At 40.4% G+C, this 72089-nt stretch overlaps 3 protein-coding genes across 3 annotated transcripts in view; 2 read left to right on the top strand and 1 right to left on the bottom strand.

Annotated features, from left to right (window-relative positions):
• LOC146607997 (zinc finger BED domain-containing protein 4-like) overlaps positions 1-1610 on the top strand; it is a 1770-nt gene extending 160 nt beyond the window's left edge. Inside the window, exons 1-3 of the mRNA XM_085348637.1 lie at positions 1-126; positions 509-882; positions 1233-1610. The exon at positions 1-126 is cut by the window's left edge and continues 160 nt beyond it. Of these exons, the coding sequence (XP_085204763.1) occupies positions 1-126; positions 509-882; positions 1233-1610 (878 nt within the window). The remainder of the gene's footprint in view (positions 127-508; positions 883-1232) is intronic.
• A 43578-nt stretch (positions 1611-45188) lies between these two features.
• On the bottom strand, positions 45189-56121 carry LOC146607996 (inhibin beta B chain). Its single transcript, XM_085347587.1, has 3 exons — positions 56110-56121; positions 51378-51780; positions 45189-45964 (listed from the first exon to the last, which is right to left on the bottom strand). The coding sequence occupies exons 2-3, from the start codon at positions 51775-51777 to the stop codon at positions 45189-45191; spliced, it is 1176 nt and encodes a 391-aa protein (XP_085203713.1). The 5' UTR covers positions 51778-51780; positions 56110-56121.
• A 1848-nt stretch (positions 56122-57969) lies between these two features.
• On the top strand, positions 57970-65955 carry LOC146607995 (ras-related protein ralB-B-like). The gene is made up of 5 exons (XM_085348226.1): positions 57970-58062; positions 62990-63155; positions 63244-63452; positions 65024-65198; positions 65285-65955. The coding sequence occupies exons 2-5, from the start codon at positions 63042-63044 to the stop codon at positions 65390-65392; spliced, it is 606 nt and encodes a 201-aa protein (XP_085204352.1). The 5' UTR covers positions 57970-58062; positions 62990-63041; the 3' UTR covers positions 65393-65955.
• The last annotated feature ends 6134 nt before the right edge of the window (positions 65956-72089 follow it).

The following is a 72089-nucleotide window of genomic DNA, read 5'->3' as shown; positions in this document are numbered from 1 at the left end:
GGGATCTCCCTGAAGACAACCTTGTCTGCATAACGACGGACAACACGTCAAATATGGTGAAAGCAGCACAGCTGAACGAATGGACCAGGCTCCAGTGTTTCGGACACAGATTACATCTTGCTATTGGTAAGTTACTGCCGTGAGAGAGAGAGAGAGAGAGAGAGAGCGTGCGTATGCATGTGCGAGCCTGTGTATCACTCTCTCCCACAAACACACCACACTATTATTTATCTTGTTCTTTACTGCTGTTAATTCTAGATATGTTATGTCAACCCCACCCTGATGTACCCACCTCTTCTTATGTATTTTCTTTTTTGTTTTTGTCTTATGGTCTTATGTTCTTGTATGACATGATGTATGTAACAATAGCTTTGGCAACACTGTTCCCATAGTCATGCTAATAAAGCAACTTTGAATTTGAGAGCGAGAGAAATGGTGAAACCTTGCATCATAACTGCAATTGTATGTCTAACACTAATTTTACTTTTTACTTTTTTTTTCCCTCCAGAAAATGCAATCAAAGATGGTAGAGTATCAAGAGCAATTGGGCTGTGCAAGAAGTTGGTGGGGCATTTCTCGCACAGTTGGAAGAAAAAGGCAGCACTCACTGAGGCACAGAAGGAGCTTAAGCTTCCTGAGCACTCTCTCATTACTGAGTGCCCTACAAGATGCGGGTCCAAAGAGAAAATGATTGCCAGAGTGCTGGAACAGATGAAAGCCATATCGCAGGTATTGACAGGTGACCGACATGCATGCTCCCTCATCCCAACCTGGCAGGATGCTGAAGTGTTGGAGTCCATTCATAAGGCACTGCATCCTCTCTCCGAATTTACTGATGCTCTTTCTGGAGAAGAGTATGTGAGCATCTCCTACCTCAAGCCAGTTCTCCATCTTCTGGCAACATCAGTCTTGGCTGAAAATGTTGAGGACACTGATCTGACTAGATCAATTAAAACCAAGGTCCTGGCATACCTCAACGACAAGTATAGTGACCTCAACACCCAGGAGCTTTTGGATGTTGCGTCGTTCATGGACCCTAGGTTCACAACGCAATACATCAGCGCAGACAACCTTCCTGCCATTAAGGCCCGACTGAAGACAGAAATGGTGGAATCGGCTAGATGTACACATAATCAGGTAAATCCTTGAAAATTATATTTCCACAAACACATAATATTTATATATAAGCTAACTGCAAAACTAATGTCTCTCTTCCCATCTGGCAGGAGAAGAGGTCTCGCACTGAAACTGCTCAAAATTCTCCAAGTGCACAGGCCTCTGGGGGAAAGGCTCTTGGTAGTCTTTTTAAAACCAGTGCGGCCTCTTCAGCTTTGCCTCTGCCACTTGAAGATGTCGTGGAGGCAGAGTTGAATAGTTACCTGTTGACCCCTGTCATTGACGGAGAGGATGATCCCTTAGCCTGGTGGAGGGTGCACAACATTCACTTTCCACAACTGTGCAAGATGGCCTGCAAATATCTGTGTGTGCCAGCCACAAGTGCCCCCTCAGAGCGTCTGTTCAGCACTGGAGGGAATATAGTGACCTGCACTCGCTCATCCTTAAAGCCAGCGAAAGTAGATATGCTGGTCTTCCTAGCAAAAAACCTGTGAGCTAGGATGATTATGGCTAGCTGAGCCATACTCATTGTGCACTTTAGTTTGTGCTGTGTTGCTGTTACTTACTGCAGATAATCAAGATGTTCAGCCAGTTTTAATTTAAAGGCGTGTTTGTGTGTGTGTTTATACAATTGCTATTATGTTTGCACTTTATGTGTAATGTTACTGACTGCAGAGATCAGTAAGATGTGTGTATTTTTTATTTATTAGTTTTATTTATTTAATATTATTTTTTAATTTAATGACTGTCTAGTAGTTCACAGATGTCGAAAAACTGAGTGTGGTAAAGCCACTGATTTTTTTATGTATATTTCTGCAATCTGCACATTGTACTGACTTTCATTTTAATGTTTACACCAGGGTTCCTTGTCAGCACTTTATGCTCAGATGTTTGTAAGCTAAAAATAAACTATTGTGTATGTTCAAATATACTGTTGTGATTGAAGAAGTTAAATAAAAATGTCAGTCATCAATTCATGCATCACCTCATGTCATCATAACAGAGGTCTGTCTTCCAGGAAAGAACAGTTTAAAATTAATGTAATATAGTATTGGCCATACTATATGATGTATTGCTTGTCTTTGTTTAATAATACAGAAGACAAAGACCTTAAAAAATAATCGCATATCGCATCGCAATATTGGGGCAAAAAATCGCAATTAGATTATTTTCCATAATCGTTCAGCCCTACACCACCAAAAACATCTCTCTTAAACCTTTTCTCAGGCGTAACGTCTTCAGAGCTGAATTGACTCATTACATCTCCCCTCAGTCGAGAAGACTGGTAGTGGCGGGGATGGGGGCGGAGCTTGCAGTTAGTGGCACTTCATTCATCTGGCTTGAGGCTTGCCTTTGTTTTGCTGGCAGGTGCTTCTAATCCCGCTGTCAGAATAGATGTTTGAACAAGCCCATGCTCAGAAGCCCCTGTTTCACGTAATGCAGCCACCCCCACCTCCCAAACATGTGATATGATCCATACCACATGGTATAGTCATGGCTGATTATCCTGTGAAAGAGGCTGAATGAGTATACGCCACGTCAGTCATCACTTCATGAGCTGTTTTCACGTTCACTGAATTTAAAGAAAGGAGACATGCAGGAAAGCTGTGGAGTCCAAATTCAGTTTAAGATGCTTAGAAATCAGCTGTCTGATGTTTTATTGCTTTCACAATTATATTCTTTAGATTTAAATCACTTTTGTTAAAACTGGCTCAATTTTGGAGCTTAAAGTTAAATAAATTATCCAGATTGTTTCTCTTGTCAAGTCAGGACAGTGTTTTTTCAGATTTTTAGAGGATTTACCATGAACGTGCCAACAGGATTCTAACTTTTGCCAAATCCTGAATTGTCCTCTGCTGTCACCGCAACATTGATGTTTTTGGCTTTGAATGAAATATTTTTAAATTTTTGGATAGGTTGGCATGAATGTCATTTGATACCTTCCTGTTTGGTGATCAGGCACTTTATTTATAGACCATCTTTCTGTGAAGTTCAAAGAGTGTCAGAGATGACTGACCAGGGAGTGGCTCAGAGGTCCTCGTGGAATCACCCTTAAAACATAGATCAGCTGAATTTTCTTATTTAGACACGTACCCACTCGTCCCGAGGACCTGCCTCATAGAGCAAGCTGCTAGCATGACTGTAGCTTCTATAGCAATGACATGTTGACGTTAAACCAAAAATGCAATTTTTTTCATTGCATTCTTACACCAGTGGCTGTCTCCAGTATTACGACTTCAGAGATTTTAGCCTACTAGCTTCCCTACTGCACACATATCTAACAATAAGTCTAGATTATCTAATGCTGAATGCAAAACTCCAGCTGCTAGATTAATGAACACTAATAATTATGTATAGATATAGATGGAGTTATATAAATAGATACACAGATTTATAGAGAAGGATAATATAGCTAGATATAGATGTATATAAATGTATATTTCACTTTCTTTATCATATATATTTCTTGGAGCGTGCTCTGAGAGGAAACATCTTTGAGATAAAGACTTTTTTGTCTGCGGGGCAGATGAAGTACCAAAGAAATAACTGGTAAAATGGGTTTCACATTTAGTGGCTTTGAATGAAAAAATGATCTCAGTCCTTTCAGTCTGTCTTGACCTTCCCTCAGGCGTCATATCTAGAAGCTTCTCCATCCAATAAGCATCACAGTCTCGGACTTTTCTATTGATGACCGGAAACTGTATTGTTCAGGTTTGAGATTAAGTGAAAAGGCCCACTTTCTTTAAATCTCTCTGATTTAATGTAATCTTGTTGTTCACAGTTATAATAACGCCATTGATTTTGCCCTCAGGGGTCAAACCCTGACCTCAAAGTGGGCCTCCTTTGTTTGGTCCATGAGATTGAGGACCACGGTAGAAGCTCACCTTTTAATCTCAGGGGTGAACTTTGGGCTTGTGGAGGTCAGGAGGACACGTGGAGGATACAAGCTCGCTGAAAATCCTTGGGAAGTTTTCTCTCAGCATTAACCTGGTTTCTGCCTGCCAATGATGGTCTATTTTTGGGGGGGAGAAGGGGCCGCTGCTTTATTTTGGATTCCTGGTGGCCCGGCTGCTCAGCCCGAGGTCTCCAATAACCCAATTTGAGTTGACTTTGCCCGTTCAGGGAGAGCCGTGGCCCGGGGCTACGCGCTGTTATAATTCAAGTAATACAATGAAGTGAAACATGACAGAAATCACCCACACATGCACGCATATATGCACACGAACACACACGATCACACTAATTCAGTTCATCTCTGAAAGGCTCTGCCAGGAGGATCAGGATCGATAGAAGAGAGGAACTTCCCCTCTCTCCACAGATATCACGCTTTATTGAATATTTGAATGTTTTAGGAGGACAGAGCTCTGTTCTTCGAGCATTGTATCAAATATCCTTTTATTTTTTCTTATGTTCACTAATTTCATTGTCTGAATAAAAGCCCCTTTCCTTGACGATTCAAAAGGTAAGGAGGTTATACAGGAACAAGAAAAGTCATCCTTTAAAAATAGCAGTGGCATTTTATTATAATCAGAGAGCTATTTAAATATGGAAAAACCTCAAATTCATTGGTATTATTGCATGATTGCCAACAATCAAAGGCTTGTCTGACCCTAAAAAGAGTAGAAATCTTTAGCAGCTATCAAAAATATTTGATTTTAGAGGATATGGGCAATTTTCTATGTATAGGTTGCAAAACAGTTATGATTATTGGTTATTTTAGTTACCAATTAATCTGTTTCAATAGCTGTTAAGTTATTGTTTCTTGTTCTTTCCAATATCTTTAAGAAAATGAAAAATGTTTATTACAATTCCAATTAGAGAGATTGATTAAAACCCTAATTCTTTTAATCAGTGTAGTTGGTTTTTACTGTTTTTCTCCTTTAACTGAAGCAAAATCGTCTTTAACTGAGTTTAATACAGTTTATAAACCTGACGAGTCATTTACACTAAAAGGAATCAGAGGATATTGATGGAAGAAGAAAAGCTTTCGTGTATTTGGTTGTAATATTATTGTCTAACAGCCCACTGTTTGCGGAGTCTGATCCTGGTTATTCAGGCATATATTTGGAGATAAGAGAAAGCAAAGTGACCTATATTTGATGAATGTAAAGACAGCGCTGAGGTTTGCAATACAGCAAAGCATAAACAAAACAAAATGGTAAATAGCTGCAGTGATTTATTGAAACGTGCAAACATATATGAACACAGAGTATGTCAGGCAGTTTGTACAATATAATGAGCTTGATAGTCAAAATTTCTTAAGACCACCTTTATTCTTCAACACAGCCTAAAGAGTCTTTCTGTAATGACTGTTAAAATGTGTGTTTTTCTATCGAGGTATGCTTTAGTACATAGAACAGTCTGTTTGGGATCGTTGTTGTGCTGAACAATGAATCAGATCCTTCCCACATGGTTTTTCATGGAGGATCAAAGTCTGTTGGTACTTTTCTGTGTTCATAAGTCATCAATTTTCACAAGATCTTCCACACGACTAGTACTGAGTAGTACTGATGTTTCAGTGCCTGAAATAACAGTTCCTTCAGATCAGTTCATTGATAATTAAGCAAATCATTCGCTAACATAGCATCATTACGTATAAATAACAAAGTAATCATAATTATCTGTTGTTAGGTGTTTCTGAAGCTTAATCTCAGCATGTTTAAATAAAATATTTGACACATATGGTTTATGTCACTGTCATTAAATTAAATGTTTTCAGGGGAACGCTTTGCGGCTTACCACAAATGCATGATAATAAACTACAGTCATCATTATTTTAGTAGAAAACAAAGCACAAGCTGGGTTCTGTTTCCTTTAAAACATATTAGCCGTTGCAAATTATTTTCAGGCCAGGCTGAAACAATAACTCAGGCTGGGAATCTGACCCCATGCAGGACCACCCTGTTCATGGAAACTACCAGATTGCTTGACCAACAGCAACAGTGTGGCTGAAAGATGAAACTGCAGTTCATCCGGTGGCCACTGGAGGTTGGCTCCAAAACTTGTGATGAAAATGGAACCAAGCGAAGGGCCTGGAGTCAACATACAGAAATCATTTCCAACTTTTACTTATTGTAGATAGATCTTGTTGACCAAAAGTATTCTTTCAGTCATCGTGGTTATTTTTATAACTATAAGACTGATTTATCCCAATTTTCTGGGTTTCAAACTCTTTTGATGCTTAGCTACTAATGGAGAGAGAAGAAAAAAACTGGATGTTCTCACATTTCTAAACTCCTTGTTCGGATGAAAGCTGTGAGATGACTGAAAGCTGACGTCGGTCTCTAGCTCAAAGTTTCCTGACAATCAGGTACACTGACGAAGCTGCTACTTCCGGAGCGATATGTGCGGTTTAACCCACTCTCGCTGTTTGGTGTTTAACAATCGATTTCCATGCATGTCCCAGTCAATATTCATTAATATCTTGATTAATTGCCCAGCGGCCCCAGGAACCAGGTTCAGAGTGTGTTTGTGGACGAGCCGGCCGGGGCTGCAGTGTGCTGGGAACTTAATGGTGCATTGAAGGGCTGAGATGTGCTTGCTCAGAGCAAGAAGCCATTGTTTGACTTGGCACGGCTCACGGCACCCCGGGGTCCATGCCATGAAAGACTTTCTGTTCGATGCCCAAGTGCGTATTGTTGGAAAAGTTGTCCCCCCAAAAAAATTTGCATAGAAGAATCCAAAATGCATAATGTTCTGCAAATGACAGCTGCTTAGCTGAAACAAAGGAAGCAAAATGGCTTTTGGTTGCACTGCACTTGTTATGCTAATGAACCCCCCCACCACCACCACCACCGCCTGCCTTTATGGGCCACACCATACAAATCATGGATCCTTTTTTCTTTTTTTTTTTAAATTTTGCATTGTTCTGCTTCACTTTCTTTATCAGGATGTGAAAGTAGGCCCGTGCTGCAGCCTATTTGATTCATCACTGCTCATAAAAAAGCTATTTTAGTCGTTTAAACTCCTATTTGTGACGTCTTGTTGTGAATTAATGCTGGTGTGCAGCAGCTAGACAGAAGGCAAAAGGTTTATTTTGAAAGAAACACACGTAATGACCCCAAAATTGTTATTGAAGTATGTTAAAAATCAAGCAAAGACTTATAAAAACAGACACCTTCTCATTATCTTTGATGTGCTCTCAGATGTAAACCTGACTTCCTGAGAAAAGGTCGTAGCTCCTCTCTCTCTGGTATTTAGTATGCTAATGTATTCTCGCTTCTAATTCACCACCGAGGCTGAGAAACAACAAAAAGTGAGCAGTGAAAAGGAGGATCGGGTTTCAGCACAGCCTAATGACCAGTAGATTAATCACGGGACACGTGGAGCAGAGATGGTGATGGCGTCAACGCCGCTGTCAGGGCGAAAAGCTTCACCTGGCCAAAAAGTCAATGTGGCGGGGGGTAAGAGGAAGCTTTGGTTTCCAAACATTTTTCTTAACTTTATGAAAAAAAGTTGATGGGCAAGATTAAAAGTCATCAAACGCCAGAATCTCCATTTCTTTCTTTTTTTGTTTAGAGCCATCAGGATGTTGATGTTGAGGATCACTTATTTATCACAGAGCACTTTTTCTGCAAAAATGTGACGGCTTGTATATCACAGTCAGATGGCATTAGTTGTGCATTTGGTGCATCAGCAGTTGCAAGCAGTAAACAGGTTAAGCCTATCAGGATTCAACCTACATACAGTGTCATCAATATCAAGCTACATGTTTTTGGTGTATTGGAGAATTGCACGTTTACATATGTTGCAAACACCTCTGTAAAGGCTCTGCATAGGCAAATACCTATGCAAATTGACCAATGGGCTTCCATTTTTAAATGTGCAGCTTCACAGTAGAAAAAAACCCATTTACAGCCTGATAAAAACAAAGCGTCGCTCCTGCAGCTAAATTATCCCCCAACTGTAACAGCTATTTAGATCTTAAATGATCCAGAAATCACACTGGACAGAAATTCTGGCATCAAACAACCAACTGTGTTTTTAATTTGTTTTCTTTCTGTGACAGTTTATTACAGCTACAGTTTCTCTTGTTAAATTATGTAACTGCTGTTGAGTTTTATGATTCTACGGGTTTTGCACAAACGTGAACATTTTTTAAGAGACAGGAAACATCTATTTTCTCAGAATTTGTTTTGTTCTGGGGTTTTCTTGTTAGGACATTATGTGTGCCTGTTTTATGTCTCGCACACAACACAAGCATGGATGAAATGGTATCCAAATCGGTTATTTTTCACTTGTGTTATGGCCCTAGCAGGACCTCCTTTGTAACTGACCTTGTGTGGGTGTGTCCTGCCAGCTCTCCTGTCTTAGGCGCCACCTTTTTTGTACAGCTGACTCCCATCAGCATTTAAGAATACTTAAGGCCAGAAAAAGAAGAGCTCTAGTGCCAGAGAGCCTTGTTGGGTTGCAGCTTGTGAGCTGAGTGTGTATGGTGGTTGATTGCTCCTGCTCTGTGGAGAGGAGTATGTTTCAGTGATGAACCCTTTGTGACTTATTTTTCAGTTTATTGACCAACACCTGAGTTTTGTTGTTTTCTTTCCTTAAAAGGTGATAGTGTATTGTCAGTCTCTTTTAGTTTAGTTATTAATAGAAACATTAATAAAACCCATTAATTCAACCATTTTGCCTCCCTGTCTCCTTTTTTCAACCTGGGCACCTTTTATTACTTTTCCCTCATCCCCTGGACCTATTTGGGGTTAACATAACAACTTGATTTAAAATGGAAAGTCAATTCTGCCGCAAGTTTTGTGAAAATCACAGATTTTTCTTACTTACTGAAACAGACAAAATAGACCATTCGACTGCTTTGTATGTTTTGAGCCATCTAAATGGCTTTTTTCAGTTATTAAGATTACATTACTTATGATCCTCCTCTATCATAGTTGGCTTAGTTGATCATATAGTTGGTTCAGTAGGGTGTTATTTTTATATAGTGGTAGCTATATAAGGTGTCAGGTATATAATTAGCATAAATGGTGTACAAAAATTAGCCAGCTAACGCAGCACTCAAGTGCAGATCCTGTAATGATAACTTGTTGTTGTTTGAAAAAACTAAAGTGTTGTAATCTTTATAGGGGCTCTGTTTGCGCTCCTTGAAGTCTAATTTTTTTTTTTCAGTAGATACCATAGAAACAATTGCTGTAATGCTGATACCATTATGTCACCCACTTGGTTGTGAAGTCCTCTTTAAAGTCTTGCGATTAGCATTTTAGCTGCCACCGTGATTTCCGTTGAGCCAGAAGCGATCATGTTTTTACAACAGCGTAAGGAGGTTTTGCAGACATGATCACTAACCATGTGATGTTAACTTGTTGGCCATTTTGACTATATAGATTCAAATGAATAAGGCCCCACTCACACCGACATAAAGACCATTTTTGCCCTTGAAACCTTCCTGAACTAGGGAAAAACGTGTATTCCCCAAGTGGTGCAACAACCTCCTTGTGATTGCATATTGTTATGGTCGTAGTTTGAGTCAAACTCACTGCCTTGTCTAGCATGTTTTGGTGCAGCAACTTCTTTGCAACTGATTTCACTCAGCCAGAGCTAGCAACCTCCAGGAACTACTGCCAGCCATTTGAAAAATATCAATCATCTGTAGTAACTAGTAGTTGTATTACATCCAATATGGGAGACATCTCTGATACAAATACACAAAGCATGAGGAAACCTCATAATAGTGCTAAGTTAACAGGTAACATTAGCCAGTGTGTTTAGCAAGCTGCATCTATGGACCATATTGGTGCATCACATAAACATAGATACCTGCCCAGTAAGTTGTGTTATTTCACCGATAATTGCATTAAAGGTGCTCCAAATACAACAGACTGGAAACGATCACTTTATGCTGATGATGTGATTCTGTTTATTAGAAAATTAGACAAATCAGATGAAACACGAACAAAAGCCTAGCAAACAGCTAGTCGCTGTAACTGCCTGTCAGTCAAAGAGGCCATGCCACTGCAAACTTTAAGCCTTAATACTGTTTAATTAGGTGAGTTTTATAAATAAATCGCCACCTGCACAGTTGTTATAAAGCAGTAGATTAAGCTACAGAGGCCAAAATGTTTTTGTTTTGTTTTTGGGGGGTTTCTAATCAGACTGTGAACAATGTTTATTTCTGCTGTAAAGTCAGACTTTTTAATATCGAAGTCTGTTGGAAGTCTGGTATCGAAGTCTCAATATCACCTTTTTAAATGTTAAGTGTAACAGAATACAGTTACTCATATTTTGTTTTTTAAATACGTAACGCCAGTACATGTATTGCATTACTCCCCAACACTGGTGACAGGGGACAAAAAAACACTTTAAGTTGTAAGTTTTTTGGGTTTTTGGTTTTTTGGTTTGTTTGTTTTTTCAAAAACAGTCAGTTTGATTCTTGGGGTTTTCTGTGTATTTTTGTAGCTTTCCTACCTTACTCTATGAGGTGGTGTTATAAAAATGTAATTATATTTAATCTGCATTAGTAAAAACATACTAAGAGTGGACTTGTTTTTCTCTTATTATTATTATTAATACTGTGTAGGTTGTGAAAACAGTCCTCTGATGGCTTTTGCAAATTCAAAGATGAAAATAACCCTCTTGACATAACAGCAATATCGTCAAATTTATAACTGAACGCCTGGATGCTTGGACATTAAAAGACATAGCCATGGGATCTGCTGTGCCATCATGGAGTGTTTCGGGAGACTGAACCACAGCAGCTCTAAAAAAAAAATAGGTTTAGTGTAATACTAAATGTTTGGACTTCCCATTCAGATTAAAACGAAAGACCTGCCAAAAATAAAAATATTTCAACATGTTCCTAATTAGAAGCAGCTTTTAGCTTCTGCAGAAGTGACTTTATGTCAGACTCTGGCATGTTTAGAGCAGAAAGCGTTCCAAAGTGGCTGGTAAAGGCTCCAGACTTGCATTTAGCTGCATTGAAGTGCTGGCTGGTGGTGATTTCCCACCTCGCCATAAATTGTGCCTGGGCTTGGAAGACGTTTGAGAGTTGGTAGCGGTTTAATTCCCTGACTTCAGATCTTGAAGAAGGTTTGCGTGAAAGCACGGATGGCTCAGTTTCTGCCACGTCCACAGTATGTCTTTATGCCACTTGGTTCTGTTGCTCAGCGCTGAAAGAGATGGGCAGCGCTCGCCTCTCGCTCTTTGAGAATTAAGCTGCCATAGCACGCCCATTGGCTCATTGTCCGCCGAGCAGGGGGCCAGGCGCTTGGTATTCCCGGCACAGAGCGGCTCTAAACTTTGGCCTTCGTTGTGTGCATTAGGAACCCGGCCCACTGCCATTCCAATTCTCCCCCTCGCCTTTCCAACTCAATCTCGCACCGTGCCCTCCCCACCCGCTCCCTCCATTTGCCTTTTTACTGGCGATCCCCCCGGAGGACATCTTGTTCTTGTTATTCTGAGATATGGGAATGTTCCAGCATCCTGAAACATCTCAACTACTGTACATGTGACCCCAGAGCTGCTGCTGCTTATCCTGATGCAAGGCTGCAAGCTCAGAGTCACCACGGGGGGAAAAGACATTTGTATTGTAGTCATCAAAGACGGCAGAGAGGCGTCTCACCTGTTTTCTCATGAAACGCTCCCTTTCATATTAGCGGTGCAGCTGGTTTCTGTCCCTGCTCTCAGGCTTGATTAGAAGGCTGCAGAGGAGAGGCCCGCTCCTGCAATGTGATTGGGAGAGTCACCTCTGATGGTGATTTATTTCCACAGCTTGACATCTTGTCCAAAGTGTTTGCACTTGAGGTTTAGGAAGCTCTCAGCCTCTTGTTGGGTTCTCTTTTGTCTTGATCAGAGTCAGCTCTGTGGTGTTTCTAACTGTTTCCAATCTTTTATATCCTACAGGTTTTGTAAAGACAAATGTCTCTCTTAACTTCTTATCAAACATATAATATCAAGAGATGAGGTATGGATTTGTCAATGATTGGGGGCGGGTGGGCTTTTTTAATATAGCAGCTACTTTACCTTACAATATAAAGTCTCTTGGGGTGACTGTTGTAGTGGATTGGTGGTAAATATAGTCAATAAAAAATAAATTTAACTGAATAGATGCATCCCAACACCACATGCATCTCTACGTGTGTAATAAGGCATCCATATGTAACCCTGATTGAATTTATAGCACTCAGAAATACGGGTTTCCTTGAATGCATCGTAGTTTTCCCATATGGTAGCTTTCTCCTCTGGTAATTTCATTTCCGGGCTTGCCCTGAATGCATCACCTGCAGCTCCAGTGGGTGTGAAGGTGTGGTGCAGAGGAAAGAACACAGCAAGGAAAAAACTCCATGCTGGCGTGAAACACGTTTTCTTTTGTTTTTTCCAGTTAACAGAAAAAGAGAGCTCCATGAACATTTGTAGGAGAGCTGCTGTTAGCGATGAACCACAAACAAGTACATAACTCAAAGGAGTCAGAGTCCTCGAACTTTTTGAACTATCCATCTTTAAGTCTGACGTCATTAGCCATGTCTGGGCCCAAACTCGCTGCAGGTCCCTAAGTCACACGATCACTGCAGCATCACTGAGAGTTAAAAACTGTCTAAATCCTTTGATCTGTAATAAAATGATTAGCGTTGCTGTGTGCAACAGTGACATTTGTAGGGTTACTGAAGTTGGACTAGCTGGTATATAATGATGTGCTACGTGATCGCTAGCGACACAGCTATGTTAGCATAATATAAACAGTGAAGCTGGAGGATGAACGCTAATTTTATTCCACTCAATAAAAGTTATCATGAGGGTCCCCAAAGGTTCGGGACAAATGCAATTGCATGGCAGGATGCTCTAAACGGACCGAACTTCAGTCGGGAGAACAACTGAGATAATCCACAATATAAGGTTAGTCATTAATATACTGCTGCATGGGCTGGGCTGTAGTTACATCGTAAGGTTTTAAAAACTGAGCTTTAAAATGATTTGTGGTACTAAAACCCGAGAGAGGCCGACAGTGATCACTGACTGTTTTTAGGGGCTTTTTGAGATTACATAGAACAAGATACAAAGCATTAAAACATGCAGACTGTTTTTTGAGAGACAATTCTGTCTGTGCTGTGTGAGGAACTGCCTCATCGTGGTCCAGGATGCCATTGCTGTTGTGGATGTTTTCTGCGTGTCAGGACATCGACATGTGGATGTTTGCCATACTGGTAGGGTGGAAGACGAAAAACAAAAGGGATTCCACCTGAGAGCCACCTTATTATTTTCTTTGCTACTTTTCTCCACCTGAGACTAATTTCGTTCTTTGTTCTTGGACCAAGATAAACTGACATCATAAGGAAACTGGAGGTTGACAACCAGTAAATAGTGAAGTGGTACCACATTTCCTTGTTTTTCCTTTTCTTTGGGGGTGTTGAAAAATTGTATTGTATCCATTTTTGTTGTTTCAATTATTTTTGTGGTATATTTGCAGATTTAAGATGTGTCTTTGTTCCAACAAAGCTAATTTAAATGGTTAAGTTACTTCATCAACATGTCTTGAGGTTCTCCAGAGGCCTGGCAAAGCACTAATCATTTGATTCAGGTGTGTTGACCCAGGGTGATATCTAAAACCTGCAGGACACCGCCCCTCGAGGCCTGGAGTTCGTGACCCCTGCTTTAAGGTATTCCAAATTCAACAAAAACGCAAATGGAACTGAACAAGATATTTGCATAAAGCTAATTTTCTGTTTCACAAATCTGTGGTCCTGTGTGTTGTTCTTACAGAGCCTGCTACTGCCAATCTCCTTCCCAAATCTAGTAGAGCGTGAATCTGAGCAAACCTGTGATAATTCTGTACTGGAAGGCCCTAGGTGTAAGATTTTTGATGCAAGCCCTAGATTTCATATATTGTACACATACTATTGTCTTCTGAACTTTAGAAAACGTGTTTTGGCTGAAATACAACACATTTTTGTGTCACATGGTTGGTGTTGGTAAATACATCATTCCCTGGTATGAGTGAATGGAGGGGCAAAACTGCACATTTACCTGCAATTGGAATAATATTAGAGTCACACTAGGGACATCATTGGTTGAAGACTCAGCCGCAAACAAAATCATCGAAAAAATGTCCAGTGAACAAATCTTGTTGCGTTTGTAATTGTGGCTTTAAAGACGGGGACCACTCACAATCAGATACCATCGTCAGCACAACTGTGGTGCATCAAAAAATTAAATCAATAAATATAAAGTCAGTCTAATATTAGTTTGATATTGAATGAGGTCCAGTTGGCACTTACATTTAACAGATGATAAACTGGCAAAAACTACAAATCAGCTGCTATCTACAAACTGCAAAATTCAAAATCACAACTAGTTCAATTAAGAGACCAGCCAGAAATTCACAGACCAGAAATAGAAATTCTGAAATTTCTCCACAAGTAGTGACGTAGCAGGTTTTGCTTTTATATAGGAATATAACCAGAAAACAACCATTTTGCAACCACCTGATGCAAAGAGACACTCAAGTTGTGCTCATTAGCACAGGCTCAGATTGATTGCAACATGTTGGCAATTGATCTGCATTAATAAATAAGTCTGTGAAGGTTCTCAGTCATCAAGGTCATCGTAGTCAAAGGAGCTTGCAAAGAAAAGCGTCTGGACTTCTTTAAGTTGCTTGAAGACGTTTCAACTTCACACCCGATCAGATTTGCACACTGTTAGACCTCTGCCTCACCACAACATACTTCAAATACAACGGAGGCTTTTACAGACAAAAACATGGCTGTGCCATGGGCTCCCCCGTGTCACCTATTGTAGCCAACCTTTACATGGAGGAAGTGGAAAGGAAGGCTCTTGGCTCTTTCAAAGGAAGAGTACCCAGCCACTGGTACAGATATGTGGACGACACCTGGGTCAAAATCAAGACACAAGAAGTGGAATCCTTCACTGCACAACTGTCCATCTGCATCTTAAGGATAAAGGACACTCTTTCGAGGATGCCAATGTTCACATTTTGGACAGAGAGGACAGATGGTTTGAAAGAGGAGTGAAAGAAGCCATCTATGTCCACTGTGAGCGACCATCTTTGAACAGAGGCGGGGGTTTACGACACCAACTCTCTGCCATCTATAATCCAGTTTTGAGATGCCTTCCCAGATGCCTTAACGCCCACTCACATCCTGGGCCATCTGACCTCAGGAATTCACATGATAAGGTGGGGCCAGGTTTCACAATGAGCTCACCTGAAACTCTGGCTGATTGGGACCCACACCCAGTTTCACACCTTGGCTCAGGCGATTAGAGGATCATCAGGGGGTCCTTTTGTCCCTCTGTGGGGGGATACTCCCACTAGATATCTGGGACTCTCCACCATTTGACCTTAGAATTAATAAATAAGATTATTTGCGATTATTTCGAAACCTGCGCAAATTTATCTGATATTGCAGACAGTCTGAGTTATATCACAATTGGCTGGATTTTATATCCAGAATTTATTGGGTTCTTACATCGGTTCTGCTCCACTGTGACACCAAGTTTTAGAACATTTGGTAGTTTCTGTATAATTTAACTGACTGCTTTGGTTGGCGTTTTTCTCATGATGGCAGAAAATTCCAGGTAAATCAGTTGTACTATGTTTAAATATTACTCAGTTGTACTTTTACAGTTTCCGTGTAAGTTGTAAGAAAAAGTCACGCTCAAGCCAGGCCTCCTGACATGACTTCATTTGATGTTTAGTGATTGATAGTTAGCTAGCTGCTAAAACAACACCGTAGGCATAAGAAAGTTGGTGGTGTTCAGATGTTGGGATTCCTCTGAAGACGTGACAAAGCTCCTCTGTGCTAATCGGTAATCTGGGCTCGTCTCTGGCTGATGGGCTGACATGCTCAGGTCTCCACACGCCGATCACTTTTCTGTGAAAAAAATAAATCATACCTGAATGAAAACAGGAGGGAGTCTCCACATGTGGTGGCACAAACTGGGGTTATTTAAAGAACTAAAGACAGTAAAAGAGTCTTCCATTTTTTCCACTTTTCCAGCCTGAACCTCGTCTGAGCCTGAGTTCGTCTTTGTATGTCACATTTAATGTGGTAAAAAGGCAACAGGTGGCAGGAGAGGAAAAAAGTTCATATTGATTGCTTTCACGGAGTGTTTTTAAAGCTTTGGAGGCAATCATTGAGGACGTCTGCACAAGCAATCACACCTCTTCTGTGCAGAGTTTCATCCAGATAACACAGCTCTACCTACGGAAATGTTGATCGATTCAGTTTCATCTGTCTGCTGCTTTATTACCCTGCAGTCCTCTCCAGCTGTCATAACAGGAGGAAAACTGCTCTGGTAATATTAAAACAAACCTGCTGCAGCTTAAAAATGGACCTTTTGACAGGAGCCCGCAACTGCAAAGGCTCACAACAGTCCAACGAAAACTTCAGGCCTGCCAGCACCTCCATGAAAAGGCCAATCAATCTCCTGTACCCGAAAACCGGACCATCGCTTTGAGAGTTTTACTCGCACCAAGACGGATAAATGAGTTGCTGAATAAAAAGCAAAAGAATTCGCCCGAGTTCAGATCTCAAACAGCTGAGAGAAGCTGACGGATCACGTGTGAGGATGAACCCTCTCGTTCATTCAGTCGTTCATTCAGTCTTTCATTCATTCGTTCACCCGGGGGACTCGGTGCTCTGACGGACGGCCTTTGAGTGATGGACGGAGCCTGAGGCGGAGACACTGCCTCAGTGTTCAGGCCCCACGGGGGGTCAGCGGGGGCCTCCAGAGCCCCGCAACAAATCTCCCAATTGTGTTCCCCAACGCTCACCAGAAACATGCCACATGATCCTTATCAGGCTGCCTTTAAAGTAAATATACACCCCGACCATATATTACCATAAATTATGGCTGCGTGTTCGGCTGTGATGGTGATTGGAGCCAAACAGGGTGTGTGTGTGTGTGTGTGTGTGTGTGTGTGTGTGTGTGTGTGTGTGTGTGTGTGTGTGTGTGTGTGTGTGTGTGTGTGTGTGTGTGAAGCTGCGAGTTAAAGCTCCGTCCTCGCTGCCAATATTTGTTCAAGCTGCCTCCAGTGAGATCTGGAGATTTGTATGAACACAAGCTGCGAGTGATGTCACTCATTGAGCGACGTTTCACATTCAGAAAGGAGTAAGCTCTCTTAATAGCTGCCTTCTTGAATGGTTGCCACCTCTCTTGGAGAATACGGCGACTCTGTGTATGTGTCTTTATTTTCACACATGTTCACACGTGCTATTATCAGGTCAGCCAGTAATCAAAAATACCCCCGAAACAAAGAGAGGTTAAATTAGTTTGCTTGCAAGTTGGCTCGGATGCTTTTTTGGCAATGATTCTTTATGCAAATACGTCGACGGAGCCCTGCATCGTGCGGTTTTTGCTTTGTCACTCTGATTATGTAAGTTAGATCCTGCTCTGAACTTTGTTTTGTGGGTTTCATGAAGCCATAAACGTGTCATGTCATCATCAGGATGTGAAACTGACAGCTGTACTGAGGGAAGCTATTTTGGCACTGCTCACTATGAAAATCGCCAGCACTCTATGATGAAATAATTATCTCTTTAGCTAATTTTCTTAAAGTTAATTTCCTTTACCCAGCAGGTAAGCCACAAACAGCCAAAAACTGTGCAGTATCACCACAAAATTCTGTCTGCAACCTGCAATCCTGCGGAAAAAATAAAAACAGGTTGTAAAATTTTGTGTAATATAGGCAGCTTTGAAGATTAGCACTGAATTTATTTCCTGTTAAGGACACTAAAGAAAAGTGTTACAATTACCAGCTGTTTCACTTTACCCTGTAAGGCTTTTTCATACGCACATAAATCTTAAGTAGAACAGTAACAATTTGGCTGTTTAAAATCTGTAACACTGAAAACAAGAACACGGTAATAAGTTAAAGTTCGATCACTATCCTTTTTGTTTGTTCTTCTAAAATCATGTATGTTAAACCTGACATTTATAACAGAGTTAAACATTTAGTTTCTCATTTATACATATTAATGTGGTTTATGTCATTTACAGTCTGCATCATGCAGCACAAAACTTTTCCCACAACCCTAGAACACAACTTATCATAGAAAAAAGTTACACAGAAGTTGTAAACACAACAATTTCTTCTTCTTCACAAACAGCATATTGGCATAAAGAAAATGTTACACATATCCTCTAAATAACATTTCCTCAGTAATTACAAACCATATATTTATAAAGAAATTGTAAGAAATACATGACTCATCCAAAAAATCTGGGGGAAAACTAGATGGTGTCGATTTGTGGAAAAATGGCTGCAGATTGTGTAAATCTTGTCACAGTCCAGTGTGCAAATGCAGTAGAAATATCAATATTAACATTTTATCTCCTTTGGAGATAAAAACTGAACAAGCATTAAACACCTACCGTTTAAAAACTGATATCACAGGAAAAGCTAACGTGCTACATCGTAATTTGGACGATATGTGCATGTCATGCTTGAAGTAAACAACAATTTCAGGATTTAGAACCAAAACCAGCTTCCCATCATCTCCTCATGTAAACTTATATTATTTTCTTGTGTGACACAGCTAAATCCAGTTTTACCATTTTATTAACCAGGTAGCCACAGTGGACATTTTTTATAGAATAAGAATAGAATAGAATAATCCTTTAATTGTCATACAAGGGGAAATTTGGGTGTAATGTGAAAATGTCAGAAAAAAGACAATTGGTTCATTATGTTGTGCAACAGATTGCACTAACTCCCAGATGTAGGAACCAGGAAAACCTAAAGTTTATTTTGCAGATTGTGTTTGTTATATGCAAAACATATAATTCAAATCTTAGCTTAATTGCACACCAGTCACAGGCCACACCCCTAATAATGAAAATGCAGTTCAAAAAGGTAAATTATAAATAAATTCAACCCCAGTTCAGTTTTTTTTTCAGTGAAATCAAGACCAGAATCTGATAAAAGTCTAATTAAGGACATTTAAGTCTCAGTTAATTCTCTTAAATCGTCGTTGGGAGTGTTTTCTGTCCAATCAGAGCTGCAGCCTCACTGATCTTTCCAGTATGTGCTAATAACCAGCTCCTGGTAAGTATTCGGTCTTGTTGATTCAAACCTCCAAACCTCTGCAGCTGTTATTTCATTGTAAGGACATAATCTCTGAGTTTTGGGTAAACTCGACCACGAGCGGCGCAGCCAGTCCGCTTCATGTATTTTGCACATCTAAACATCACGACTCTTGTGATTCCTGGAAAAACATCTGTGCTCATTAATCTTTCAGCTCTTGTTCTTACTGCCCAGAGCTCCGAGGTGAGCTCACACATCCACCGCGCGGCCTCACGGCTATTCAGAAAAATAATCTTCCAAGTGTGCGGCCGTGAGGAAAATAATTCTGCACCAAAATCCCCGTTAAGACGATAATGGCGTTTTGTACTCCCGCACAAATTCATCTAAGCCTCTTAATTACATGAGTTGTACATTCTTTTGGCGAGCGCCTTCTTAACTGATGAAGTCACTCATACCAGGAGATTAGCCGGCTGGGAGGCCTCGACCTCCAGCAGGATGGGCTGCTGCTGACCCATGATGTGAGGTAGGTGAAGTGGGCCCAAATCCACATCAGGTGTTGGGCAGAAAAACAAAGAGGAGCTCGGCAAAATGAGCAAAGCAATGATTAAAAATGCAGAAAGTACATGGTGTGCACGGAGCAGCGGCAGAGTTATGTTTCCCCGGTTTGACAGGCTGACAGGAGGAGGACTGACGAGAAACAAGCGGGACTCAGAGCGGCGAGGGAAGCCAGCAGGTGGGCCAAAGACTCACCTTGAACTCCAGAGTCTTTGGCTTCAGGGGGTCAGTGAGGGCGTGAGCTCAAGTATCTCAGTGTTTTTGCACATTCAGTTACCTCTGGTAGCTCTACCTCTTTTCCTTCTGTCTGCGGCTAAAACTCAGACTGGAATTGAAACAAAGGCACTCTAATCACTTAAATATGAGTGAGCTGGTCTCACTTGGTGAGTGTGGGTGATCTGGACAAATTTACTTCAGGCTGCAAATGCTATCCATGAACATTACTGCCACTGTTTGGCCTAAAATGACTGTGACACTGATTTAATCTGATTTTTAAAAGTTTTCTTACCTTTGAAGTTCATCATTTTGGAGGTTTTGTTTCAGTAGCAGCTCCTGACTCAAACATGAACCAGTTCGAAGAAAAATGAACTCACCATGTGGTGTTATTTTACATTATTTGCCTGCTTCTGTCCACTTTGTTATGGACAGAGTAAACTTAAACAGCAGCATTGTTTCCTATATTTTAAACTCCTTTTGTGTCTCTCAAAAATTAGACGAGGAGTAACCTACTCTACCTCAGTGGACCAGCTGCCATTGGTGTATACTTATCTTAGTGTGTATTTGTGGGTGGACTAATTGTCTGTTTCAGCCAGGACACTCTTGCAAAAGAGACTGCTATTCTCAGGAGTCATGTTCTCCATGTTGAATTAACATTTCCTGAGTCAAAGGTCAAAGCCAAAACAGCGATCTGTGTCTCTAGAAAGCATGTAGCCCGCTACAGCAGCTACGTGATGCAGTACTTTACAGGAACTCCTATCTTCACTTTGGTATAAACTTTGTTCATTAACGCAGTCGAAACATGATGAAAAACAGTGACATCTGTGCTAACAAATACAACATTGAGTCAGAAACAGCAAGAAATGAAAGAATGTGGGGTAGGTTGCAAAGCGTTTTGCAGAAGGAGCAGCAGCTGGAAATTAAAGCCCAGCTAGTGCTTCTGCAGGAAATCTACATCAACTTCCGACGTAACCAGAAACCCATCTTAACCCGACAAAGTAATCTGGCAGGAAATGTAACTACACGTCAGGTCAACGCAGCAGCAATGACTCTGGTTGGCATGGAAGGTGTAGAACGTAACGGTGCAGGGTTAAGAGGGGTTACCGGTAACCCAACATAGATATCATCTATACATGTGGACACTAACGGATGAAAACTCAGTGGTTCCTGAAGTCTGCCTGAAGTTCACCACCTAGGGTTCATAGTTGGTGTATTATAAATTCTGACACAACAAAAGGCAGGTGTGCAAACATCCACACAGATCTTTGCACTCATCATGTGATCATAAAGGTTATGTCATGTATAATCAAAAGTTAACACTACACTTGTTGTTTACTTACTTTTCCTCAAAACAGAACTAAAATAATGGTATTAAACGTGAAACAAATCCCAGTCCTGAGATTTAAACCAGCTTCTTAACTGACAGCATCTGTTGGCTCTGAACATACCTACTACTCAACCACATCTGCTTGTGATGGTGCTGACATTCATGAGGTTCATTCTAAGTATTTTTTCCTAATTATTGTTACTCATCCCTGCAACATTTACCATCCACTCCTTATCCTCCATCTGCCCTGGCCATTAATCTGCACAACTCCCACATTAATAATATCTGTTATTGCGATTAAGAGTAACATGCAATCGGTTAATCATAGCCTCATGTACCCAGATAGGTTGTCCTCATACAGTCTGTTTTGTGAATGATAAAGCTAGGCTTAGCTTTGGATCTTAATTTCAAGCCTTTAAAGTGTCTTTTTTAGTGGATCCATCCTGGTTGATACAATCACCAAACAAGCAAACGACCCTTTGGGATTGCGTCACAACGGCCGTCTGGTCGGAAAAAAAACTCTTGCAAATCAAGCAGCCTGCTGTGGCTGAAAGTAGCTTTAAACTTTCAGTTCAAGTCCAACCTGCACTCAGTTTGGTGTTTGACATCATTTTATTGACCCTGGGGTTTAATTCTTGTATTTAATCACTTTATTGATGTCTAATAACAATTGTCTTGGCATATTTAGTATTGTCTGCTTCCCACGCTTACTTAGAACCCCGTCCTGCCCACAGCTTGTATGAGGTTATATATATTTACCCATAGTTACATACAAAAGCACAAAGACAGGCTTGCATGCATCTACAAACCAACTAAAATGTCAAACAATGTCTAAAATTTCACCTTTAAACCAAATTTATTCCACCAAAAATGAACTGTTTGGATGTCTTTTGGAGCTCTGATCAAAAAAACTTCTCTGTGGATGAATTTGTGGTTCAAATTAAGTTTAATGTCTGCCTGAAACCACACTCTTTCCTCTCAATTTTCAGGCAAATTTAGACGTAAAGGGACATTGGAAAGTCATGGCCTTTAAGAGGGATGTCTGTTTTCAGACCCACCAGATTTAGGCCAGAAAAAACAGTCTGTGGACATCTGGTGCTTGGCAAGAATAATCAGTGTCATATTCTACACTTTATTAATGAGCTTTTGATTGGACGGGCTCTTTGGCATACGATGGAGACAATTATTAACATTTCTGAAGGATTTGCAGCTAGAAGATGAGCCTCGAATCAAAAAGGACACTTTTCAGATACGGTAACTTGCTTTGAAGAGCCATCTATCCCACACGGTGATATGACCCTTTAAAGCTTACCCAAAAAGTGCAGTTTTCTTCAGTGAAGTATCAGAAAACACATCAAACATCCAGGATGCTTCTGCTCCTCACATTTATTCATACTCATGATACTGATCCTCACAGTTGGCTTTGAATTGTGACACTTGGAGTGGATTTAGAGCTGATATTTCTTCAATTCTATTCACGAAGGTGTGGTGGAAAAATAAGTTTAAAAGGACCAAATTTGAAAATATTGGACAGCATTCAGAGCACATAGGCTAAGATTTTGCACTGATTTATTAAGTTACCTTTGAGGATGGTTAGAAAAAAGGAATAGATGGTTAACTGAAGAAATAAAGCTCAAAAGCTGCCAAAAGCACCAGCACATATCCGCCTCTTCGGTCTGGCTGCTGATCAGCGCTGATCACGATCTCGTGATGTTCTCCCATCAGGTGCTGGACAGAAAAATTCCTTCAGTCACTCGGGGGGTTGGCGAACAGCGGCCGGCGAGGGCGACAACAACAGCTCAGTGTGCCGCGACCCCCACCTCCGCCTTGCCTCCCCTCCCTGCACCGCCAATTCATCAGGCCGGGCACGACACAAGAATTGCAGCCCCCTTAATGTGGAGGCAATCAGGGACTCAATCAGAGCCGCGGAGCACAGTGGGAACCGCACTCCTAGCACATGTGCACAGGAGTACCCCGAGGGCCCCAAAGCTGCAGAACTAATGAGAGAGAATATATGTGCCCCACAAGTATGCACCCTAGAGAGCGCGAGCGGCAGCACAGGGACCCAGCACCCTTAGAGAGAAGGAGGAGGAACAAGGAACAAGAAAAAGTAAATCAAGGCAAAAGCCGCTGTCGTAACGCCTTTGACCCTTTAACTCAGAGACCCTTTAACTGGACACTACGTTTACAAAAATATCAGTCGAGGGCACCGAGGGAGAGCTCGGGAGAGACGCGAGGCCTGATTTAGATAATGGATGTAACTTTTCTTTCTTTCTTTTTTCTAGTTAAATTACTGTCAATTATTCAAACGAAACATTTGGAGTGAGAACAATGCCTAATTGGGAGTTACCAAGAAAAGCAAACTGTCCCCCATCGTGCCTTTTGCAACTTGCTCTGTCCTACTTTCTCCGGTGCTGGGTGCAACAATGAAAATGCCAAAAAAGAAAAAGAGAGAGGGGCAGTGTGTGTGTGTGTGTGTGTGTGTGTGTGTGTGTGTGTGTGTGTGTGTGTGTGTGTGTGTGTGTGTGTTTTAACCCTGAAAACAAACAGGTATGAATCCTGGAAGCTTGCATTTGCAGGAAGCTGCTCGGCTTAAATAAAGCCCCGGCGTGTTTTCTTAACTGAACCATCCGCCTGATTCTTGATGCTCTAATGCTTTTGGTATGCCTCTCCCTGACCTAGAAACAGGGATAAGCATCAGGCTTAATCAGGCAACAAAAATGGCAGCTTGCTCACTGTACACTTATGAATGAGGCTCTCATTACTGGAGGTGGGGGCTGGAAACCCTTCGTGACCATTAGATTAGAGCCATCTCATGAATAGTCATAAGGCCGGCACGTCATTCTGGTGAACCTGCTCTCTGTGGTATGAATATTCTAATGAGGCCCGGCCCGTTTTCTCTCCACAGCCTGCTTCTTCTTCTTTTTCTGTAGCCCATGAATATACATGATGGGAGGGAGGATGCTTGCACCGTGCGGGTTAGTCGGACGCAGTGATCCAGCAGCAGCTCCGGCTTAACCAACCATCTGGAGCATTTAGGGAGCATAATGTTACCGCACCCCAGCAAGCCACCGGCATAAAATAAAGTACAACATGAATTACATCAATGAGAAGCAGCGTGCTTAAACTCCCGTGAAAGGACGCCGTCGCTCAATTTCTCCTCAATGGAAGCTGAATCAGCTGATCAAAGCGGCCCTTTCCCAGGCATTAGCTCCATCACATCGGCTTCCTCAGAGTATGGGGCCCAAAGAGTGTCTGAATGTTCCCAATCAAAAAATGTGGCGTTTAGTGATGCAGCACTTTCAGTTTTGATTAATCAGAAGTTTTGGAAACTTCAGTGCATATTTTGAGGTGGCTGTTTGACTCTAACAAGGTGAGGCAGCTGTGCTGCTGCCACCAAAGGAATAGCACAATGATATAATCAGAGTTTTAGTGACACTCCCACCATCATTCATGGTCTCATTTCCTCTTGATTAGTTTACTGTAACGATCTTTTTAACAACTATCAATCAGAAAACAGTAAATCGACTTCAGGTGTTGCAAAAGGCAACGGCCAGACCAAGAAAATTGAGCATATTTCTCCTGCCTTAATAGCGCTGCACTTGCCTTTAAGATTTTACTTATTATCTTTAAAGCCTTTCACTGCTGTTCCCGTAGCGACTGGAGCGAGAATCCTGAGGGCAGAAACCTGTTAGCTGTTCCTGCCTCACACATAAAGGCAAAAAGGCATCAGTTTGTGGAATGACCTTCCCAGCTCAACTCATTTATTTCTTCTTTTAAATCAACACTAAAGATTGGTTGACCTTCATTGTTAGCACTCAAGGTCAAAGTTGACCTTGAAATAAAATGTAAGAAATCATATGAAGTAATAGATCATTGGAAAGGGCATGGAGAGAGCTGTACAACACACTTGTAATTTTCGTAATGTGACTTATATAACTTTACAATGATGCCAAAAATTTCAATATTTTACAACTTATAAAAGCCAAAGATTTCAGCAAATTCTGCTCCAGTCAAATGCGTAATTATAATAAAATACACCACTTTATTATGTAATGCATCAAGGTCATAGGTCAAAGGTCAGGGTCACATGAATAAGGAAAAACCTTCAGATTCACTGGATCATCTCCAAATTTTAAAGCAATGTATTAGGCATTGGGGACATAAGCACTTTCTTTGTTTGAGCTCTTTCAAACATTATTTTTTCAATATACATTGTATGACTTTACAATGACACAAATGAAACACTTTTGTAACGTTGCTTTTGATAACTGTTATACAAATAAACTTTATCTTCATTATTGTTATTACAAATTTGACAGAATTTAACTACACCCCCTACCACTCCAGACAAACAGAAAATCACTGTTTTTGGGTTGTTGTTGTTTTAAACAAATAGCTGTTCAATTAATTCATGCTCATGTTTGTGCCCGTTTTAGCTGACTGTAAAATCAAGGGCACTCCATCCGTCCATCCACTTTCAGACACTTATCCAGGTCCTTATCATAGAGTCAGCAGTTTAAGCAGAGATGTCCAGACCTCCCTCTCTCCACGACTTCCTCCAACTTTTATTGGTGGGGGCACATCAAGCTAGCCAAGAGCCAAAGCTTCTGTTGTCTTCTGGGCCTTCTCCCAGTAGGGCATGCTCAAAACACCTCATCTAGGAGGCATCCTGGTCATATTCTGAGCCATACTGATTTAAAAATTTCAATTTCATTTAATATTCAACTGGCTGTTTGCAATGTGATCACTCTACTCTGAATTCCTCTTAAATGACCAACCTCTTCATCCTTTGAGAATGATCCCAGTCACCTTTATTAGGAAACACATTTTCACTGATTGTTTCCTCTGAAGGGTGTCTGTGCTCAGCCTTTGCATTTACTGCACTTTCATTGGTTCATGTCCTGCAATAAGTCGTTTATCTGCTTTATTCTCCTACAAAGAAACTACTGACTGAGACCATAAACTCATCAGGAGTTGATCAGTAGAGTGCCAGTGCAGTGCCACTGCAGGGGGGGGGGCGCGGTATGAATTAAAAAAAATTAAAAAAGAACGCTTGGACACTGCTAGCATAATGAACAGGTTAATAAGGTTTAACAATTACACCATAAAGATGGTTTGTTTTTCTGTTATTTAAAAGAGGTTTATTTAATTGCAACCTTTAATTTATTGCAGTTAACTTTTATTTGTTTAATTGTCTACAAAAGGTTTGAGGTGTGGAATAAACTGCAAAGGAACTTGAAAACAAAATATGGGTGTGTGTGGTTGGAGGATATGTTTGTGCCGGGGGGGGGGGGGTAAGCTGTACTGTAAATGGGGGTTTAATTGATTAACCATGAGTTCCCACTAAAATCTCAACTGCTTCACTGGAAAAATGCCTTCAGGAAGTAAAGACACTTTCTTCACGCCTCATTAACATTTCAATGCAGCTGTCAGAGCAAAATAAACCTTGAAATGCCATTATCGCGGTTACATAACCTTTTCTGTCAAGGACTGTATGTGCTAAGCTTATAGTCCAGCTTGGAAAGAGTGTCAGTGATGGAAATGGAAGGAGTCCTGGGAAAACAAATCAGGTGGAAAAGAAACATGTCAAAGATCGCCTGTTTGCTCCTCAAACCAAATCTTCTTCTGAGACACAAAAATAAAAAACACTAAGAAAGCAGAACCTGTGTATATCTTAAGGACAGATACTGCTCTTATGCTGTAGGTAGTTTTTTAGGGATGAAACTTCTTTGTCCTCGACTAGTCCACCTTCCTCAAATTTTTTAACTACACACTGCACACCATGCTGAGATATGCCAAGTTTTCAGCTAATAGCTCATTGAGAATCATCTTGTTGGTACAAAAATACTATTTTATTAGTCTTTGTGAGTTTTGCTGACTTGAAAAAAATAACTGCACAAGGTGATAACATCTTTTGTCCAGTAAGTCAACCATTTTCCTGAAGCCTTCATTATTTACCGTGTTTATCTCTCTTTGACCAACTGGAACGCGACTGACGACGTCTGAGTTCATATTGGATGATTCACGTTAGCAACCATTGCATTGTTCTCACTGACTTTGGTTGTCCTGCAGTTATGATGACCACAGCTCATGGTGGCATAGCTCATCAGGTATTCGTGAGGGTGGGACCAGTAAATCAAAAGATTTACTTTTCGCATTCAGCTCTGTCTTCATCCCAACCTGGACCAGTTCAGCGTCCACATGTTGGAAAACACTGCACCAGTCCATCTGTCAACCTCCAGCTCCACTCTCATCTCGTTCATAAACAAAACTCCTTGATTCCTGAACTCCTCAACGTAGGGCAGCAACTCCACAATTTTCCATCTAAAATCCAAGGTGTCTGACTTAGAGGAGCTGATATTGTTTTGCACTTAGCTGCATAGTTATACACACACACGTATATATATATATATATATATATATATATATATATATATATATATATATATATATATATATATATATAAATAACCTTTCTGATGCATATATAAGACCTAAAATTACCCAAATTATCGATTGTCCTTCACAGGAGGACAAGCCCAGGGGATGAGCCGCTTCTGTGATAGGTGAGGTGTTTTGTGAGCAGACCCCAGGACACACTGAAGAGATCATGTCACTCAGCTTGGGAATGCCTGGAAGTGTTTGAGGATGATCTGAAAGTGGTTGGCTAGATGGAACTAAATATATTTTTAAAACTGAAAAAAATTGCTCTTTCCCATATGTTACATGTAGGTCAAAATTTGTGGACAGGGTAGACCTACAAAGCTGAAAATGTTCAGAAAAAAAACACCATAAGTATTTAAATTTTTTATAATCCTTTGTTTGAAATCAATCATTTGAATTTATATATTTTCAGTCTTATGTGGAGAAGGTAAATAACACATGCCCACAGCAGGAATGATAAAACTGAATATGTTTAAGACTTTGTGGCTTTGGTGCCAGTTTAGGTTTAAAACGACTTTGTTTACCCATCTGTTTGTGATAATTGCCGTTACACCTTGTTAGGGGTCAGCAGGAGTCCTGTGTGCCCTCTTGACTAATCAGGGAGGAGCTGCTGTGGTTGTTGTGATTGTGGTTTCTTTTACCACATGCAGCCTATGAGTCACGAAAGCATCCATGAGTGTTCAGGGTCTCAGAGACCTGAGACGCTGTGGCTGAAGTGGAATGCCTGAGGCGTGAGTCAGAAACCAGCCACCGGCCACGAGTCACAGTCCACAGAGCACACTCAGACGTGTGAAGTCGCACCTGAATCCTTCCCAAAGAGGATGCAACACTCGGGTGAACCTTTAAATGACCCGATTAGCATGCCGGCTGAGGATTTTAGGCCAAACAAAAGCCAGTTGTGCTTTTAATTTGGTTTCTTTTCATGTTGATTTATACTTCTTGTTTTATGTTTTCATTTCCTTTCTTAAATTCAGTTGTTATTTGTGGGCTTCATAGTCCTCGCTACATCTAAATTAAACCCTGAAAACATTCCTTTTCTCCAAATTTGATTAAGTTTCTTTCTGTTGTGTTTTTCCATCGTGTTTTGCTCGTTTGTTAGGGCATTAGGGGGGCCTGTGTTTTGTCTGAGGCATCATTTTATTAAATGTGCTGTCATTTTTCACTCAGTGCAGTTTATGGAAAGCCAATTATGCCACAAGTCACAGATAAATGCTGTAAAAGGTATAGGAAATTGAGTAAAAATCACAATAGTTGTATTGAAAATTAAATTAAGATATAAGCTAAACTGTTTTGAATGTCGTTTGCAATTTAAATGTTTTTCGTCAGCTTTTATCAATCCCAAAGATATGGCTGGTAGAGGCCCTTATTTGCATGTTTCTAGCAGATATATCCTTCCTTGCAGTGAGAGTCTCACTTTGTTTATTTCGGTGGTTGCCATCACGAGTTCTCATTTCACCTGGAGCTCCATGTCATAAAACGATCACTCGGTTTAAAAGCACTCAAAAAGCTATTTCACCTGTAGAGGTATCAGCATGTGAAAGTGTTACTGCCCCTCATTTCTGATGAGTCTTAGCTCCATCAATCATTGTACCATCCCCTCGAGGACTGCTTATATCAGCGGTGAGTTGTTGGCTCCAACCTCCACTTTAATTTTACAGCGTGTTAAAGAAACCACAGACAGCTGATAAGCTGAGGAAGCTGCTGAAGCCCCGGGTGAAAGAAAACCTGAAGATGTATGGTGCATATTTTTGATAAGTGCAGTGGAACATTCCAGTCATTCTCCACCATAAACTCCTGAGAGCGAGCAGCAGCGACGCCCTTCACAGTGAGACCCTCATCTTCTCTTCCCCTGCAGCTCTCTCTATCACAGCGTCTCATTCAGACCTGCTGTCTTATCATTTCTCCCTCCCACTCACTGAAGGTCACCATAAAGGGCCTCGATGGAGAAAGTTTCCGCTTGTCTGAAATGTTGAGAGGCACTTTAATGTGTTTGTGTTTCTGTTTAGTGGCTCAGCGAGCTGTTTTTCACCCACATTACAACAAACCAGCAGTGGAAAAACAACCCAAATATTTGGTCTAAATTTAGCAACACTGCAATGGAAAAATACTAATTTACAAGGTAACGTCCTGCAATTAGATGGTGAGCTTATTTTAAGAGTGCATCATCCTCTGAGTGTCTTTAAAGTCTTCACGAGTTTATCTAACTAACCAGCAGATGCCAAACTGTTTTGGTATGGACCAATCAGTTGGACCGCCAGCACCCAACCAGCTATCAAATCACCCAACTGTTAATTCAAAGATTGAGCCACCCAACAAAACAACCAATCACTGACCCAACTTTATATAGTAAGGTGACAGTAAGGCACCCTACAGCAGGGGTAGGCAACCTTTCTGAAGGCGAGTGCCATTTAAAATTTCCTCAGAGGTCAGTGTGCGATATGATTGCATTAGCAATAAATTTAATAATGCTCTATATTAACAGTTACACAATATATAGAACCACTTTATAGATTTATATTTGTTTGCAGATGTTGGCAGATGTTGGCAGATGTTGGCAGCTATCAGCGAATAGTTATCAGCTATTTTGAAACAAAAAAAGACACTTTTTATCCATAACAGCAAATGAACTGTACAACAGAAAATACAAATGCTATTTATGGTCTCCTCACAAGAATGATAAGAAAAATAAACTAATCCAATATGGCATGTTTGTTAATACAGAGACACACATGTTAATATGATCTCTGGTCTCCCACTCAGAGACTCAGGTCTCCGAGTGTCCAGCATTCAGATGGCTACCTGAGGACACTCATGTGAGAGAAAATCTGCTCACACAGATATGTAGAGCCAAATACTGTCAATAAGGCCTCTGCAATGTTCTGAAGACAGTTAAATTTGTCAGGTAGTGATGTCCAGCTGGTGAAAATGCAGCTCCATAAACACGCACAGCTGTGGATTCCAGCTGCTTCGATGTTGCATTAACTGGCATTAACTCAGCCAGTTAATGCGAGACAAAAATCCACCTGCTCATTAAAGCTTTCTGGTTTGATCAGAAAATAAAACATTGGTCCATAAACCTGAAAGTCCCAAAAATGCATTGTGTCTCGAGTCTATGGATGCATCCGTGTATCTCCGTGGTGCTGATGCTGCGCTGAGCGGAAAGCTCCTGAAGCTTTTGAAGTGTCGGAATGTGGAAAGCTAACAACGTCCCTCTCACCAGCAGGCTAAGTTATTTTTAGCCAATTACAAGTTGAATCTGGTAGTTGGGGTTGTTAGCTAAGATACAGTCATTAAGAAGCAGCACAACTAATGTGTCTATGCGAGCTGATTTGCGATGTGCACCGCTGGCACGGCCATTTATTTTTTAATGCACCTTCTCAGATTAATTCACTGCGTGTCGTTCCCAGGGCTGGACTGGGACAAAAAAACAGCCCGGGCATTGTGACTATAGAGACCGGCCCACCAGGTATTAAAGCCATAAAGCCTTTGAATGAAAACAAATGCTGTTGTGACAGTGATGTACAGTCTTGTTGGTATATGTATGATTTCTATACATTTTACATCAGATAAAAACTTTGGTTGTAAGCTTCAGATAATTATTTAATAACAGCCAGACATTTTAAATGAGAAGAACAAAGAAAAGTATTTCTTTGTGCCCCCTTTTCCCTGTTAATGCCCTACCTGGCCCCCCTGGCAAAACTTTGCTAGACCCGCCCCTGCACAGTTACCAGCTGTCAGCTACGTAGAAAAAGGATCCTGGTGTTATTTGTCTCTCAGAAACAGTTCATAACTTCCCTTCAACTCATTCATTTCACCTAAAAGGTAAACCTGTTTCTCCATCACCTGTTCAGCTCTGATGATTCAGTAAGGACATCTCCTGATTTCATCTTCATATTTCCCTCTCAACAAATAACCAAACTGACATCATGACCAGCAGCTTTACAGCTGTGGCTCCAGCAAACATCAGCTGATACTAGAAATTAATATTAAATAAATTCTAACAACAGCTGATCAAGCTTAAACGTGCTGCTGTTGTTTAGCGCGACATCCGGCGGTTTCCTCTTTCTGGCGCAAAGTGAGCGATAAACAAACAAGAGAGACGATCAGCTGATCATTGATCAGTTTCATGATTAAATTAGCAACAGGAGAGGGAAGGGGGAGAATGAGAGAAGAAGAGGCAGCTGTGCAGCAAAGACAAAGAATAACTCCAGCTTTGTGTCTTTTTTCATTCTAGCTGAAGTCCGGGACAAACTGCGTCCCCTCTCAGCTCAACACGAAACGCGTAATATTCTCTGAATGCGGGAGGATTCCGTCTTTTTACGGGACGGTTGGCAACTCTACTAACTAACCTTATGAATTAAATAAAGTTCAACATCAGTAATATCATAGCACCCACCCAGCTGTATAGAAACTCCGTCATGCTAGCTAGCATGCAGTACGAGTTGTTGTAACTGACTGTAAAAAGTCAGCACACCGAAAATAAACTCCACCTAAACTTGGTTTATATCTGACCCAGATAGACTGCAGGTCATAACTTCTTACCTGAAGTTCAGTTCACCTGACACTCAGACCAGCGGCCGCCTCGGGTCTCTCCTCGTCCTGCCTCCGATCTCCTTCATCCACCTGCTGGCCTCCACCACTTGTTAATTTTACTGAATCTGTGGAAGCTCCGCGATGCCACCACCAAACAATTGAGATATTTTTACACACCGGCCAGCATCTGGCCAATACACCACCTTTCATTGTTTATACCGTTACAAAAAAAAAAAATCATCGGGCCACCGAGCAAATGCCCGGTATGCCCGATGGCCAGTCCAGCTATGGCCGTGCCATCAGTTAACCCTTCCTGGCTAGGGTTGCTGACCCCTGCCCTACAGTAATAAAGAAAAAACCTAACAATCAGATGATCCCCTACAAGTAACCACTTGGCAAGACTAGGAAGGAAAAACTCCCTTTTAACAAGAAGAAACTTCTGGCAGAATCAGGTTCCAGGAGGGGCAGGCATCTGCTGTTCATCTATAAAAACATCTATAATATCAAAATCCTATTGCATTTGTAATTTTTGTTGAACAAGTATTAAAAAAAAACTCTGTAACACATTGTAAGGTTCAAACTGCAAAAATGTGAAAACAGCCACAGATTCTTTAAGGATTAAAAACAATTAAACTGTGATTAGTTTTAAACCAGGAAAACAGTGATGTATCAGTGTCCACAGGTATAATTAAATTCAATGCAATGCATTCTATGACATGGAAATGTGTGTGTAAAAACAGTTTGTTGTGAAAGTGAAACTACCCTTCACATCTACATCCATCTTACCCTCCATTTGGGTGAGATGGATGTAGATGTCACAGATTTAGTGCATTTTCTCAGCCCTCTTGGGTCTAGATCAGGGGTGCCCAATCCCGGTCCTCGAGAGCTACCGTCCTGCAGCTTTTAGATGCATCCTTGTTCCCACACACCTGAATCAAATGAATGGCTTGTTATCAGGCCTTTGCCAAACATGATGGCATGCTGAAGAGGTAATCAAACCATTTGATTCAGCTGTGTTGGAGTAGGGATGCATCTAAAAGCTGCAGGATAGTTGCTCTCGAGGACTGGGATTGGGCAGCCCTGGTCTAGATTGACTAAATGCAATAGAGAAAATACGGACACTGACCAAACAGAAGGTTTCGGCATGCAAGTTGTTCTTGTTCTTCTTGGGTATAGTGTCTGGCTTTATCTTCCATATGTGTCCAGATAAAACTGCTCACACTTTGTAGCCTACTATGTTGAGATGATACTGATGTGAGTAACTACACTTTTTGTTTTGTTTTGTTTTTCTGAACGAAGTGCAGATGAAACGTTCTGATTCGTCGTCCCCGTCTCTGTGTCTTTTTATGTTTGAGAATGAGTCTCAGCTTTTTGTTCTCAGTTTTTTTTTTTGTTTTTTGTTTACAAAGTTTACATGCAACAATATTTTAAATTTATAGTTAGGAAGCTGGAAACACGGCCTGCTCCATATTTTCACACATATGTGTGCTTGTGTGTGAATGTGTACAGTTTTATAGATGTATGTGCATATTTGCATGTACATTATATGCTATATACTCTTACATGTCTTACAATTCTTTTTAAAATGTTTTCTTTCTATTTTAATTCTTTTATTATATTATCCCTCTGTTCAGCACTTTGGCCGACACTTGATGTCTTTTAAATGTGCTATATAAATAAAGATGACTTGACTTGACTTGTTAGTGATTCACAGCAAATTGTGAATTACTGTGTTATAGTCATATTTGCTGTACTGGTAGAAGTAGTTTTTCGTCCTCCTGATATATTTTATTTCAGGTTCTGATGGATCTAAAACTTTTATTCTGTTATTTCGTTTGGCTGCGCTGGTGAGACCCGGTGCCTTTCGCAACCATGTTGCATAAAAACATCAAAGTTTTAACAGTTCTCACGTTAATGTAAAAAATAATAATTAAGCTATAAAGTAAATTAATAAAACATTTTTGGCATACCACCACATAACAAATCAAACTCTTAAACAGTTTCCTATTCCTCTCTCTTTGCGCTGCTTTTTTTTTGTTGTTTTTTGCTTTGCCTTTGTCTGGTGCTTTTCTCCCTCACCTGACCTTCTGAGGTTTGATTTCAAGCACTTATTGGCTCACAGACAAAACTTTTTAATACAGAGTTCAAACATGATTTTTCTAATGGTACTTGTTTGTTTTCTGAATAAAATGGCCAAAGTTTAAAACATTTTTACATTTTGTAGTTTAGTCATAAGAGAAAAAGAATGTAAGAACAGCTCAGTTTAGACAAAAATGGCACAAACATCTTAACTGCTTGGGCATATATATGTCATAGAGCAAATGGCAGAGTGCGCCCTGAACTATTGTACCACACGTGAAGTAGTATATAGTGTCCCTAAGGATACCCAGACCGTGTCCCAAAGGGGTGTAAAGACCAAATACAAAAGGCCATAAAGCCTTAATTTTACATGAAATATGAAATAATAATCAGCGTTTATACTCTCCACTAGTATCCATGCAGGTATTCATACATATCCAATACGAAGAACATTATGCATGCAATAAAAATCTGTCTGTCACCACATAGTCTGGAGTCATGTTAATAAATAACACTTCCAAAGAAAAGGTAATAACAGATTGGTGTACTAAGATCTCCACACCCATGTTAATGAAGCCTCCGTTCTGAGCTCAGCGTGGGATGTTTGTCTCTGTTATTACCCTGTGGCACTTTTAACCAACCAAGTGCCTGTGAATACAAACACTTTGTTCAGGAAACACCGCACACCAGGGCTCAAATCCTTTAAACCACAGCAAGTTTTTGACACCTGAGGAAGAAACAAAGTGATTTACTAAACAGGAACAAACTAACGGTAAGTCTTTTAGAGATTAACTTCTAGGAATGCTTCTTTCCCATGCAGTCTTATTGGAAAATAAATTGAAACCCCTGCTTTTTCCACATCTTGAAATCTACTCAATGCATGAAAATGACTTTTTGATATCATCTACCTGCGCATGGCCTTGAAACACCGCAGTTTCCTGTGAGAGTGCATCAGCTTCCCCCAGAATTTCTTTCTGATGGAAAACCCCATCAATATTCTGATGGAACATCAACCCAAAATGGACCGAGAGGACTCATCTATTCAGCATGCAGCTGACAGTAAAGCATTGTTGTGCCCCGGCCAAAGGTTTTCTAAGCAGTTTTAGGTCACTGAAATTTTTTTTCCACTGCCTCACAAAGCACCTTAGACTAAACTGCCCAGTAAAAATACATCCAAGTCCACATTACTGAAAAAAGAAGCCAAGCAGATAGTTAAGTCCTTAGTTTTCTGCTGCTTTATCCAACCCAAAGACAATGGCCTAGACAGCTGTTAGCTAGCCCCCGGCCACCAGGATAAAATATATGTTTCTTGACCGGTTCCTGGAATTTGCTGGCAGTCACTAGGTAAAATTGTTCGCAAAGGTATATTTGGTGTCACACAAAAAATGTCGTTTCAACTGCAGGTTTCTTCGGTCAGCTGTAGTTTGCACAGAAGATGCCGAATTGTCTGTAAACAGTCATCAATTTCTCACCATGTGGTAGTCAAACTGTGTGAAAAGTCATTTAAAAAAAACTATATTTTATTTTGAAAATAAATATTCTTGAGTTTAAAGTTTCACTACTGCTCGGCAGCTGGTTGTCTAAAATACACTAACTTGTTGACAAGTTAGTGTACTTCATGCAAACTACAGGTGATTGTGAAAATCTGCTAACAATCAAAGCAAGTTTACACCAACCAGCTGAGAAATGCACATTTGTACTTACCAACTGGAGGCTGCCAGGAGGTTCCTGCGTGACTGAGGCCTTTGGTGCTCATTTCTTCTTTGCAAAAGTTTGTTTTATGCCAGGTTATGTAACGGGAGTTGGCTGAGGTCCATTAAATGGCATTATAACTTAATATTTGGGTATACTGTCTATATGCCACTCTACCAGCTCTTTGATCATTTGACTGTTCACATGGCACAGAATGTGTTTTTCTTATGTTTTTCATTTTTATTTCTTTCATGTTCAGCCATTTCTGCTAAACGCATGCAATGAAGACCTGATCTGAGATGTTGGAGTTACAGTTTGAAGACACGTGAGCTCCCTTTTTATAGCCGTTTCTCAAGGCAACAGGTAATACCAACATGTCACATACTGTAAATGTATGACTGATGATTCATGACCTCTCCCTCTCCCAAAACAAATTACATCTGCACCTCATTCATCATAAATCAGCAGGAAAAAAAACACACTCAGCGCTGGTTGTGGGTATCAAAGCTCCTCACCTGTCAGACCTGCCAAACGTTACGGCAACTTATTTACCTGAGGTTAGTGTGCGCCGTGCAGCGTGCCCCGGGGCTCCGTTCATTAACATTCCTGTGTTTTGTGGCAGACCAGCTAATGCTGCGCAACATGATAAAACAGCTCTTGCGTGTCACCTGACTAGGCCACAAACTTTACTCTATAATTGACTCGGCTTAATTCCTCCACACGCCCGCTACCGTGGCGCTAAAAACATCCCATAAATGCCTCGTAATCCCCTCCTAGTCTGAAGAATCTCTGGACTTTGTGGCTGTTTTGATTATGAAGAAGGCTTTAAATGTTTTTCATGAAACTACAACCTCAACTGAACCGCTTGGTGCTTCCAGCTGCATTTCCTCTACGGACCACTAGATGGGGCCTCCAGGAATACTCAGAAGTATGCATCCAAAAATTACCTTGTTGGGTAGTTAATTCACATTTTATTTTTACAACGCCAAATAAAAAAATGTTTAAGTTTGTGATGTGTAGGGAATAAAAGTGTTAAAATATTTAAACTTCGGTAATCAAACTGTTAGCCCTACAAGGTCTGAGTCGCTGTTGTTGGGACACAAATCTTGTCATTGAGGCCACTTACATCCTTTTCAGGCCTAGCGAGGCAAACTTTAGCACTGTCATGATATATTTTAGTCATTAAATGCTTTGCAATTTCAGGTCATACAATCCTTAATATCCGTGGTACAAAAACAGCTGCTCATACTGATGTAAGTGAAGTGTTTGTCATAACAGTTATTGTCATTATTGATCAATGTTTGGCTTTATTACCTTCTACATTGGATTAAATGTTCACATTTTCTTTACGTCCTAAGTGTAGAGCCAAAACATGTTGAGTTTACGGTGATATCCGACATTATCTGACTCATTACTCTGTTTCCCAGAGTTTCAGTTTGAAGCCTCTGACAGGCATGTCCCTGACTTTCTGGTTTTCTTTGCCTCATGCCTTTCCGTTTTTGTTCTTGTCTCCCTTTTCTCATGGCTGTAGCGGTGGTAGATAATATCAGAGTCTACTCGTCAGTTCATCACCTGTCAAAGCAAGAGTCAACTGTGTTCCCACTGAAACATATCATTTGACACCACTTAACAAAAACATTTCTCATTTAAGCATCTTCAGCTGACACTTAGCAGATTATTTTTAGGGGTAGTTATACCATGATTGATACCTGCATGTCACACTGTTTACCTCTATGTGGTTCTTATTCTTCCTGATGTTTACCTCTTCTTTATGCAAGTGCCTTCGGAGGCACAGAAAGTGCATAAGATCATGTTTTTACCGTCAACCCAACACCAGCAGTAGGTGATTGTGTACCTCCTCCCAGTCATGTAGTATGTGACCCTAAAGGTCAAACACTTAACCCCTGAAGTCCTGCTGAGATTTGCTTCGATATAGTTAGGGTTGTTTGGAGCCATTGTACGCCTGGGTGAGTGCAGAGAGCTCTGGTCTGTTCTTACTCCCAGTGCTAGAGAGCATTTTCAAGGACAACCAGCACTGTATATACTGTGTTGGTCCTAGTGGTGAAACACATACACACACACACACACACACACACACACACACAAAAGGTTTAAAAAGCTGCAGTTCCAAGAGCATCCACTTGAGGCTGGCTCCAAAAACTAGTCTATCCAATTTAGAGACAGTGTGGTGGCTTTGAGGTCCAGGCGGATGCTACTTCATCTTGTTCAGAAGTGAGGTCTTAGTTTATCAGGTATATAAATTATGCCTTAAGCTTATTTTTTGCATTCCAATAAATTATAGAGGTGCCAAGAACAATGCTAGCTAGGCTCTCAGTGCAAGTGTTAGCTAGTTCACTAAAACCAGTATCTAAAGAGGGGTCCACACAAGAATAGATTGCAGAGATGGAACAAAAGAAAAAAACGACAGGCAGAATAACTATTAAGAGCACAAAGACTTTAAAGTGCCTTCATTTATTATTTCCAGGTAAGAAAACGTTAGTTTCCTACTTTTGACATGGATGTTTGTGCTGGTTTCAGCCTAAATGGACTACTCGCTGGGTTGCTAACTGATAAGTTTAGCTAGCAAAGTCAGTGATGCTAACATCAGTGTTGGTCAAGTTACTTGAAAAAAGTAATCAGTAACTAATTACTGATTACTTCCCCAAAAAAGTAATCCCGTTACTTTACTGATTACTTATTTTCAAAAGTAATTAATTACTTAGTTATTTAGTTACTTAGTTACTTTTTAAAAACACGATTTACAACCTGAAGAGGTGATAAAGCGATAGATCTTTCAGCCCAATTCTACTTTTTCCTGCATAATCCATCATACAAAATGTAATCAAATGGAAAAGTCTCTTTTTTTAACTTGTTTTATCAGTTTTAATCTTTAAACTTTATGCATCAAGCAAAAATTTAATTATATGCAACATTCTCTGACTTGAATAAATTAGTTTAACATTTAAACCTATTTTCTACACATTCCAGCACATAAAATAAAATATTTTTTGTGTTTACACTCACTCTTTCAAATAGATGCAAGTAAAACACAGCAGAAAATAAATAAAGTCAAAGACTCAGCGGTCCTGTTGCTCTATTTTCACCTGTAAAGCAGGAGTAGGGTTGGCGGAGGTTTACCCTGGTGCAGGTGTGCCGCGGTCAGTTGAAGAATCCGCGAGTTTCTCTGTGAGTTTCCCATTACGTCGTTGCGCACTCGGTGCTTGCTTGGAAGTTTAGGGGTTTTTTTCGCTGTAAAAAGTTTTCTTCCCACGCACGATGGACGCTAATGTTTTTGTCACTTTTTATGGAATCAAACTCAAAGTAAGGTCAGTACTTCCACGCTTTAAACGCTGCACGCTCATACTCTCTCCCACAATCGATATGTGATCCATTGTTGATCTGCACACAGCTGTTGTCACCAACGGCGCACTCGCTTACGTCACTGTCATAAGACATTCTCGCAAAAAAATCACGGTTTTAGTAACGCAGTAACGCAGCATTCCTACAGGAAAGTAACGGTAATCTAATTACCGATTTTGCAATAGTAATCCCTTACTTTACTCGTTACTTGAAAAAAGTAATCAGATTACAGTAACGCGTTACAAGTAACGCGTTACTGCCCATCTCTGGCTAACATATAACAGATAGGATTAGCTAACAAATGCCTTAAAACAAAGTTTACCTGTTTGGAAAGAAAATTATAACATGGGGTAAGCCAATGCCATTATCTGCGGCAAGATTTTGGAGGCTGTTTTGTTTTGGGGGGGTTTTACTTGCAATAAATAACTTAGCCAAGTGCATAAAACATTCAGTCACATGACCCAGAGACCAGTCAGTGATCTCATGGTAACTATCAGTTGAGACCCTAACTACTCTACAGTAACTCATCAACTCTCTGAGAGGTACTAAAACATTAAATGCATTGCAACCTAGAAACAGAGACTGCAACAACACGTTTCAAAGTCTAAGTACTTGCAAACTGTTTATAACTTTAAAATATCAACTAATTGCTGAAAAGTCAGCATCTTCCATACCGAACAGAGTAGGCCACAATAAACTAAACTAAAAGAATCACAAGTAGATTTTTGATTCAGCACTGTGTACCTCTTTGTAACTGATTTCAGCAACCACTCATACACATTTAGACTTTACCACGTCTTTAGGGCTGTGTGACTGAGGCTTTCTAGCTTTAGGAAGTGTTAAAATCAATTTAGGAAGTTTGTATTTCTTTGTTGTTTTTTTAATTAAGCGTAATAATGTATTTGTTTTTGAGCCTTATATACTTATAAATATTAATACACTATTGCATGTCTGGATATTGGATGTTTTTGTTCTCATTTTAGTCAAAAGTTTCATGTCAAAACATACTGCTAGCAGCATGTAAAATATCAAAACTGGTGACCAAGAAAACATGATGCTGACTCAATGTTAGAATCCATAACTGTGTTAAAGTAGGTGGGGATTAATAATTTGTAGCTTTAAATTGAATAATCTTAATATCCTACTACATTTTATAAAAATTACTATGTGTTTTTTAAATAAAAAATGTAAGTGTAACTCAATATAAAATACTAAGAGGAAACTTACTCTAAATCATAGCCCAGTTTTTTCCTATTTTTTAAATTAATTTAATTACATCTATCCATTATAGATCATTATATAAGGAAGTTTGGCACATTACTCCAACAAATAGCTGAAACTCTCTCATACAGGTCTGGGTAATGCAATGGCTAAATATTTCGGTAAGAACAGTTTCACCTTGTGCCCAACAACGGTTTAATATTTATCAAGTATTACATGAGATGATTGGCAGTCAGCTGGGAAAAACCCTCAGGCATCATCATCTCTCCTTATAATAACAAGTATGGGAATTTTTGTGAGATATTTAGGGGCACCACCCACATCATGGAAGGCAGACGTGTCATTCCATAGGGGCAAACATGGCAACCATCCAAATTAACCGCACCTTGAGGTTTTTCAGAAGAAGATGTCACGTCAGCCGTCAATGTTAAATACCTGGAAGTGCTCACAACAACAAACCCAAACAATCTGTAATAAGAACTTTATTTTTCAACAATAACAAAGAACAAAATATTTCAAAAGCATATTCATATGTTACATCGACTGTACAGAGACTGGATGGTGTGGGCTTTACTCTAAATGGAAGGATGCTAACAAAACGAGGAAACTAGGAATATTTAAGTCATCTCATGAAAAAATATGAAATATTCCATGTCTAGGTACAAAATAGAAAAAGGATTAAGCAGATTATGGACTGATACTATACCCTGATACAGTGTTTAGGCCTCTTAACTGTCACAACATCATTTACAAACAAAACATGACAACATTGCCATCTTTCAATAGCTAAACCTCTTGGCCTCTTTGGTTCCATGATTAGGTATAATACATTTGAACAGAATTCAATTTTGCTTCTATAAAAATAACTTTTATTTTTTCAATGGCAGTTTCTATTCATTTTTTTATGACTAGTCACGCAACTCCTCAGTGCAAATACTCTAAGAACCATTCGCTTTGAAGAATAAGCAAAAGATTACAGTGGCAGGTGAGCCTAGGGTTGGGCATCGGGCAGGAGGCTGGAGAAAACACGAGATAATGAGCAGTATCAAGTCTCAGGTATTTCTCTTTACCCAGCGAATAAGAGAAAAATGTGTAACGAGGTTGTGAAATAACAGGTCGCTGAAGCGTTTAACCTGAAAATATCAAAGTGACTGAGGCCTGAAAGTGTGTCTCAAAGTGTGTTATGGTGCCAAACAGGCCGCGATGGGAATTCCGCTGGGATGCATTTATTTAAAAATCACTATTCGTGCATCGCATTTGGGTCAAAGTTAGCCCCAGTTAGCCTCTTTTTACATTTCAGATGATTATTTTTCTAATGGCAGTAAAACCTTTTTAGATGAAAGAGAAGAAAAAACTCCAATAGATTATTGGATTGAGCTGGTATAGCAATGTACGGATGACATTGAAACAAACTTGTACATTATATGTGCAGTTGTAGAACGAATGTTGGTGCTGTTTGGAACCACTGATTCATATTTTACATGCAAAGTAAACAGTGTGCTGTATCAGTAAAACGTGCATATATGCAGAAGTGGACCTTTTATGTCAATACAGCAAGATTACTCCCTTCCAATATTATTTTTGAACCAACACCAATACATCAATTGACACCAAACTCTAAAAAGTTATATTGGTGGAAGGAGTACCAGGGGGTCCTTGGACAGTTTTCTCCATCGTAAGAACCTTTGGACTTGAAGATATATTAGCTTAAGCTGCTGTGTTGGTTCAATTTTACTGTGCAACATATTCAATATTTAGCCAACCAAATCTCAAAAAATTGCAAGAGTAAATACATTTATTTAAATAAAATTCCAAACATTGGTTTTTACTAGATACACACACCACAAAGCAGTCAGCAACAGCTGACTAGTGCCCATGCTATTGTTTGGTCTGTTCTTGCTGTTGGCAAAGTGATACACTTCATCACTCTGAGAAAATGTATTAACGTACAGTAATTAGCCTATTTTTGTGGGTACTCTGTAACACTCAGGTCCTTCGCTGCTATGTAAATGTCATTTTAGGTAGGTGGTTGCCAGGCAGCGTGATAGAGTCATTAAAATGTTGAAGTTTTGTGGCTACAAATTATGTTAATGTTGAGAAATAAAAATATGCAATGCTTTTAAAAGCATTTATTTGTGCATATATTCTAAAAATTGGGCATTTTCACATGTTGATAGGTAGTTGCTAGGCAACATAATATATATACATATATGGGCCTTCAGGCATCTAAGCTATATCAGTGTACAAAGTTTGGTTGCTCAACTCCCGGTCATGTTGAAGGAGTTTCCAAACAAACAAATACACAGAGATTTGGTGTGTGCATTTTTAGGTTTGAGGATACTGAATAAGTCAAACTGTTGCCCTGCTTTTGTTGTTGTTGTTGTTGCTTCTTTAACCATAAATCAAAGAAAAATAAATAGTGTTTCCTTCTTAAAAGAGAAGGAATGTTTTTTCATCAGAGCCTCCCACCTGAAGCCCAACACACCACTGCCTGCCACACTTACTTCAAGTATTGGTGATAGTTTGTCACTAGAGCTTAAGTTCATCTTGTCTGATATATGGGTAAATACTATACATTGCATAGCTCATGCGGCACTTATTTATTTTAGAAGGACTGTGGGCGTAGATGTGCCACGTAGGGCTCATTAAAGGCATTTCAATCTGCAAGTGCTATCAAAGTGTGCGTCAGGAAGTGCAAAGTTGCACCTTCTCTTAACTGAGCAATATGGCAACTTTTCACTTTCACTGACGGAAATAAGAGTTACATTAAATGTATTTTGATAAGGAAGGGGTCAAACCTTCCATTTCAAGGAGAAGCTGCAGGAAAGTGAAGGAAATATCTTGCTTGTGAGGTCATTCCTGATATGCTGAAAAGGAATATTTGTTTGACTGGCACCTTAATGAGCAGGTTGGTTCGTCAACTAAAAGGATTTTCTTTTACTTCAGTGATACAAAGACCAAGAAGAAAGGGTCGAAGTTTTCACCCTAACAGGAATATCTTGAATAGGTCTCAAAACAAACTAACGTGGAATTTCTGAAACTTCGGATGGTAAATCAAAGCTCATAGTTACTGACCCTCTGATCTACAGATTTCTCTGGGGGCAATAGTTTGAGGGAACATTCCTGAGTGCAAAAGTAAGATAGTCTCCTTAAAGATGGGTTTATTACTTTCAGTAGTACAGATTTTAAGAAGGGAGCATAGAAGCTTGGTTGACTGAGCCAAAACCTCTGGGAAAACCAAATATTATATCATAGAATTTGTGGAACTTTAGTTGGTAAATGGGTGCTCATTATATATTGACTGGATGAGCTATTGCCCTACTCTCAGATACAAATATTTTTATTGGAGCAAAATGTGACACATACTTTGATGAGAAATTAAGGTGGATTCCTGAAAGATGGGGTTTATTACTTTTAACGGTACATATTCCCCAAAAGAAGGGTAGAATTTGGTTGAGCTGCTAGTTTATGATGTACAGATTCTACTGGTGATGAAGATTTCAACTACAGGATGTATTTTTTAAGTTCAGAGGTACAAAACCCAAAAAGAAAGGGAAGGCGTTTGATTGACTCATCCAAAGTCTTTAGAAGAGGTCAAAAATTAAGTTTGCATAAACTTATGACACTTTGAGTGTTACTTAAGTGCTAATTAAGTATAAACATTAATTGGACAAGCTACTAACCCATTTCTTTTTTATCTACAGATTCTACTGGGTAAAACAATTTTCAAATCAAAATGTTTGATCAGCACTAAAGTTAATGGAAAACTGTGAAGAAATGCATATCAGAAACATGGCCTCTAAGCAGATATTCCATTGAATTTCAGTTGTGACATCTCACAAAGTTCTACCTGTATTTTGGATAATTATTGAATGGTTTTGGAGTAATAAAAACCTTGTTTACTGGGGTTTGCTGGAATATAGAATATGTTTCCATTCATTTCAAAAATCTGTTTCTGGAATTTGCAGGTCTTATTATGGAACAAACTTTGTTAAGGCCAGAAGTGCTGTACGATCCAAGCCAGAAGTGCTGTATGTTGGTGTAGCTTGAGTGGTGTGAAGACATTTTCAGTGTTTGTCCAAAGTACTCTTGAAAGAGGCATAGCAGAATCACCCCCCAACCTTCATTGTTACTCATGTAAAGCTCCTTTTACCTCCTCTGGAGACAGCATTTTAACATTCAAGGTTGGGTTTATGTTCTACTCATGAAGAGTTTCAAGTGGCGCCTATACTAACAACTTGAGTGATAGCAGAAAATTACATCAGATGATGCTGCTTTGTAAAGGCTAGTAGGTTAAGTAAGTCTTACACAATTTAACAAACCAGATCCTCATTATCTTAGAGATAATTAATGAAGAACTTCAGATATTGATTGTTTTCCAAGTGGATTTTTAAAGATTTGGAAGAGAACTCTTCATTTCTGTCTGCAGGAGACTAAGTCTTCAAACTCATATTATGAATATATCAACAAACATAAATATATATACAAGTTTTTGTGCAGGCATATATGAGGGTGTGTAGATATGTGTGGATGAGGTTGTGCGTGCACATGTTTTCTCCGTCGTCCATAAATATTTTAATATTTAATTTTTTTGTAATATTGTGAATCTGTTTAGTTCTTCAGTTCCACTTTAAGTAAACAGGAAAAACATACTCAAGCACAGCCACACTCGTCCACGATCATGTTTGGAACGTCACGCTTGACGATGTTGTATTCGTCGTCAAAGTAGAGCATGGACATGGTACTGAGCTTTGTGGGGATGCAGCAGGAATTCATGGAGCCCGGACTCATCCCCCGCAAGCGGTACTGGTTCACCACTGCTGTGTGAAAGGATGAAGCTGAACCGGGGACACCGGCCATGTAAGCCGGACAATTCCCCTCACAGTAGTTCCCGTAGTAGCCTGACGGTGCAATGATCCAGTCGCTCCAACCGATGAGTCGGAAGTCTATGTAGAACTGCTGCCGGCAGCACAGGTTGCTGCTGCCATCACACTCCAGTCCTCGCTTCCGGATCCGGTGTTTGCTGTCAGCCTGCCTCGCCTGTACCACCAGGAAAGGTCGGTGGGACTCATCATGGACATTGAGCAAAATGGGCAAGACACCCTCTGCCTCGCAGCCCTCACAGCGGATATCCAGGTTCTGTCGCCTGTCACCTTTCTCGAACACCAACCGGACAGCATCAGTCAGCATAAAGGTGTGCCAGCCACTGCGTTTTAGCTCCACTCGTTTTTCCACCAGGTTCCATTTGCTGCCAAGGCCGGGCTCCTGGTAGTACACCTTCACCGTAACCTTACGCCTGGCACGCACCTCCAAAGGTGCCGGCAGCACCTTAAAGTAGAGCCATAGGGTGGCTTGCGTCACATACAGGTTCTGGTTTCCCTCGCTGGAGATCAGGAAAAACAGGCTGGACTGGGATGTCACCATATCATCTAAGGAGCAAAAACACATCAGAGGTATTAACAATGATGTCAAGTAACTGTTCAGAATACGCCATCTGGAAAGACCACTGACGATTGAAAGTAAAGGGCAGTGACAACCAGCTCATGGGTAAATGTTTATATTAAGATATAACTCTTTCTCCCCATAAAGGCAACATCTGATGACCTCCCTTGTACCCTTAATGATCAGTTTTGACACTTCAGTATATATCAATAAAGAAGCACGAGAACAGGTTCTGGGTTTTTCCAAGATTAGCCCTAGTAAGCTGTATAGGCAGATAACTTCTGATAAACTTCTGAAGCAGTCCTGAAGATGACAGAAGCTGCTCATTTCAGAAAAGAGAAACAAGTGACTGGAAAGATCTAGATATAGAAAGGAGAGGGATAAGTTAGTTTGGCACCTAAAAACGCACCTCACAAAAGCAAAGGCTGAAAATAAAATCATATGTTACTAATTTAGAAAATAAAATCATACAAAGCCTGACTGTCCTTACAATGAGGCCTGACAGAGCAATACAGGTCTATGAAGCCTCAGGAGACACAAGAAAGACTATCTCCATGGCGTTAGCTTTTTCTCAGAGACTGTGCAGACACTGCACATGGACACAGGTTTAAGGACTATTAGCTCTTTTGAAGAACTGTGACTGAAAAATACAAATCCTCAAATCCCCTCAAACCCAATGATACCTCTAGACAGATTAATACCACCATGTTGGTCTTAGAAGTATTCCAAGTACTTAAACTACAACAAAATGCCAGGATTGTTTGGCCTGGGCTGCTTTGTATGGATTGCAATCCATCTCATTTATTTCTCTTGTGGGATTTATTCTGCAAGCAAGTTTGCCCATTAACGAAGGATAAAGTTTTGATCTGGAGCAGAGACATGTAAATATCCTTTAAGTACTCTTGAGTAATTGATGGTGGAGTGAAACAGTACTCCACACTCTCATGACTAGAAGAAACGGTCTAATCAATCTACTGCGTTTTACATTTTGGGGTCATTTATCTTGAGATGCTTCTGGAGCTTTCAGTGGCTGTTTCAAACCTAGACTTCAGTGAATGAACCTCGAGAGCTTTAACCATAAAAAAAAAAGGAGAAGACCAACCAAATACCATGAAAGCTTCCCTGAACTGGATACAAGGCTTGTGAGTACACAAAACATAAATCTGAAACAGTGTGAAAGACGTTCTAACTCTACAAGCTTCGCCTCATCCATCTTGAGACAAGGACATCTCTGAGTCAGCAACTTGGCTGTTACATCAAACACTGCCCGCAGATTAGACCGCTGCTGTCACCATAAAAATCAAGGATGATAAAGTAAAGTTTCTACAAAAGGATAACAAAGGTTAAGTTGAGCTCCAGGCGCAGATTTCACAGGTGGTTTATGTTCGTCTGTCACCACATATTCTATCAAGATGCTAAAACCCTCGGCTTGTTCACTTATTCTAAACTGTAGAGATCAAAGCGACAGCTAAAATGCCTGTGATGCAGATATAAACAAGCACTCAGTGGCAGGAGGGGTCTGAACGGGCTGGCGTTGGTTTGGGGATGAGATCTACAAGCATTGTTAGATGAGCCAGCTGCGTTGTCTTTGATGGGACCAAGGAAGTCGTGGATTCTTCTGGACAAGATAAACCCAGAGATTAAAGGACTCTGGTATCAATACCAAGCTCGGCTTGATGGTAAATGCTTTGAAAGTGTCCAAACAGGCTTATTTTAATAAACTGCTCATCATGCGCTGGAAAAGAAAGACAGCAACTGGCTCGGTGTTACATCTGGCACATATTTATCATTTATTTATCTTACTTTCTCCGTGGTCAGAGCCACAAATGTTTAGTCAGGATTAAGAGACAGATGAATAAAGCATGCTGTGATGTGGCAGTGGCCCAACTGTGCAAATTTGCAAAAAGAATTTCTAATGCAGTAACTAAAACTTCAAGCTAAAATAAGCCGACGTGACGGCATGTAACCACTTTCATTTGAATTCACTTATCTGCTGTTTTCCTGTCAAACATTTGCTGACACTGGACATTTTCTGAATGGTCTTTCATTTGAAATCTGTGGCTACAAGAAATGCTGACCCGCTTGTGGTTATGAGATCAGTGGCGCCAAAATGAAAAGAGGAAGATAAGCAAATCCTATTCTTGCCGTCAAAGTGGTCAAACAACAGAGATCTGTTAAAACTCAGTTACTTCTCCTTTTTTTAAAACAATGAATGACCCTTTGTGATTTATTATATAATAATACTAAAAGATCCAGATCCTGACGTAGAAATTTTGAGCTTGTGCTTTTTCTGGAAACTCGTGTGTTTCAGCAACATGAAGTTTGCATCCTGTGCTTTAACAAATTACACTAAATAAGATGTTGAACGTTGATTACAAAATGTTTTACTCTAAATATGTAAAAATGGGCAAAAATGAACCATCCAGTACAGCAATTTTATTCATGTTTGAGGGGGAAAACTGTCAAATAAACACTATTTTACACATTGCTATTTTATGGAGATCATTTGATATGATCAAAAGGTCCTCATAATGTACTGAAATGACCATCAGGCAAGACTTTTTGGTGCTAAATGTGTCAGAATTGAATTGAGTAGATGGGAAGGTAACATCTTGTATTTTGTAGCATGTGGTTAGAAATGCAACTCTATGTCTGCCACCAGCCTGAGGACTAGAACCGGCCCACAGACCATCTAAATCTACCAACAATGTCCTGAAAACAACCCATGAAAAACCAACCACAGACAGCATTGTGCCAAACAATCTTAAAGCAAATGACCGCAGAGACTCTAAACTGCCATTTACTTCAGTTTAGTTCAAACCAAATCGCAGCAGCAGTCCCTTTAAGGCACTTTATATTGTAAGGTAAAGGCTCTACAGTATTGTAGAGAAACCCCAGCAATGTGACGACCCACAGAGAAGAAACACTTGGTGACAGTGGGAAGAAAAAAACTCCCCTTTTACGGGGTTTCCAGGCTCAGGGAGGGGCAGCCGTCTGCCACAACCAGGTGGAGGTGAGGGGAGGAAAAAAGGACTTGATTCCAGTTCAGCCTGTTTTATCACTAACCTGTTCAGTCACGCATTTCATCCAAATGGCAATATGTGAGATAATTTAAATGCTCATGCAGCATTTTGGAGAATGTTTTTGTTAGCGTTATTTGCTTGTGCAGTGAACAACTGTTTGGTCTTTTGCTTTACTAAGTCAATATGAGCTTCTAGAGTCGCCCACCCCTCGTCTAGTTGGATGTTAAGAGGTTAGCAGTGACTAGGTTGCAAGAGTAGGGGCTGAGTTTGTTTTTTATTTTATACACATGCAGAAGAAAAACTTTAAAATATTCATAAAGTAGAAGATGTTGAACTTCAAACAAAGTCTTTTGGTGTTTTTCTGTTAAAAGCTTTTTTTATTTGGGTGAATGTTAACCTTTACCCCAGTGACCTGGTGGATATAAAGAGGTGCAAATCTGTACTACAAAGTTGCCCTGAGATCCAACCGTCAAGCTTAAGAGGTACATTGGTGCACCTACAGGGGCAGCTACTGATTTTTACAGGACCCTTTGTTTCTGGGAGTGACCCAGATGTCACTAGTGAGCTTATAAATACAGCAGCAAGTGAAGGCATCGCCACTAATGGAGCTCACACTCACAGAAAGTTAGCCTGAAAGTCAGAACCCAAACTGTGTGTCACTGTGACGCAGCAGCTAACAAACCAACACCATGCTCCCTGTGTTTTTAGAGGCTGCAGTTAGATCACACACACACACACACGGAATGAGTTTTAATGGGGTGCCAGGCTGCAGGATTCAGCCCGTCAATCTGCATTCAGGCTGCACGACAACCAGCACAAAAGCTCTGACCTTATACTGAGAAGACTGATTCAACACAGGCCTGCTGTGTCACACACACACACACATAAACACACAGTATCCTGGATGCAGACACATGTGCATGCAGGCACTCACAGAAAAGCTGGACAAAAGCTCAAATCCTCCAAAACAGGCAGGGATAAATGACACTCAAACACATGATATAATCAATACACACACATGCACACACATGCACACAAACACAGAGACACTCTGAGTGGTGATTTGTTGATGTAGAAAGCAGATGTTTTGGAGAAGCGACGGCGAGCGTGCTGAGAGACACACGTGGGCGAAGCAGGTGGTGTCGTTGATCATTTTCAGCCCTGCTCCTTTCAAATAAAGCAAAACTGTTCCTGTGGGCCTTGACGCCGTGCCATGTCCCCACTGGCAGCCGCTCAGCGCCGCTCAACGCCAGCCAACTGGCAAGTGGGTGATGCCGAGGTGGAAGGTCTGCAACACAGCGGCCACAGAGAGAAACATCTGAGAGCATAAAAGCCTCTCAGCGGGGAGTGAAACCTCCGCCGACACCGAGCAGAGTTTACACTGGTTTATTTTTTACAGGGAAGTGAACACAGCACTCACATTTGGATTGTCCCCACTTTCTGTCACTCACATGAATGCAACAGCCACCAAACTCCATTCAAAATGTGCCTGATTTGTAATGTATCTGCCCAAAGAATCACAAAACTTTACTTAAAGTGTGCAGAAAATGCATGAAATGAGTTTTTAGATCTGGCAAAACCAGCATTTCTTTTGGTTTACTTTGAGACTGTCTACAGTGGAAACAGCCAACATGTGATGACAGCTTAACTGGGGTCAAAAACAGTCCCAAACTATCCCCAGGGGTTGATTCTAGAAAGAAATCAAGCTTCTCGATTCACAGAACAACTTCAGGTAGCAGCTACAGCTACAGCTGGCCCCTCTGCTTTTATTTTGGCGGGGTTTTCAGGTCCTAGCACCAACATCTGTTCAACATCAGCATGTTCTCTGGGTTGTTTCTCACTCAGTCAGTATATAAAGACACACGCACACTTTAAACACACACACAGAGCAGCAGAGTTGGAGGAAGTTCAGTGTGTGTGTGTGTCTCCTGATCCTTTCTGCATACATCAAATATCAGCTCACATCCTGAATTTTAGGAGAACAAGTGTCCTGCCTGCTTTATACAAACCTGCAGCCATAAAGATTTATCAAAATCTATTTTTTAAAGGTTTTTAAAACTTAGTGCTTTTTGTTGATAAATTTCTGCTGTTTTCACACCTGCATACTTTTAAAAAGTCCATAAAGACTTAGTTTTTATAGGGAAATGTTTTAGTTTTAGGGTTATCTTTTAAAAAAAAAAAAAAAGACTTTCACCTTGAACTTATTTTCTGCATAGAAACAAAAGCACAGATCCACCTCGGAGAGAAAAATCAATGTGTTCTCTTTTTTCATACCTAAATAAAACAGGTGATCTGATTGGTTTTAATTAGTTTCAATAAAAATTTAAAAAAGAAACGACTTTATGATGAGAACAGTGAGGCGTGAGTGACTCCTCACCTTTCTCCGCGAAGCTGATGATCTCCGAGCTCTCCTCCAGCACCTCGTTGCTCATCGGATGCCCGTCCAGGTTGGGGATCTCCACCCTCCCGTCCTCTCGCAGCTTCCCGGCGTGCAGCTTCCGCAGGGCTGTCACCATGGCCGCCTTGGGGACCGGGTGCGTGATGTTGGGCCTCTCCCGCATCTGCAGCCTGCTTAAGATGTGCCTCTTCACCGCCTCTAAGAAGTCCCCGTCGAGCCGCCCGGACTCCGGCTCCTCCGGCAGAGCGCCGCCGCCGCAGGACGCGCAGGTGTCCCGGGACGCCGTGCGCGCCTCCGCCTCAGTACCGGGCGCAGCGGTGCAGCGGATGGAGAGGACGCAAGCCACGAGGAGTGCCAGTCTGAGAAGACAGCTACTCATTTTCTGTCTGAGGAGGAGCAGAAAAAACTTTTCTCCCTCTTTTTTTTGTCACAGTTCAGATCATAAAGTTCAAACACGGAGACTGAAACGCGCTCCTTAAGCGCAGAGCAGCCTCCGCGCGTAACGGCAGCCCGCACGGCTCTGATCACTGGGAGGTGTGTGCGCAGGAGACCTTTCTATCACATCGCTACCAGCAGCCTGTCAGCAGTGCGGAGCTCAGTTCTCGATAATCCGTTTGTTTGGTGCAGTTTTTTTGTTTGTTTGTTTGTTTGTTTTTTTGGAGCTTCACCCGAAAAGCATCACGGTAATCAGCATCGGCCCCGCAGGAGGTTCCACGTATTCCACAGAGAGCGGAGAAGACGCGCAGAGTCCTCCACGAGCATCTTCAAAGTTCAGTCTGTGAGCATCACCATCATCATCATCCTCACTGTCTACAAGCAGCCCTGCTCGTGACTCCCGCTGTGCTGCTGCTGCCGGAGTGCCGACGCGCAATTAAGAAGATTAAAAGGAAGAGGAGGAAGATGAGAGGGAGGCGTGCCTGTGAGCGCACCGAGCAGCGTTTCCATTCTGCCGTGTGAGCTTGCAGTCTCCCAAAACTTCTTATATACAGGAGAGGGGGTTGGGATGGGGGATAGTGTGGGCGGGGCTAGCGAGGAGTCAGAGAAGCGCCAGGGGTGCTCACTGCTGAAAAACTCCCTGTGGGGAAATTAGCCCTAAAGGGAGGCAGACTCTAAAAACCCGAGCTGTTTACAGGTTTACACCACCCCTCTGCCCTCCTCCGCCCACAGAAAACCACAGGACTCCTCTGTTGCTGAAGTAATCTGATTACCCAAAACAGCTGTGGGAAGGGCTGAATTGTGCAGAATTCTGAAGAAATGTGCTCTACACATGCCAAAAACTAAAAAAAAAAAAGCAGCTGAAATTTATGCTGCTCACTTTATTTGATGTAAATGTAACAAAAATGTAAATGATGTATAATAAACTTATTGCACCTTACAAAAGGTGAGTTACAGTAAATTTGCTTAATGAGGAGATATCACATCAAGTTACAGTAGAGCAAAAAAAATCTCAGCTACACTCAGTTTTATGTTTATAAACATCGATTATTTCTATTCTATTTTAGAACATTTTTAATATTTACATTATGTGTTTAAAAAATCTGTATTTTGTCACCTTCACGTGGCCCATACAGCACAGTGAGGGCTGCTTCAGTGACCCATACACCGCACATTTGTAGGAACATGTTTTTATTACACTGAATGGGACTGCAGGAGGATTGGTGTCCTTATTATATCTAAATCTTTACACAGCCACACTTCTAAAAGTCCAAACACAATATACCTGAAATAAATTAAGGTTATAATGTTGCACATTGGTGGTCTTTGCCATTTCTCAAGTATTTAAAACTGTGTATGCAGATAAAAAGTACATATAAATTAATAAGAAAGTGAACTTCAGGAACTGGAGATCAAAATGAATTAAGTTAAATGCCCTAATTTAATTAAAGAAGGGACCATGTTAGTAAATAAGTAGTTATTTGGATTAAATAGTCAAAACTTTTATTTTCTTTGTACTTCGTTTCAGTCGCCATGTGTCACTTTCTCTCTTTTTGAGTGATTTATTTTCAATGATCATCACAAATTGTATTTGATCTGCTTGAGTTCATCTAATTTATTTACTACTTTAAACATAAATGTTCAAGTTGATTATTTAGCTGGATTTCTTAAAAATTATCTATTTACTTGGAGAATTTTCTCGTTATTGATTACCACCTCTTGAGTACTTTAAATGGTAAATGGCCTGTATTTGTATAGCACTTTCCCTATGGACCCCAAAGCGCTTTACACATTCAGTCATCCACCCATTCACACACACATGGTGATGGCAAGCTACGTTGTAGCCACAGCAACCCTGGGGCGCACTGACAGAGGCGAGGCTGCCAGACGCTGGCGCCACCGGGCCCTCTGACCACCACCAGTAGGCAACAGGTGAAGTGTGTTGCCCAAGGACACAACGACTGAGACTGTCCAAGCCAGTTACAAGGCGAACTCCCAACTCTTGAGCCACGATCGCCATTGTAATCAAATGTTATTTATTGCATGTAGTCATATTATTTCAGTTCTGAAAACATTCCACTGCTAAATTTAGAGATAAAACACAACTTTTTTTTCATGCTCATGTAGAGTTTCGATGTACAGTACGACTGATTGAGTAAAAGCTGCAATATTTATTCTGTAATGTAAAAAAAAAGGAAATACTCAAAATGAAAGTGTTTACATGTAAAATACTTGTTGTGTGGACAGTAAGAACATTCAGTGGACTTCGGTGTTACCCTTTTCTCTCTTCTAATACCACTTGTAACGCTTTTGTTTATTTGTCTATGTATCCTGTATCCTGCAGTGCTTCAGCTCACGTGGACTTTTAAGACGTCACATCACAGAAGATTCCGCTAAAACACGACTACAGTTTGGTTTAATCATCCAGGAGCACACTTTAAAATAAATAAAACAGGGAAAACACTTTAACTTTGGGGAGGGTGTTTGCAGTCTGATGAGTACAAGGAAGAGGAAAAACAAGGAAAAATCACATAAAACATCAAGACCCAGCAAAACATAAAGTCTGGATTAAACTGTAATCTTAATAAGAGTGGCAGAAGCCTGTGTTTAATACTCTCATACTAACTTTTAAAGTTTTTCTGGTGCATAAAAGGAAATTTATAGTCTTTGCTTTTGTTTTATATCCTTTAAGATCCTTAAATCTGGCTTTTTCCAAAGGACGTTTGTTATAAGCTGAACTTGAATCAATGCTCAGCCTTCAGAAAGACAACATAACACAGATATGTATATGGTAATCAGTTTATATAACATTACCTTACAACTGGATAGAAAAATGTGACCCAAAGTATGGAAATACCACCATTTCAGTTGTACCATATGTTGTAGCTATAATATAAAGCCTGGATTACCTTTTAATGTACATCAAAGCTTTTCTTTACAGCCTTTGTCCTGTAGAAACTTATTAAACGTTAATGGTCCATAAAAGTGATTTTGTAGACACTTTGTTGTTTTGTGTCCTTTAGCTTCTTTAAAACGGTTGATTTTCAAGTTGAGTCAGTGACCAGCAGGCAAAAAACAACATAGATGGAAAAATGTTGACTTACCCTGATATTTCCTCTCAGCTGTATAGAAAAAGGCTGGTTTTATTCTTCATGTGTTATTGTTTCAAACTAAGATGTGACCACATACTTTTGGAAATTCAAACAAATGTTGCCACATGTATTAAAATAAACACCTGGGGTTATTGCAAGTGGATAAACTTTGACGTAAACGCCCTGAAGCACCATGGGAGCTCAAACCACAGCGTTACATTTTCAGCCAAGCTCATTTCGATAAGCCCTAAAAGAACATTCAAATAATCGGAGAGCCTCGCTCTTTGTAGTCAAATGGAACATGATCCGCAACAGCTCGTCCTAATGACACGGCAGGAAGTCCGGACAACAACATTTGTTAGTAAAACTGAGAACCAAATGAGCTCGTCACACCCCTTTACAGCCAGCACTAGCGAGATAGGCAGAGAGGCTGGGCTCAGTGACCTTTGACCTTTCAGCTGGTGATTATCACAAGGCAAAACAACCTGAAGAGCAGACACAATCTGCTTTTCCCTTTTTATCCTCACAGTTAATGACCACATGAATCATAATTTCTAATTAATACGAACTCTTAAATGTATTCTATTTTATATATCCTAAATATGATAAAATAAAAGGTTAAAAACAGGTTTTACTTAACTTTGGAGCTCCATATAGCACCAGTTCAATAAAGGTTGGCACTTTAGTCATTGATCTCCGCTCCTCCTTGTCATGCGTGAGGAAAGTAATGAAATGGCGCCATCTTTGTTCCAAACACTGAAACTACATCATGTATAAAATCTTTCAATAATTCTATAGTTTTGCACCCCAAGAAAATGTTCATGCTTTCCAGGTAAGTAAATGTATGATTTTGAAATTTTGCAGCAGAAACCTAAAAATTGGGATCTATCCAAGTGAAAAGGGGACAAAAGTTAAACAGTTAACATAAAATTGATGAGGCTGTGAAGGAAATTATTCTCTTTGTTCACAGACTGATTGAAAATTTGCTCCACTGAAAGTCAAAGATCTCCTCATTGTGCTTTTGGTTCTTCTAAAGTCGCCAAACTTACCAGACTTTAGACTGAAGCCCAGTTTGACATGTGAAAATCAAACATTGGCCAAACCTCAGATCATCACACAGGAGAAAATCTAGCTGTTTCCTTTGTTTTCATTTTGCTTTTCTAATTGTTTGTCTGCAGCTTTACTTTCCAAACGGAGTCTAACTCAGCTGTTACTGTCTGAAGATGGAGCACCCTGGACAGGTCTCCAAGCTAATCCAAGAAACAAAGAAATTTTTTAGAGAAAAAATGTGTTTCAATAATCCTTCCAAAGTACTTTGTCCTACAGAGTCTCATAAGAATTAAACCAACCGCATTCTGCTTTGGTCCTGAAGATTGATGGGTGATCATTTGGCTCAGCCTATAAAACTGCATCTGATCCTATAAGTTCATGCTGCAGCATTAAATCATATAAAAGTTTTAAAGAGGTGACTTTTAAAACGTTATATTCCTGTTGGTTTTATTTTGTAACATATTGTTAGAATTAAGATTTACATTTTTTTTGGCCTCATAGTGTAGTGATTCAGTGCCGGGAGGAGACATAAATCCGCTGGAAGGGGCTGAAACAGGAAGACCATCCGACATAAAACCTATTTCGGCCCTTGTGAATCAGGGAGCAGCTGAAAGTAGCTTTCTACTTACAATAATTGATCATTGCAGTACCTTCACAGTCCAGCAGAGGGTCATGGCACACACTAGGAGAAATTCAGAAACTGAACTTTTTTTTACTTTAAACCGGGATCACTGATTTTAAATCTGTGTTCCTGTTTTGCTGTTTTTCCTCTGCAGAAGACGTCTGATGGTATCATAAGCATAAACTAAAATCCTGAAGCAAAGCAGGCCACAGTCCTCTTAGTTTACAGAATAGTCAGAATTGTTAGTCCTGTCTGGGCTGCTCATTGTTCTTCTTTTTTTGGTTTAGAAACAAACTCAACACTGCTGTAAAGACCTTCACATCAGTTTGCCTGGGGGTGTTGGGAGACTGATATTTAAGAACCGATTCATTCTTTCCCTTTTTTTTTTTTTTTTGAAAAATATAAAATATAAAGTCATCAGAGGTGAAGGGAACTGAAAGAAAGCAGCTTCTTTTCATGAGTTATGGACATCATGGTCCCAAAAGAAAAAAGTGTGAGGTTATCCAGCTTCATAATTACTAGATTATTTTTATTTATTTATTTATTTATTTTTCTATTTTTAAAATTATTCTAATTTCATCATTTGTTCCCCTCCTGTATGGATCACAGTTACTTCACTGCAGTGATCTAAGAAGGGAACAAAACAGTCATCATATTTATTTGCCTTTTTAAATTTCTGTTTCCCATCTATTCAAGTTCAAAGGTCACAAATTTTAGTCAGCTGTATGTAGAACAAAATTAATGAAATTTAAAGAAAAAATAAAGATAAAAATGTAAAGTAGCTCAAATGCAAAGACGTAAATCACAAAAAAAGACTGAAAAAAGTTAAATATGATATATGACATTTAAGTAATAACAAACACAAAAACTAAATAATAAAAGGATCTAAAGCAGATTTATGGAAGAGCTTTAATTTAATTCCCATATTTAGCGCTTCAAAATTTGTATGTAAAAATAAATCAGAGTAAAACACCTATATATATATATAGTAGTAAATAAAGTGAAGTGTCAAAGTGGCCTATAAAAATATTACTGAATGAATATTTGTTTTCTTTCAGTAACAATAAAGACAGGGAATTCCGTGACGTCACATCCTGTAGAGGACAAGACGGTAAAGGTAAAGGTAGGAGGTGTCACTCTGTGTCTGTTTCCGGGTTTCTCTGCTAGAAATAACAGGGCCAGACATTTTGTGGACTTTATTTAAATCGTATAACCTTCAAAGATGCTTAATAACATGTGTTGGTGTTTGTTTAGCGGGTAAAGTGGTACATCAGTCGCCCTGGTAACATTTGCGCGTGCGCTGAGCGGCCGCCTGCGATTAGCTGAAAGAGTGGGTCGTCCTCGCGAACACAGACGATCTTCGCCGAGTCCGTGTACAAGGTGGGGCGCACAGTCTGCTGGAGAACTTGTAAAAGTTGTGCGTGAAGCGGATTTCTGAGTGAACGGCAGGAAAACACCTCAGCAGGTGAGTGAGTGGAGTCCGACCGTGCTGTTCACCCCGGCACGGTCCGCCTCTGCCTCGCGGGCAGCGTTTTAACGGCGGATTCTCGCTCAGTTTCCCCCTGTGGAGGAACAGAAATCGTTATCTGTCGCTGCTTTACGGGCAGCTTTGAGTGGCAGCGCGACCGACCAATGACAACAGGCCTGTCCGCGCCCGAGGCCAATCAGAGATGACGTTTGAGGGACGGGGGCAGAAACCGGGAAGAGCAGTGTCTGTTTAGTGTCTTGTTGAGACTCGTTTCCAGCTGTTTAGGACAGAGAGGAAGCTGAAGTTGAGTGTTGATAGGAGCACATATAGTTCCTCTTTGAGCTCAGCCAGCCGTGTTATTAATCTATGGCTAATTTCGGAGCTTATTTACAGCTCCAGCTTATCTCTGCCCGCATGTCGAGCAACTGGAAAGGTCACTGACGAGAGGGTTTTTCCACATACCTCCCATACTTATCACTCATGCAGGGTGTACAGACCTGTATCACTCACACCTGAAGCTAACGACCCTTTTCCACGGCAGGAACTTTCCCCATGAGCTTCTAAGGAACTGGCCCTGCTCTCCTCCTAGTACTTTCCAGCAGTGCAGACACTTTCAGGGCTGGATTTTTACCCCTCAGTGTGCTTAAGGGGGCTCTACTTTCTGTCTGATGTTAGAGCTGATGTAACGTTGTCAGTGATTACAAATGTTGATCACTTATTTGTCCAATCCTGAATCAGAAACTTGGATCGCATATCGGTGACAATCAGTCGATCTGTTGAGTTCAGTTCTGCAATTTTTCTGTGTTTACAACACCACAAAGCTATCACAGTGTGAAGCACGCTAACAGCAGAGACTTTGTAAGAACTAGAGCTTTGTATAGGGGTGTCAAACATCAGGCACTGAGGGCTAGAATCGGCCTGGCAAAGGCTCTAATCGGCCCCACTGAACAGCTTTTGGAACAAGTGAAGAAGGGCATAAATGTTGGACTTGTACCTGTATTTTCACAGGTTTTACAGCTTTTCCCGCTGATAAAGACCTCCTTGTAGCCATTCATGTGCCACCAGAGTAAATAAGTTACAAATAAGCAGTTAAATGTCAGAATTTCAGATTTATTCCAACACTTCTTTATGTAGAAAAACTGAGACATGTTGATGAAATTGCACTTCTTGTTTCTTACATTAAGATATCTCTGGGATTACATGTGTGCTTCAGCTTATTTAAACTGACAAAAAAGGCGAGTTTCACTGAGCTGGCACACTTAAGGGCTACTGTAAAAATGAGTTTGAGATTCCTGGTCTAGTAGAACGTTTGTTCAATGTTAAGCCACGTCCACTCAAGCCGCTACCAGTAAAGGCGAAGGAGACCACTGATTGCCTTGTGAGAAGCCTGAAATATCATCTAGCGACATGAGGGCTGAACGATTTTTATTTTTTATTTCTTAAAACTAACCCATGAGTATGTTGTTTTTGGCTATATGCCGAAAACAACATACTCCCCTTCAAAGCGAAGCACAATGTTGCTTTTTGTGTGAATGGAACTTAACAAACACTGTAAATAACGGCAGTGAAGACTCTCACACTGAGCTGGAATCAGCCAGGGGACAGTAAATGAGGCAAATACATCTTTACATTGTCAGTAACCTACAGTTGATATTCACAGCCAAGTTAACTCCATCCAATTGCAAGTGGAAAAAGTCTGATTGGTGAGTTCATAATCAAAACGCAGGGGAGCGAAGACGAGGACCTCGATGTTCAAAATGTCTGTGAAAACTGTAGCACGAACAAACCAGGAGATTTTTCTTATTGAGGAGTTCTTGAAACGTCTTCATTGCTACCAAACCATATCGTCTTTGTGTCAGGGCCGCGAACGTAAACTGAAGCACAAGAGGAACGCAGCAAGGCCAATATCTCTCAGAAAGATAAATATGTGATTATCTCAATCAGCTGAAGAATGGAAAGCATCCTGTTGTTTCCTCTGTCTGCTCATTTGTTTGGCACCTGAAAAAAATCTCGTTACTCACAGTAAGGTTCTTATTTTTAGAAGAACCTTTGTTAGGAGACGTAGCTCCATAATCACAACAAGCTAAATGACAAAATATTCAAATATTACCGCCCCGCCACACCAAATCTGTAGTCTTCACTAAATTAGGTGCAAATGCAGCTTCAGCTCACATAGTGATCGAAGTACGTTTATCACATATGTGTCTAAGCATACACAGAAGCACCCAGACTTTAATTTTCAAAATAAAAGCATTAACCTCTTTATAAAACCAACAGAGCATAAGCATATGCATGTACATGTAAAGCCTTCAAACTGCTGACTTAAACCACAGACTGTCCGTCTCTGAGGATATGAAACAGAAAAACGGCGTCACTCTGTACCAGTTTCTTTGGATCTCAGAGGAAAGCATAAAAACTCAGCTGTGTGTTTGAATTTTTCTGAATCCTCTAGAGCAGAGGCGGCAAATTAACCATAGATCCTGGTCCACAAACAGCCCAATTTGACCTAAAGTGGGCTAGACCAGTGAAACCACTGCGTAACAACCTGCATTTAAAGGGAAAACCTCAAAACGTAAATGTATAATAACAGTACAGTCTGCAGGTCACAGTGGAGAAGCCTTAAACGTTCACATGTAGAGCAGGACTGTAATTAAAGCAATAATGCTTCATTTTTGCCATTTTTGACTTTACGCATTTCATTAATTCCCCATCCTTAATAGGTTGAAATCACAACTTCACAGTGATTAATTTCTTTATTTTTTTATCTGAATTTTATTTGAAGATTCCAGGAAATCCCCTTTATTAAAAATATACTTTTCTTTTGACTTTTTGCCAATGCTTTCCTGATAAATCATGATCCCAATATTTGCCAAAATAATTATTCAAGCAGCGTGTCCAGGTCTTAGAAATAGCAGGTTCCTGGTAGTCTTAGGCATTTGTGCTGAAGAGAACTTGGCTTCTTTGTTTTTAAGGTTCTTGAACATGGTTTTCATCTCATTGAGAGGTTTCATCTGCTCTAAAAGCTGATTGGTAGTTCCAGGTGTTCACCCTACAGTGGAGTCACAGGTTGTCCTATGAGTTGTTGACCCATCCTGTTGTCATCATATGAGTTGCTAAGGAGTGAGTGGTAGTTGAATCACCTGGTAAGGAATCTCAAGACTGCGTCACACCTTAGGTTCAATGCAGAAGTATAATTATGTAGATTCTGTGACGCTGCCTGCGCAAGTGACCAACATCATCATTGCATTTATATCTGTGTCAGCGTGTAGTTGCATATCTAGGAAGGTGCACATCATATAGTGGCTTAGAGCTGGGCGATAGAACGATAACGATATGTATCGCGATATAACTTTTACTCGATAGAGAAATTAAGCTATCGCGATAGACCTCGCCGCTCTTGTCCTCTTAAAATAAAAAAAAAATTAAAAAAATAAAAGTTTAGCCAATCCAAACTAAGTAGCGCAGCGCCGAACCAATCACAGCCGCAGCGTCACGTCGCGTGACTTGTTACGTACAGCACAAGTGCCAAGCCGCACGTGTGTTTGTTTGGGAAGCAGCCAGCGGGTAATGGAGCCAGCGCGTAATGGAGGAAATGAGTGTGCCGACTAGAAAAATCAACCGAGCGTGACCGAAGAGAAAACAGATGATGGTTTCAATGCCGGAGAGATTGTCGAACGGAAGAGCCATAGAAGTTCCGTAGTGTGAAGGTATTTCGGCTATTTCAAGTCTGACAAAAAACAGAGTAGCGTGCACTGTAAATTGTGCCGAAAGCAAGTCTGGAAATACAATAAACTGGTGCATGCATCACACTGTGCGCCACGTTATTGTTTCGGTGAAAAGAATTTCTACAATACTGTTAATTCTACTCTCTGCAGTGTTTAAATGCTTACATATACACACAGTTACTGTCCGTCCACACATACGACTCTGTTCTGCTTCTATGCCGCAGCTTTGTTTACTTTTTCCCACCGAGGCTTCTAGACTTCTGATTGGCCAACATTTCGGTACGGTTAGGAATCTAGCGCCACCTGCTGCTTTGGCATGTTCATAGCAGCGTTTTCCTTCATTTCTGCCTTTATGTGTGGACGGGATTATTTTTTAAAACGAAAACGGAAAATCTCCGTTTTCAAAAATACCCGTGCACGTGTGGACGTAGCCTCAGTCTCTGACTGGAAGCGCTAATTCGTCATTCGGCTTTTGTCAGACTAAAGTAACTGTTAAAACTGTTTGAAAAGCTAAGCTATACAACAAGGAGAGATTGAGAATTTCCTTTTAGTTCTCAGTTTATTTGATATTGACAAAAGTTAGTCAGTTTTGTCTGTTCTTCTGTAACACAAACTAAGATTTATTTTTACAATTAATATTTTGTTTCTAAGTGGAATTGACAATTTAGTCTGTTTTGTTTGTTCTATTTTGAAACTTAAACGCTTTAGCGGCTGCCTTTTGTGTAGTTTGCAATATTTGCCTTTATTTATCTGAAAAAGTCTCATGTTCCTTAAGTACATCTACCCTGTTGAACTTATTATAGGAAATAAATATTTAAATCAAAACAAGCTGCTGATTATTTCACATTTTACTTGTGAGCAACGGCACATTTAAATCTTACAAATATAGTTATTTGGCTTATATCGTGATAGATATCGTTATCGCCTGAAATGAAAAAAACATATCGTGATATGAAAAAATCTCATATCGCCCAGCTCTATAGTGGCTTATAGTGTCGTGGTTAACAAGTTTGCCTGACACATGAGAGATCCCCAATTCAAGTTCAGGAGGAGACGCAAAGCGCTGTGACGGTTGTGTCAGGAAGGGCATCCAGCATAAAAATCTGTGCCAAACCAAACGTGGGGTTTTTTGTAAGTCCCAAAATGAATGTGTGAGTCTTTTCATGTCCTTTCCTGCTGACCTCTGCTGGTCTCTACAGGTCGTCAGAACTCGAGAGCAGAGCTGTGAGCCACCTGACCTAGACCAGAGTCATGGCCTCTGGTAAGAACAAAAACCAGAGCTCTCTGGTTCTCCACAAGGTGATCATGGTGGGCAGCGGCGGTGTAGGGAAGTCAGCCCTAACCCTGCAGTTCATGTATGACGAGGTGAGACTCGAGAACTACATTTTCCATCAGCCCTTCCCTCTGTGCTGTTTCTTCTCCCCAGTCACGTGACCCTTGTTTTTGCTCGCAGTTCGTGGAGGACTACGAGCCCACCAAAGCCGACAGCTACAGGAAGAAGGTGGTGCTGGACGGCGAGGACGTGCAGATTGACATTTTGGACACGGCGGGTCAAGAAGACTACGCAGCCATCAGGGATAACTATTTCCGCAGTGGCGAGGGCTTCCTGCTCGTCTTCTCCATCACAGAGCACGAGTCATTCACAGCAACGTCGGAGTTCAGGTCAGTGTCTGAGTCTTCTTAACAAGCAGAGGTACATTTTAATCGACTTATGTGGAGTAAAATCTCCACAGTAATATACAACCAGGCAGTGAAAATGACTGTGTTTAAAACATTTTTAAAAATTCAGCCCTGGGGAAAAAAAAATCACATTTACATGTTGACACGAAAACTGAGCTGTTAAACTCAAAAGAACCACACACAGGTCGCTTTTAAGTCAACAGATTCCTCCCATTCCTTCCCATAAAGGCTGGACTTTAGATCAAGCGCAGCACACAGCTAGCAGCTACAGTAAAGAACTGCTGACAGCTTTCAGTAAAAACTAGAAAGGCAAACTTTAAGTCGTGATCCAAGTTTAAACAGGTGAGTCATAAAAAAGAGGAAATCACTGCTGTACAGCTGTTGTGACGGAAAATTAGAGAACAAAAAGTGTTTGCTTGCTCTTTTTTTTTTTGGAGAGTGCTGTAAACATGTTTATTTCTGTTGTAAATTCAGACATTTTAACGTGGGAATCTGTGGAGATCAGTGTTGGTCAAGTTACTTGAAAAAAAATAACTAGTTACTAATTACTTATTACGTCTCCAAAACAGTAATCCCGTAACTTTACTGATTACTTATTTTCAAAAGTAATGAGTTACTTAGTTACTTTTCATACACAACCTGAATACGTAATAAAGCAACAGACCTTTCAGCCCAATTCTACTTTTTCTGCATAATCTATCATATAAAATGTAATCAAATGAAAAAGCCTCTCTTTAAAACTTCTTTTAATCTTTTAACTTTATACACATTGCTTCAAGCAAAAATTAAATTATGTGCAACTGTGTTTGACTTTTAAATGTTAAACATTTGTTTAACATTTAAAACCATTTTCTGCATATTCCAGCATATAAAATAAAATAATGTTTTGTTTTTACACTCTTTCAAATAGATGCATGTAAAACACAGCGAAAAATAAATAAAATGAAAGATTCAGCGATACTAAGCCCCGTCGCTCTTAAATCTATTGTCACCTGTTTAGCAGGAGTGGGGAGGGTGGAGTGTTGCCTGGTGCCGCAGCGGTCATGACAGCAGGGGGATCTTGGGGTTTGTGATTTTCACATTCCCGTGGCGGCTTGCTACATGCTTGCTCAGATTTGAAGTTTGATTTTTCACTGCCATGGGCGTTGCACGCGCTTACGTCATTGTCATGAGACACTCTCACAAACAAAATCACAACAGTTTAGTAACGCAGTAACGCAGCATGCTTACAGGAAAGTAACAGTAATCTAATTACTTTTTGCAATAGTAAGCTTTTACATTACTCGTTACTTGAAAAAAGTAATTAGATTAAGTAACGTGTTACTTGTAGTGCGTTACTGCACATCTGTAGTGGAGATTGACTCACTGTTGGACCCAGCCTCTTGTTGACATTCTAAGAACTGCAGCTTCATTTTCTACCACTGATAAAATGAGAATATTTACTTTAACAGACTAATGAGGGCATCAATGTTTAATAGTCTTGTCTCAAAGAAACTTTGAGGACCATTAATGTAGAGTGACCTGTACTTTGAAAATCTCTCTTGTATTTTCAGGGAGCAGATCCTGCGGGTGAAAGAAGAGGAGGCCATCCCTCTCCTTCTGGTGGGGAACAAGTCAGATCTGGAGGATCGGCGGCAGGTTTCTGCTGAAGAGGCCACGGCAAAGGCAAGCGAGTGGGGCGTCCAATACGTGGAGACCTCAGCCAAGACGAGAGCCAATGTGGACAAGGTAGAGAACAAAAGAAACAAAACAAAGAGCTCTGACCTTTGAGACAAGGCTCTGACCAACAGTTAATCCATGTAATCTGTCTGCAGGTGTTCTTTGACCTCATGAGGGAGGTCCGCAAGAAGAAAATGTCTGAGAGTAAAGACAAAAATTGGCCGAGTGGCAAGAAGAAGAAGAAGCACTGCTGCGTACTCTGAGCTCAGCGGCAACGCGACCGTGTGCCAAAAACCAAAGAAAAGGAAAACTTCTCTGAGAGAGACTGAAGCAGCTTCAGATGAGCAGCTGCAAATGCACTCGATACGTTCACTCCTCACTTGCCAAACACAGAGCACAACACTCTTGTTTCTCTTCTTCTTTGGCGTCTGCTTGTTCTCCACATGATACTACTCACTCTTTGTGCACAGCTGTGAATGGCCCAAAGTATGTGGACACGTCTGCTATATGTCTGGTATTAACGTGCTGCTCATGTCAGCATCTGAGGGCTGTGGGGCAGATTGAAATCGTGCTTTATCTACACAACAATCAGATTACTTTAACTCTCCTCACTGCCAGCTGTGTCCACAAACATATGGCACATGTAGAAGACCACAAGTTTTTTTGTTTTTTTTTTCAATAACAGAAGCAGGTCCGTCAATTGTTTGTAAAACTGGAGTTCACAGGAAGCACACAGTCTTTTTATGTGGAGAACAAACAGGTTCGTACACTTCAGAGTGTTTTTCTTTCTCTCAAATCTGAATTTTGTTACTTAAACTGGTGTCTGTGCTCCCACTTGTTTTAAAACCTAATTTTTCTCGTTATTTAGCTCTTTTGTATGTCTGTTTTCAGTATTACAGTATCAGACATTCCTCATATCTGATTATACCACTTCCAGACACTCCTTTTGTAATAAGCTTTCACTTCCTTTATGAATAAAGTCATAATTTATAATCAAAGTTTCAAAGGGAATCAGCCCTTTAAATCTTTGCATCATCTGCATATACTCTAATTAATTACACATTTAGCTCAATTAAAGCTGGAATGTGTTGGTTGCTGTCGGCTTGTAGATAAACTCTTCTTAATGTGATAATAAAATGAATAATCAAATTTACAGTGTTTGCTTTATTAAAAAAGAGATTAGCATAATCACAGCTCCACATCTAGCACACTGTCGTCTGTCAAAAGTCACTGATACATAGTTTTCAGTCTGTTTCTGTCCAAAATGAAAGCAGAAGTGTACAACTTTGTTTGTTTTTTAAAGAAATGGTTCAGTCAGAATAGAGAATAAATAGAAACGTTGTCATCTTAATCAGCTAGACCTAAATCATCTTTTTCATGGATACCTTGATGTTAAACTTTATTGTAACACCGGGCAGAATGACCACATCGATCATTTCATTCGAGCTGAATGAGTCCGGACAGGTTTTGCCTCTGTTTGTTTGATTTTGGAAACTGAAGGATCATTTGGACCTGAAAACACAAGAGACAAGCTGTGATGTTGAGTTTTTAAGATAATCTAGGCAGTGTGTGGTTAATGTGATCAAGGCTGAAGCAGTGACACCCAACTGTTGGTAACAGTGAGTGCAGTGAAAGAAGAGGAAGACATGACGGAGAAAGGTTGCACGGCCCTCACTACTGACTTTTACATTCTCCATAATGTTCTGAAGTGCTTGAGTTGAGGGAAACTGAACTGTGACCGTGTAAAATGAATGTATAAACAGAATGAAAGGATCTAGAAAGCTCACAAACCCATATGTTGTTCACATTAGAACAAAGAAAACAAATCGAATGTTTAGACACACTTTGGACTGAAGAGGATAGCATCATTAGGCTTGTTATTAACGCTTAGTTCAAAGCCTACATCTCTCTATGAAGGTGCATCAGTGCTTATGGAACTGGCAGGTTGCACATCTGGAAAGGCACCATCAATGCTGAAAGGTGTGCATCTATGCGCACCGCATACAGGGAGTGCAGAATTATTAGGCAAATGAGTATTTTGTCCACATCATCCTCTTCATGCATGTTGTCTTACTCCAAGCTGTATAGGCTCGAAAGCCTACTACCAATTAAGCATATTAGGTGATGTGCATCTCTGTAATGAGAAGGGGTGTGGTCTAATGACATCAACACCCTATATCAGGTGTGCATAATTATTAGGCAACGTCCTTTCCTTTGGCAAAATGGGTCAAAAGAAGGACTTGACAGGCTCAGAAAAGTCAAAAATAGTGAGATATCTTGCAGAGGGATGCAGCAGTCTCAAAATTGCAAAGCTTCTGAAGCGTGATCATCGAACAATCAAGCGTTTCATTCAAAATAGTCAACAGGGTCGCAAGAAGCGTGTGGAAAAACCAAGGCGCAAAATAACTGCCCATGAACTGAGAAAAGTCAAGCGTGCAGCTGCCAAGATGCCACTTGCCACCAGTTTGGCCATAATTCAGAGCTGCAACATCACTGGAGTGCCCAAAAGCACAAGGTGTGCAATACTCAGAGACATGGCCAAGGTAAGAAAGGCTGAAAGACGACCACCACTGAACAAGACACACAAGCTGAAACGTCAAGACTGGGCCAAGAAATATCTCAAGACTGGTTTTTCTAAGGTTTTATGGACTGATGAAATGAGAGTGAGTCTTGATGGGCCAGATGGATGGGCCCGTGGCTGGATTGGTAAAGGGCAGAGAGCTCCAGTCCGACTCAGACGCCAGCAAGGTGGAGGTGGAGTACTGGTTTGGGCTGGTATCATCAAAGATGAGCTTGTGGGGCCTTTTCGGGTGGAGGATGGAGTCAAGCTCAACTCCCAGTCCTACTGCCAGTTTCTGGAAGACACCTTCAAGCAGTGGTACAGGAAGAAGTCTGCATCCTTCAAGAAAAACATGATTTTCATGCAGGACAATGCTCCATCACACGCGTCCAAGTACTCCACAGCGTGGCTGGCAAGAAAGGGTATAAAAGAAGAAAAACTAATGACATGGCCTCCTTGTTCACCTGATCTGAACCCCATTGAGAACCTGTGGTCCATCATCAAATGTGAGATTTACAAGGAGGGAAAACAGTACACCTCTCTGAACAGTGTCTGGGAGGCTGTGGTTGCTGCTGCACGCAATGTTGATGGTGAACAGATCAAAACACTGACAGAATCCATGGATGGCAGGCTTTTGAGTGTCCTTGCAAAGAAAGGTGGCTATATTGGTCGCTGATTTGTTTTTGTTTTGCTTTTGAATGTCAGAAATGTATATTTGTGAATGTGGAGATGTTATATTGGTGTCACTGGTAAAAATTCTCACAATTCAGATGTTCTCTACAGAAAAGGGCAGAGCAGGCTGTACCTGCTGTGGAAACTCAGGTTTTTTGGAGTGGAGGGCCCACTCCTTAAGACCTTCTATGACTCTCTGGTGGCCTCAGCCATCTTTTACGGTGTGGTCTGCTGGCGCGGCAGCATCTCCGCCGGGGACAGGAAGAGACTGAACAGGCTGATCCGGAGGGCCAGCTCTGTTCTAGGATGCCCTCTGGACCCAGTGGAGGTGGTGAGTGACAGGAGAACGGTGGCTAAGCTGTCATCCCTGATGGACAACATCTCCCACCCCATGCAGGAGACTGACAGCACTGAGCAGCTCCTTCAGTGGCTGCGGCACCCACGATGTGGGACGGAGAGATTTCGCAGGTCTTTCTTCCAACTGCTGTCAGACTCCACAATATGGTCTCAGCAGATGACCACAAACATGCAGACAGACACACACATCCCATACACAATTGTAACTGCCTCACTGATGTGCAATATTACCAAGTGCAATTTTTCCTACTATAACAAAGCATTTCATTCTGTTTTGTACAGTATTTGTTCTTTTTTGTATAGTACTTTATTGTATTGTATATAGTATTTTATTCTTGTTGTATTGTATGTTTTTCTATTTTATCTTATCCTATTCTCTTACCTTTATTCTTTTTCTATTCTCTTATCTTGTCTTGAGGTGAGAGAGCCAGTTAGCTTCTGTATTTTCAATGTTCGGCCACTAGATGGCACCCTGACGTCATTTTTTGATCACCACAACAATCTGAAGCGAAAAAGAAAAAAAAAACCATCATCTTCATTCTAACTGGAGTCTCACGTGTTGAAAATAAAAGTGGGCAAAGGCTCAGAAATCAGCTTTAAACATCCGTTTGCTCTTAAAGTGAAAGAAAAGAAAGCAGCAACCATCTACCTCATGATATTAAAGATTTTCTGGTGATTGATTTCTGGTTTCAGGATATAAATCGTGTTTGTTTTGTGTTGAAAGCAAATAGACATATTGTGACTGCCCAGGCATTTATTTAAAGTGCTGCCTTTAGTCACCACGTTTCTGTCCTCAAATCTTTAGCAGGTTAAAATTATAAACAATTTTGGTGATTTTCAGTCACTTTATGATCTGACTGAGCCTCGCTCAGACCTTTTAAACTCATAAGAGTCACATGCACTTAGTGCAGGCTTCTTATTTTCCCCCTTTTTTACATCTGACTGATGCATTTAGAAACAGCAGAGAACACCAGCCTCTTTGAAGAACAGTGAAGTGGACATTAATGAAGATTATTTCTCTGTAAATTCTTCAAATCATGAAATCAGAAGATGGCTCTTAAAATCCAGTGCAAATTAATTAGATATTCCTTTTAATTAAGGAAAATAAGCAATAAAATTATTTTTAAAGAATTTGTGTATTTCAATATTTTTGCTTCATTTGAGCAAAGACTACATGAAATCAGAGGATGATTCCTAATACAGAAAAGATATTCCGTTTTCAGAAGAAGGAAAAATCAGGAATAAATGTGGTTTAAATAACATTACATTTATCACATTTATTTAACTGAATTTGAACAAATAAGTTTTGTTTACATTTGTTAAAGATGCTTAAACCCAGATCTTTTCCCCCCTTGTCCTGACTGTTTGTTGCCTTCAGACTCTCTAGGTTGTCATTTTTACTGAGGTTATAGTTCAGAATTAAACCAACATCTCTGTAAACTTTGGTATCAGTCTTAAATTTTTGATGGTGCTTTTGATCGAGGTTATAACATAACTGGGGGCTCGTCCGGGTTGTTTTGGACTCTCCTGGTGAGAAGTTTATTTGAGGTTCATTTGATCTCCACTGAAGCAGTTGTTTGTGTTTTTTGTGTTGTTGTTTTAGTTTATTGCGTTTGGCTATCTTGGGTGGAGGTAAACTTCAGTTTCACAATAAACTACAGCTCACAAGTTCAGTTTTTAAGCCTGGTACACCACTGAGGGCTGGGTAAGTGAAGTTAGTTTAATTGTTTTTAGGTGTCTTAGGTTGAGATTTGCTCAAAGTTAAACCACTGATACTGAATTTTGTTGGAAATTCTGAGAGTGGTTTGAGATCATTTGATAGTTATGGTCTTGTGGTTTCATCAGGGAGACGTTCAGCCGAACTAAAGTGGGCTTTAGTTACAGCTTTGTAGTGAGGTGGGTGTTTTTGTACCACAATCTTTAGTGTTTAGGAGAGGTTGGCGACTCCTGATGCTGCTCCTGGTCCACTTGCTGCCTGGGCAGTAACTGTGCTTTGTGTGCGCTGAGTCACACTTGTGAAGATCATTGAATGGGCATGGTTCCACATTTTGTGGTTGGCCACTAGGACATTTGCGTCACTGAATTTTGTTGATATGGTGACTTGTTGCGGTACAGGACAATGGGTGACCACTGTTACTATTGTATGAGCCTCATGTATGTTTAGTGAAGTTTGAGACTCTTGGTTTTGCTGTGTGCCCCTCAGACATGCTCAAGCATGACCTGCTTCGGAGTCTTAGGCTTCTTTCCAGGGTTACAACATGTTGTCCCTGTTGCTCTTTCAGGTGCAGAAGAACCGTATGACTCAAGAGTGGCTTTTCCGTCATTTCTTTAGGACCCATTTCTTTATGCTCCTCTCCAACACCTACTTTACACTTGACAAAGTGTGGATCTCGTCATGTGGTCTTTTATCTTTTGCTAAGGCAGTTAAATCCTTCAAAATCAAACCAACGTTTCTTCACCTTATGTTGGGGCGTTTAAGCTGGGACGTAACACTTCTTCTGAAAATAAATAAAAGCAGGTTTAAAAGTCTCTGCTTTTAACATTTTTCGTCTTAAATGACCAAAATAAATCCAAGTTAAAGCTTAAAGTGAGGGGGTTTTTTGTCTTTGAAGTCACAAAGAGTTGTTACAATCGTAAAACATGTTTAAATGTGTTACGATTTCAACATGTTTAGCACCGCATGAATGAAGGAATTTAGGTAAAATACGATTGTGATGAGATTTTTTACCTTTAAAGTAAACGTGTGACACCTGACAGGTGAAATCCAGCTGTCAGACCTGTTTCCTGTCGGCTCGCTGTAACAACTCAAAATCGTGGCTCGGTCTAAAAGCTGGGTACTTTGACAGCAGCGTGTCTCTAGTTTGCGTTTTGTAAAAGTGAAAGTACTTTTTGCCACCGTGGGATTGATCCTTGTTTCCTTCTTTGTGGTGTTTTTGGTTGAAGATTCATCTTAATTTAAAACTCTTTTACCTTAACTCTTAAATAACCAACAAAATGAACTTGTTGTGATGTGCAATGAGGTGAAGACAATAGCTGACAGAAGAGTTTGGATCTCTGCTCTTATCACACGCCGACTAAAGCTGCACAACAACAATGAAGGCCGAACTCGTCCAACCTGAAACTCTCCTCCTCCTCCTCCTCCTCCTCCTCATCATCATCATTAGTCACTCTGCTCCCTGACCGCTTTTGTTTTCTTTGGGGTTTATTTAACATTTGTCTTGTTGTTTCTGCTCATTTCGTGCAGCTCAGGTTGCAGATTCTGCTCCACCAGGCTTCATAAACACATCAGGAAACTTTTCAGATTATGTTAAGAAGCTTCCTCATTCAGGCTGCATACATCAAACATCGCCAAAAAAACAGAAAACCCTCAG

This window comes from Diplotaxodon limnothrissa, linkage group LG23 (assembly GCF_057381915.1).
Source record: "Diplotaxodon limnothrissa isolate DT_005_m linkage group LG23, D_limnothrissa_male_GT1.1, whole genome shotgun sequence".
NCBI lineage: Eukaryota > Metazoa > Chordata > Actinopteri > Cichliformes > Cichlidae > Diplotaxodon > Diplotaxodon limnothrissa.
This window is presented reverse-complemented; position numbering and strand designations above follow the sequence as displayed.

Coding starts and splice junctions, on each gene's coding strand:
- LOC146607995 (XM_085348226.1), top strand. CDS start 63,042: ATGGCCTCTGGTAAGAACAAAAACCAGAGCTCTCTGGTTCTCCACAAG. Junction 63,156..63,243: donor TGCAGTTCATGTATGACGAG/GTGAGACTCGAG, acceptor TTTTGCTCGCAG/TTCGTGGAGGACTACGAGCC. Junction 63,453..65,023: donor ACAGCAACGTCGGAGTTCAG/GTCAGTGTCTGA, acceptor TTGTATTTTCAG/GGAGCAGATCCTGCGGGTGA.
- LOC146607996 (XM_085347587.1), bottom strand. CDS start 51,777: ATGAGTAGCTGTCTTCTCAGACTGGCACTCCTCGTGGCTTGCGTCCTC. Junction 45,965..51,377: donor CATCAGCTTCGCGGAGAAAG/GTGAGGAGTCAC, acceptor TTTGCTCCTTAG/ATGATATGGTGACATCCCAG.